General features: G+C 39.1%; 1 protein-coding gene across 1 annotated transcript; it reads right to left on the reverse strand.

Moving 5' to 3' along the window:
- Positions 1-3,109: 3,109 nt before the first annotated feature.
- LOC309959892 (ubiquitin carboxyl-terminal hydrolase 25-like) lies at positions 3,110-32,203 on the reverse strand (the record flags this gene model as incomplete). The annotated part of the gene is given in 7 exon segments (XM_082836450.1): positions 3,110-3,741; positions 3,744-3,800; positions 3,803-4,587; positions 4,589-4,728; positions 4,730-5,423; positions 5,425-6,263; positions 31,931-32,203. Coding segments are annotated over 7 exon segments (3,420 nt in total).
- Positions 32,204-72,089: the final 39,886 nt, after the last annotated feature.

The raw sequence follows: 72,089 nt of genomic DNA on the forward strand, positions 1-72,089 counted from the left end.
GAAAGTAGGCATAGAGGGAACTTTCCTCAACATAATAAAGGCCATATATGACAAGCCCACAGCAAACATCATCCTCAATGGTGAAAAACTGAAAGCATTTCCACTAAGATCAGGAACAAGACAAGGTTGCCCACTCTCACCACTCTTATTCAACATAGTTTTGGAAGTTTTAGCCACAGCAAAATGAGAAGAAAAGGAAATAAAAGGAATCCAAATCGGAAAAGAAGTGAATCTGTCACTGTTTGCAGATGACATGATCCTATACATAGAGAACCCTAAAGATGCTACCAGAAAACTACTAGAGCTAATCAATGAATTTGGTAAAGTGGCAGGATACAAAATTAATGCACAGAAATCTCTGGCATTCCTATATACTAATGATGAAAAATCTGAAAGTGAAATCAAGAAAACACTCCCATTTACCATTGCAACAAAAAGAATAAAATATCTAGGAATAAACCTACCTAAGGAGACAAAAGATCTGTATGCAGAAAATTATAAGACACTGATGAAAGAAATTAAAGATGATACAAATAGATGGAGAGATATACCATGTTCTTGGATTGGAAGAATCAACATTGTGAAAATGACTCTACTACCCAAAGCAATCTATAGATTCAATGCAATCCCTATCAAACTACCACTGGCATTTTTCACAGAACTAGAACAAAAAATTTCGCAATTTGTATGGAAACACAAAAGACCCCGAATAGCCAAAGCAATCTTGAGAACGAAAGAAGGAACTGGAGGAATCAGGCTCCCAGACTTCAGACTATACTACAAAGCTACAGTTATCAAGACGGTATGGTACTGGCACAAAAACAGAAAGATAGATCAATGGAACAGGATAGAAAGCCCAGAGATAAACCCACACACATATGGTCACCTTATCTTTGACAAAGGAGGCAGAAATGTACAGTGGAGAAAGGACAGCCTATTCAATAAGTGGTGCTGGGAAAACTGGACAGCTACATGTAAAAGTATGAAATTAGATCACTCCCTAACACCGTACACAAAAATAAGCTCAAAATGGATTAAAGACCTAAATGTAAGGCCAGAAACTATCAAACTCTTAGAGGAAAACATAGGCAGAACACTCTATGACATAAATCACAGCAAGGTCCTTTTTGACCCACCTCCTAGAGAAATGGAAATAAAAACAAGAGTAAACAAATGGGACCTAATGAAACTTAAAAGCTTTTGCGCAGCAAAGGAAACCATAAAGAAGACCAAAAGACAACCCTCAGAATGGGAGAAAATATTTGCAAATGAAGCAACTGACAAAGGATTGATCTCCAAAATTTATAAGCAGCTCATGCAGCTTAATAACAAAAAAACAAACAACCCAATCCAAAAATGGGCAGAAGACCTAAATAGACATTTCTCCAAAGAAGATATACAGAGTGCCAACAAACACATGAAAGAATGCTCAACATCACTAATCATGAGAGAAATGCAAATCAAAACTACAATGAGATATCATCTCACACCAGTCAGAATGGCCATCATCAAAAAATCTAGAAACAATAAATGCTGGAGAGGGTGTGGAGAAAAGGGAACCCTCTTACACTGTTGGTGGGAATGTAAATTGATACAGCCACTGTGGAGAACAGTATGGAGGTTCCTTAAAAAGCTACAAATAGAGCTACCATATGACCCAGCAATCCCACTACTGGGCATATACCCTGAGAAAACTGTAATTCAAAAAGAGTCATGTACCAAAATGTTCATTGCAGCTCTATTTACAATAGCCCAGAGATGGAAACAAGCTAAGTGTCCATCATCGGATGAATGGATAAAGAAGATGTGGCACATATATACAATGGAATATTACTCAGCCATAAAAAGAGACGAAATTGAGCTATTTGTAATGAGGTGGATAGACCTAGAGTCTGTCATACAGAGTGAAGTAAGTCAGAAAGAGAGAGACAAATACCGTATGCTAACACATATATATGGAATTAAAAAAAAAAAGTCATGAAAAACCTAGGGGTGAAACAGGAATAAAGACACAGACTTACTAGAGAATGGACTTGAGGCTATGGGGAGGGGGAAGGGTAAACGGTGACAAAGCGATAAAGAGGCATGGACATATATACACTACCAAACGTAAGGTAGATAGCTAGTGGGAAGCAGCCGCATAGCACAGAGAGATCAGCTCGGTGCTTTGTGACCGCCTGGAGGGGTGGGATAGGGAGGGTGGGAGGGAGGGAGACGCAAGCGGGAAGAGATATGGGAATATATGTATATATGTAACTGATTCATTTTGTTGTGAAGCTGAAACTAACATACCATTGTAAAGCAATTATACTCCAATAAAGATGTTAAAAAAATAAAAAAAAAATTAAAAAAAAAAAGATTTGGGGGTAATTTTATTTCAGTCTTATTTTCCCAGTTCATGTTTTCTTAGTTATTTTTACATTAAACATATAAGGTACAATAAAAATAATAAAAGGAAAAAAAAAATTCCTAACAACTGTAAGTAGTACCACCAATTGTCTGCTCTGAATAGATGATGTTTGCTTGGTTATTTGGCATTTTCCAATGGCTGGACACACTTGTTACTTGATGGCCAGTGGGTGCTACACACACCAGTAAAGGAACGGCAAATCTAGTTCCCAGTTTGTTCCCAGCTTCCTGTTTGCATGGCTAGTGTACATTTATCAGGGTTGAGAGATGAACGATTGCTTTATTTGACAGTATTTCCTGTGGTCTACCTTTATGAATTTTTCTAGTGAATGTAGAACTTAAGCCCAAGTGGTACCTTTTCTGCCTTTGGGCTGATGAAGTTTCACTAGGGGTGCTCTGGAATCTCAGGAGTGTCATGATGAATCTACATCACTGAGACAATTCCTTCCCCTATGGAAGTACACGGCTTAGAAGGATGTGTGTGGCTCAGTTCTGGCCAAGAGGCAGAATGGAAGTCTGCCGGGGATGAGATTGCTTTAGGGAAAGGTTCCTTAGCTCATTGAAGAACAGAGGACGTTAATGTTATTGAATTGTTTTCCCTTTTGGCTTCTTATTTGGTGAGATTATTATCTCACAGTTCTTAATGTCTTATTATGTGAGGCTGGTTGTTAGGGTTTTTTTTTCCCCCTCTTTTTCTTTCTTAATTAATGTTATAGAATGTGTCCCCATGCATTCTGCCAGGACCACATGAAGTAAGGGAGTGTTGATTCTCCCAGGGGGGGATGCTGAGGGCTAGCCCCATCTCCTGCAAAATAAATAAAATAATGAAAAAGGAAGGGAAGGAAGGACAGATAAAGGGAGAATGGATATAACTTTCTCTTTGAAAATTTTCTAGCCCAATTATGAGATATATGGTTGTTTCCCTGAATTTTCTATAATCCTGATGCCATTCCTCATACTCCTCCAAGTTTACTTCTTCAGGTTTTATCATGTCAATTTTGGCTTGAGCAACTTTCATTATGTTGTGACAGCTTTCATCAAAACTCAAATTTCTATCTCCAAATTGTTCTAGCAATGTTTTCTCAGTGATTTTCTTTGGAGCCTGATTCTGGATAAAGTAGACTACTACATGATGTAAACGATAGTCTGTTTCTGGTGGGGTGTCTTCTTGGGCCAATTTAACCAACCTTGAATATTCCAACTTAATGGCCGACTGTAAAACTGTTTCAGGACTTTTATCTTCATGCTCATGTGATGCCTTGGTAATTATTCGAATAGTTTCTTCTTTCAAGTGCTTTGAGAAATCACTTCTCGATGGCCGCTCTAGATATCTGGTTCTCCTGCTTGTGCTGTTGTCACAGAAGACTCTGACTCTCTCAATTTCTGAGATGTGAAAGTTTTTCCTGCAAAGCTTTCTGGGCAAGCTGTGCATCCCATTCTTCCAGTTCTTTCTCAAATCGCTGGTTGTCTTCCTCAACAAAATCTCTTAAGTCTGGTGGTAGTGTTTCTATTCCAACAAGGGCCTGCCCAGTTTCTTTATTAAACTCCTCTTGTATTAAGAATTGGGGCTTATCATTTATGTACATTAAACAGTATGCACTGGCATTTCTATAACCACCAAAAGAGTCCCTCACTAGCTCTTCCCATGATGATTTTGTTACAGCAATATCATTGTACTTCATCCACCTGTTTTCACGATGATCAAAAATGTATGCCCAGTAGCGCCCGGCATTAGCTTGGCCTTCATGAACTAAAACAGCACGTAAGCGATGAGGAACTCGTATCATAGATTTGTACATTAGTTCAATTGTGTGATGGATTCTAGATATGCTTTCCTGCAAATCTCTGGTGTCATTTTCTATTTCTGTCCTCCAGCGATGTAAACAGCTTTCTAGCACAGAGAGTTCCTCTTCTGTTATGTGCCTTGGTGCTGGATGCATGGGCAAATCTGGAGGTATCTGAGACTGAGTGAATGGTTTGTGTATTACTGATCTCGATGAAAGGGCAGCTATTGATGCAGGTGATGTGCTTGGCAGTTCTAAAGTAGGAGCTCCCGGCTGGTCTGTTGTGCTTGGTAATGTCTGTGATGGTACAGAACCACTAGATGGGGAACTAGCATCAATATCATCAACAGGAGAAGTGCAAACAGGTTTACTTGAGGCAAATTCCAACACATACATCCACCAAGGGGAATCGTTTGGGACCCGAACCATAACTTAAATACCTTTCAAGTCTCTGTTGTAATACTGTGAGGTAATCTTTTAGTCTCTTGATCTCTTCCCTCTTAATTCTTGTTATTTCTCTGTTTCTATGCATGTTATCTGTCCAGATATAAAACTTGAGGAAATTCCCATTTGTTGTGAATTTTTTCTGGTCTTCCCGATGCCTGATTAAATTCAAATCTTGACAATTCCAACATTAACACAGGTGGTAGTTCAGTAAACCAATGCTCTTGGCCAGACTTTCCTGAATTTTCTGAATGTAAAGACTCAGTTTCTCCTTCAATCATGGCAGCTTCTAGGCACTCATGTAGGTCTTTGAATACATTGACCTGAAGTGGGTACTGACCAAACATTTCAGTATTTTCAAATTTTTTACCTTCAAGCACTCCCACGGCTAGGAATCTTCCATAGAACAACTCTACCATGGGGTTCTTTGGCTTCCCTTCATCCGTCTCCTCTTCAGCTTTCATTTGGAAGGCATCTTCTAACCAATCTAATAATTTGTGTGTAAACTCACTCACGTCTTGCTGCTGGGAGGCATTTGATTTGAAAGCATCCTTAAGAATTTCAACTGCTCTTGATGGGTCAACATATTTCCTTCTAGTACCAACAAGCAGTGCAACTAGATACCGAAGCTCACGCATAAAAGGCAAATTCCGATGCTCCTTTTGGTTTCGGGGTAAATCTTGAACATTTGATGGAGGCTTGTAATTCAGAACTAGTCTTCTAAGTTCCAAAAGATTGAATAATGACTGAATAACATCACTAAACCAGCAAGTATTGCCAACATTTTAGTCCAACAGGAGCTTTGTCCTGCCTTTTTCTATCATGAGGGTTTCGAGAATCTCTCCAAACTTCAGTAGGTGTCCTCTTCAAACATGCTTTATTTTCTGCTATGCTGGCTTCAAGAACTCTGCTAATGGCTTGCTCCTCATCAGTTATTCCAGTCTCCCTGAATGCCCTGTTTGATTCTGCCAAACTCAAGGTAATTGCTCTCTTAAGATCATCTTTATCATCTCCAGTGAGATCAATCACATAAGTATCTGCTTGGCTTCCCACACTGATGTATCTATCATTGCCAGGTAGCGCTGTTTGGTGGTAAGTTGTCTCCTCCTGCTGAGGGGTCTTGGCATTCTTCACAGTAAGGAAAGCCACTGCTAGTTCCAAGTTTCCGTTACTATCCTTCAAGGCTTGCTGTAATATCTGGGCATCATTAATCCCAGTAATTTCTCTCAGCTGGTTCAAAAACGTCTGCTGGTGCTTCTGCGCCGCGCTCTGCTGCAGCACTGCTCCACGGTCATGGCCCCCGCAGCGCCGGCGGCGACACCGGCGGCGGCGTCGGGCTCCTCGAGCCTCCGCCGGCACTGACTGCCACGCTCCGCCGAGCTCCAGGGAGCGGCGCGGACGACCGGGGAGGACAGCGTCCCCGCCAGCCAGGCGCGAAGGCGATGGCGGCGAGGCGCAGACAGCGAGAGCCACGGCGGCGGCCCCACGACCCCGCGCGGCCCGCCTCAGCGCGGCTTGTCGGCCGCGGCCCGGGCCATGAGCGGGCGGCGGACGCTCGGCGCGGGAGGGCTCGAGCAAACCCGGACGCGTAACGCGCGCGCTCCTTCGCTGGCGGCTCGCGGGCCACTGCGGGGAAGGGAGAAGGGACAGAGGGAGCTGCCGGAATGGCGCTGTCCTCCTCCTCCCGCCGCGACTCCCTCCCCTCCCCTCCCCTCCCCGCAACCGAAATTGAGTTATTTGTAGTGAGGTGGATGGACCTAGAGTCTGTCATACAGAGTGAAGTAAGTCAGAAAGAGAAAAACAAATACCTTATGCTAACACATATATATGGAATCTAAGAAAAAAAAAAGTCATGAAGAACCTAGGGGTAAGACGGGAATAAAGACACAGACCTACTAGAGAATGGACTTGAGGATATAGGGAGGGGGAAGGGTAAGCTGTGACAAAGTGAGAGAGTGGCATGGACATATATACACTACCAAACGTAAAACAGATAGCTAGTGGGAAGCAGCGGCATAGCACAGGGAGATCAGCTCGGTGGTTTGTGACCACCTAGAGGGGTGGGATAGGGAGGGTGGGAGGGAGGGAGATGCAAGAGGGAAGAGATATGGGAACATATGTATAACTGATTCACTTTGTTATAAAGCAGAAACCATTGTAAAGCAATTATACTCCCATAAAGATGTTTAAAAAAAAATGGAGACTTCCTTAAAAATCAGTAATGTTCTTCATGGTGCTAAGAACTTTTTCAGCTTCTGTTGAACTAAGCAATTATGTTAAAATTTTTCCTAGATTTTATAATGTTGCCAAAGATTTTTATATGGTCAAATTCTGTCCCATCAACTAAGCCATGAAAATAATTTACTGGAATGTCATTTTTTTTAGACTATTTATTTTTGGCAGTGTCAGGTCTTAGTTGTGGCACACAGGGTCTTAGTTGAGGCACGTGGGATCCTTCGTTGTGGCATGTGGGCCCTTCGTTGTGGTGCGTGGGCTTCTTTCTAGTTGTGGCATGCGGGTTTTCTCTTCTCCAGTTGTGGTGTGCAGGCTCCAGGTCGCATGGGCTCTGTAGTTATGGTGCATGAGTTCCAGAGTGTGTGGGCTCTGTAGTTGTGGCGCGCGGGCTTAGCTGCCGCCGTGGCATGTGGGATCTCAGTTCCCTGACCAGGGATTGAACCCTCATCCCCTGCATTGTAAGGCAGATTCTTCACTGGACCACCAGGGAAGTCCCTGGAATGTCATTTTTAATTAAGTTGAAACTATACTTCTGGTCAAATGAGAGGTGGTGAGTGTGAAGGTTAAGTACACACCTGCTGTCACTGACGTTTTAAATGGCCTCTTCATTCCTCAGTTTCCTTATCTGTGAAATGAGGAAAATCATAGTAATTATAAAAATTAAAATAAATTACTACAAAAAGTACTCTCCTCTTCATTAGTGGCTCTTACTGTCTTCTGGCCTGACCATCCGCCATCCCCATCTTTCTCTGGTTCTCTCAGAGCCTGGCTCACGGTGGCTTCATTTTCCACAAGTGGCCACACAGAGATGATTCTAGGGAGTGCCGGACCAAGGTGGGCCAGATGGGCATGGAGGGCTTGCCCACGTGGGTATAAGGAATGCCACCAAAGGCATCCCCCACCCAACTTCTGCCGCATCAGAACACACTCTGGCAGGTGGAACAGATCCTGGCATATGGCAGCATAGTGAATTGGCTGCTCTTATATGTGGGTATCAGGATGGCCAGGGATTCCCAGGGCCTGGAGGAGTGCCTGGAGACAGTAGGGCTAGCCCTTGGGGATTACTTGGAGAATCTATGGTGGGGGGCAAGTACAGATATACTGGGCACATTGACTGTCTTGTGCATCAACCAGTCATAAAGAATAGCAGCTGTGGGAACCTAGAGGTGGTGGATGTGCCAGTTACTAACACTTTTACTGCTGGGGATAGTGGAAAAGGGTTTCCTTGGCGAGCTCAAGGCAGTGCCTATTTATGAAAACTAAATAATATTTAATATTTTATAATGGCTACTGTCCTGCTTATGAAAGCCAGCAGAATATCAGTCAAACAGGATATAGGAATGTAAGTTAATATTTTTAGAACACATGGTATTAGTAAAGTAAGACTCAGATACATCAGGTAAGTTGCCCGAGGTCACATAGCCAATGTGTGAAGGATTTGGATACAGGTCTGTTGGTTCTGGAATCATTACAGGTCAATGTCTAAAGCAGAGGGAACATTGAGGACCAGAAACATCTCTGAGTTTCAGTGCCTGTTTGGAAATATCATGTAAATGGCTATTAGAGTTGCAAGGTCACATCACTCCACTCCAGCCATTTTTGTCTCCTGTCAAGTGGGAATGAAATGACCATAAAGAGATGTGTGGCTATGTCTATCCATATCTATGTTTGCTCTAAAAGAAAAATGGTTTCCTGCCTGGGACGTACACTCAGCTACCTGAGCTTAATATTGCATTCCCAGGAAATGAGGGACCCCATCAGGACCAGGAAGCCAGGTGAAGGAGAGATTGCATGTCACAGAGCACCAGGGTCTCTTTCTGGAAGAATCTCCAGGACTCTGAAGAATGGACGGTGATGTGTTCTTTCCAGAAGAGAAACTTGTTATTGAGGGTGGGGTGAGTGGGGTGCCGGAGTGCTGGAGAGGGTGGGGCTGAGCTTAGTTTAAATGACAGTATCTGACGTTTCTTCTCCCTGAATTTGGAAATCTTAAAGCAAGATCACATGGCTCTGAAATCAGTTTCTCCTTAGAACAGCACAGTGTCACATGAACTGAAATGGGAGCCAGGAGTGGCACAAAGGCTTCTGGGTTTCCTTAGTGTCGTGGAGCCCAGAAGAGATGCATGTGATGGGGCAGTGGAAAGCTCTGGCCTCTGAGCCAGCCTGAAGTTGATCCCCAGATTTGCCATTTACTGCTGGGAAGTGGATGAATTGGCAGTTGTCCCAGCTTCAGTTGGCCCCTTTGTAAGTTGGTGTGTGTGTGTGTATCGAAGGGTAATAATAATACTAATATTCAACTTTCATATGTTAAATATTATTTTCTGGTCCCACTTTCCTGCAATCCTTAGCATTTCAGTGTGTGACCGTTGTGGTAGGGGTAAGGGTACTCTTCCCACAAAATTCATTTGGCTTTGCCCTGCTCCTCCTCTGGGAGATGACACTTCCTCCAGGGAGCTTTCCAAGTCTTCCAGTGGCAGTGAGGTGGCCTATTATTCCCTTTCCTTTCCTAGAATGCTATTCTTCATGCATTCTGCACAGCTGTAATGATACAATTTTTTTTGTTATTTGTGTTTATTTGGGTTTTCTCTTCTCCAGTAGACTGCACACTGCAAGATACTAAGGACATATCTATTTTATCCTCTTGTTTAAAGATGAAAACATGTTTATCATTTCACTTAAAAAGGGGTATGTCATACTGGAAGGCTACTGACACTTAAGAAGTAACTGTTCTGTTAAGCAGTAGCAATGCCTGGCATATAGTAGGTCCTCAGTAAAAAATTGTTGAATGAGTGAATACTTGAGATTTTGTGGATTGGAATTACAATCTAAACTTTCTCTAGACTTATAATAGAGATTTATGTAACGGAGCTTGCAAAGAAGCATGGATGCTATTTTTAGTTGATAATACCCAAGGTCTTGAATTTATATTTTTCATTGCCTTGCAAGCCATAACGTCTCTAAAATGATTTTTCATATTTGAGGGGCATCAGGATAATCACAGGTCTTATGTGAACTTCGAAGTAAGCAAGCTGAAAATTTTTAGTGATTTTATTTTGGAGTGTCAGATAACAGGCAGCTGAAATCGAAACAGCTTCAAATGTCACAAAATGTCTTCCTGTAATTCTCCTCAAGCACTCAATGCATTAAATCTCAAAGGCACAGTCTACGTATCCCAATTCACTGTAGATCTAAACTAAGCAGGCACAACCACACCCAAGGGATTTTCTTGTCTAAATGGACTGCAATTATTTCCCCTAAAGCTTCAAATTAATTTTTTAAGTAAGATAATGGTTAAGAGCAGGGGTTGGGAAACTTTTCCTGTAAAGGACCATTATGACCATAAGATTTTACCCTTTGTAAAGTAGGACAGGAAGCATGACTCCTTGGATACTACCTCTTCCTTAGCACCCAGCCTAGGACCTGGCAAATTCTAAGTACTCAGCAACTCTGTGGAATGATGAAGTGAATATTTGTATTTTTTTTAATTTTATTTTTAAATTTTTATTGAAATAGTTGATTTACAATATTGTGTTAGTTTCAGGTATACAGTAAAGTGATTCTGTTATACGTATATATGTAAATATGTATATTCACTTTTTACATTCTCTTCCATTATAGGTTATTACAAGGTATTGAGTATAGTTCCCTGTGCTATACAGTAGGTCCTTGTGTTTATCTATTTTATATATAGTAGTGTGTATCTGTTATAGTAGTGTGTATCCCAAATTCCTAATTTATCCCTCTCCCCTCCCCTTTGGTAACCATGTTTGTTTCTATATCTGTGGGTCTGTTTGTTTTGCCTATACATTCATTTGTATTATTTTTTAGATTCCACATATAAGCGGTATCATATGATATTTGTCTTTGTCTGGTTTACTTCACTTAGAATGAAAATCTCTAGGTCATTCTATGTTGCTGCAAATGGCATTATTTCATTTTTTATGGCTGAGTAATATTCCATTGTACATATGTACCACATCTTCTTTATCGATTCATCTGTTGATGGACCCTTATATTTATCAAAAGACTTTTCGTCAGTTCTGGCATACATTGCCTGCTCAGTGAGGCTCAGTATGAACACTTTTAGAACCTGTAGCCCAACCTCCTTCCATCCCCTCTTCCTCTGCCCTCTGCTGAATCCCTGCCATGCTGCTTCATTTCTTTCAGAGCCAATTATCATATTCTAGCATGCTGCATAATTTACTCATATGTTTTGTTTTTTGTTTCCCCCCACAAGAATTTAGACTATAGGAGGGCAAGGATTTTTGTGTATTTTGTTCACATTGTAGGTACTTAAAATATTTGTTAAGTGAATAAATGAATGACATATCTGAATATCATATAGGGATGGTTGATCCCAGGAAAAAAACATTAAAAACAAAATAAAGGAAAACAAAACCACCTTACTTTATATCATGAACTTCAAATTCTTTAACTACAATGAATTTGTACTTACTTTCAGGTAAAATCTGTAGCTGGATATTACATTATACTGTAATATATTTGCTTTTAAAAATGGGTTTATTAATAAAATATTTTAAGAGAAAAAGCATATGAAAGGTGATTGATTAAAAGTTAACTTTTAATATTACAAAAATGCTGCAACTTTATCCTAGAAAAGTAAAAAAAAAAAAAAAAAGTAAAGAAAAAATCTAAAAATTACCCTTAATCCCATTGAGGTAATCATTGCTAATATTTTGGAGCATATTCTTCTAAGTATTTTTCCTGTGGGTAATAGTTTCATCTGTTGTGTATAAAAACAGAAGCATACTGTAAATGTTAATAAGAGCCAATGTTTACATTGCACTTACTCTGAGGCACTGTTCTAAGTGCTTGATTTATATTTATTTACATTAATTTCACAACAACCTTACGATCTAAGGTTTCACAACAATCTTATGATCCTAATATTACCCACATTTTACAGATGAGGAAACTGAGGGACTAAGAGGTTAACTTGATTGAAGTCATACAGCTACTGAGTGGTAGAACTGGGACTTGAGCCAAGGCAGTCTGGCTCCAGCATCCATGGTGTTAATCACTATTTTTGCTGCTCCGTATATTGCTTGTGGCTTGCTTTTTTTTTTTTCTCCTCTCTTATCACTATATCAAGAACATTTTCCCAACTGTTATATGTTCTCCTCCAATATAATTTGTAAAGACTGTGCAGTATTTCAATACTTGGCTACTCTAATTCTTCTATTTTTAAAAAATTGTTAGAAATTCTCCCTCCTTCCTCCTCTCCTCCCTTGTTTCCTCCCTTGTTTCCTTCCCTCCTTCCCTCCTCCCTTCTCCCCTTCCTTCCTTCCCTCCTTCCTTTCTCTTCCCCCTTCTGTCCTCTTCCTTCCCCTCCTCTCCCTTTTCCTCCCCCCCCCATCCCCTTCCCTTCTTGGCTACTATGAATAATTCTGCAATAAAGCAACTTGAAGGTAAATCTTTGCATAACGATATGATACCTTCCTTAGGTTAAATTTCTCGAACTGATATATAAAGTTCAGCAAAATCATGAAATAAGGAAACTATGGGAACAATCTTGAAAAGCAGACAATTTTGTAGTTTTATACATTTGGAGTATTAGGCAGTTGCTTTATGAGTTTCTCTAAGTGAGGTTGACCTGTATTCCCTCTTATCAAATGGTTGCTTCAGCTGAAAATCCCCTTGGTAACCAACTATGTACAAGTAAAAATGTGTTCCTAAATGGAGACCTTATGACTGTGGCAAGAGTTATAAATGACAGTGGAAAATTGAGAATGAAAATTCAGGTAAAGACTGAGCAAGTAAAGTAAACCAAACCCATATACTTAACACTACAGGCAAATTGGAGTGTATTTGGAGCCAAAGTGGCGCCAAACAAAAGATGTTGCTTTATGAAGACACAGACCTAATTAATCTCTGTCAAATTGCTTTTTAAATACTTGTCTTCTAGATAATTCAAACTCACTGTTGCAGGAATTAATCTATTTCTCCTTTGCCATTAGTAATTGTCAACCTGACACGCATTTACTTTTTTTTTGGTAGTATAAAGTGTTTATGGTGCAAAATTAACATCATTAGACAAAATGTCATCCTTTGGGTGAAAATACTGAACATTTTTACCTCTTGAGTTGTCAGCTCAAACGCTTATGATTGATGCATGGTGCTGTTCTGGGAGAAGGTCTCTAGCTCGTCAAGTGTTCCCTTTGCTAATAATCAAAAATGCATGGCGTAGTTGCATCCAAGGCTTAGGGGTGTGTGTGTGTGTGTGTGTGTACATATAAGCTTGCAGAACTGGTTGGACAAAAATACATGTAAATGTCTTCTGCCCCTTCAACTGGAACTCTCAAAAATATTCAGGTTCCGTCAATTAAAAATTTATTTAGTAATCAATTCATTTAGCATTTATAGAGCATACTGTATGTCTGCACTGCTCTAAATTTTGCAATACAAAGATGAATGAAAACCTCAAGAAGTTCATTGTATCATAGAAACATTTGCCAGGTAAATATTCCCAGGAAGACATTTATCATAATCTCTGTCCAACATCAGCTGTGCATGGCCCTGCACTAGCTACTGTGCACAGTTTCCACTTCATAGTAGGCATGTACTACATGTCTGTTGACTGAAATTGTTGTTGGATGGTTATAAAGATGAGAGCTAGTACTTTGTTTCAAGGAACTTCCAGTCTTCTTGACGAGATGAGCTATAAACATGTAAAGAACTCACTTAACAATGCAAGATTTAAGTAATGGTTATATGCAAAAGAGGTTTGATAAGATTACTGTAAACTACCCACCCTCCCCTCCAAGAAAAAGTTGAGCTTCATTAGTATACACAGAAATATTATTCAGGGTCCTGAAAATGAGTAGGAACACTGTATTCTACATTCTACTATATGTGAAGTATGGTGTACACTTTTACTAATTAGTCTTTAAATAGGACATCGCTGAACTACATTTAGATGAGGAAGGTTAAGCAAGGTAGAGAATGGTCTCTGCAATTATTTTCTTAGGATACATTTATAAGAGTATGATTACTGGGTCAAAGCTTTAGACCATATTACAATATGATTTCCAAAATAGCTATAACCATTTTTTTTTTTTTTTTTTTTTTTTGCTGCGGTACGCGGGCCTCTCACTGCTGGGGCCTCTCTTGTTGCGGAGCACAGGCTCCGGACGTGCAGGCTCAGCGGCCATGGCTCACAGGCCCAGCCGCTCCTGCGGCATGTGGGATCTTCCCGGACCGGGGCCCGAGCCCGTGTCCCCTGCATCGGCAGGCGGACTCTCAACCACTGCGCCACCAGGGAAGCCCAGCTATATCCAGTTATATGGTCATATGCATAAGTGTACTTGTTTCATCAGAACTGTGTTAGAGTTGGTTATTGTCATCTTTAAAGATTTTTTTGGGGAGGGCAATTTTAATTGAGTTGAGATCATTCTCATTGAAGTTTGCGTTTCTTTGTTGGCTAGTGAAGTTAAATGATTTTCATTATGTTTAATAGAGGTATTTTCTATTGTGTGAAGTCATTTTCCTGCCAGTACTGTGATCCAAAAGGAGGGCAAGAAAAAGTTATTTTGCAAATAGAGAAAGAGTGGAGAAACAAATGCAAGACAAGGTGCTGCATCAGTATCTTTATGTACTATATTGTATTTTTTGTTGTTTTGTTTTTGTAGCAAATGAAAGAAAACCTCACTCCAAATGGCTTAAACAGAGAAAGAAAATTGAGTGGTTTACCTAATTGAAGAATCCTGACCGTGGATTTGCTTTTAGTTGCAGCTCAGGGCTACATGGTATTACGAGGACCCGTTTCTGTCTGTACTCTGCTTTTCGATGCAGTACTTCCAAATTCAAACAAGCTCTCCACTTGTGGTTGTTATGTAGCTGCAGCACATTCCAGAAGAAACTGTGAACCTGGGGGAGGAAGAAGGGCTTTCTCCTTCCTGTTAATGTAACCCAGCAATGCTTCACCTTGCCCATGACACTTGCTTCTAGTAGCAGCAGTTGGTTCCAGTTTGTTTTTCTAACACTCAGAACCTGCCTCATGGTGCCTTCTCAGACATCAGTACCTGCCAGCCAGCCTTTGTCTAAATTCCAGCTCTGTCAGGTTTTCTAACTTCTGAGAAATGAGCACCACCCAGGCAGTATCCTCTCCTCAGATTTGGGTGGAACTCTGCAGCACCCCTCCTCTAAGCTTTTATGTTTTAGTAATACCAACCTCTTCTCTTTGCTTCTCTAGCCTTTGAAGTGGTCACTACTTCCTGAAGTTACTATTATGTTTACAATACCTGTGTCTCCTTTTGGTATTTTCAGTCTTCCAACATCTGGCAAATAATTCTCCATATTAAATTATCTTTCAGAATAACTGGTGGGGGCTCTGTGTCTTATCTAGACCCTGACTGAAGCAGCCCCCACCTGTCTACCTATGTTGTCTCGCCATCATTTGAACTAAGCCCAAAGATCATCCTAATGGAAAGTTAATATTGGCTTCCCATTGCCCTAAGGATAAAGTCTAAACCCTCTTGCTGTCCCAGTGTTGCACCTAAACTCTAGGCACGTGGAATGTCCTTAAATTCTTCTGATGTGCTATGCCGTCACCTTCAGGCCATTGAATGTACAGTTCCTTCTGCTAAGGACTCTGGTAACTTCTACCCTTTTATCTGGGTAACTCACATATCCTTTAGCTGCCAACGGAGATGTCATTTCCACTGGGAAGCCTTTATTGATTTCTCCCCCTTTCCCATGGTATCCTATACGTTCCTTCAGATGGCATTCGTTTAATTGTTTGCCTTTTTTCCTCGCTGGACTGCAGGCTCCTTGAAAGCAGTACCTGGAACTCAATAGGTAGCTTAATAAATATTTGACAAGGATTTCCTTAGAAAATCTCAATGCTTTCTTTTTACTTTTCTGGAGCAAGGACAAAAATCCAGCTACCATTACTGCTGATGCAAGTCATGCCCTAAATGATTACCGAGGGTTTCATCTCCCATCCAAAGGACAAGGCTAATGTTGTGAAAATTGCCAAAGTGGGACTTAAGGGCAACAAACAAGATGCCTTAAAGACCTGAGATGACTCTGAGGCTGCCATATGTCACTGCAGTGTTGGAGGTAGACCGGGATCAGCCATTGGTTCACCAGGTTAAAAGCCTTCCTGTCACCCACAGCCGCTGAAGGCGTTGTGTCAGAGACAAGCAGCAGAAGAAAATGAAACCTTGTCAAGTTCTTACACAGATGATTTCAGGATGCTAATGAGCGGCATCAGATCAGAGGAGAAGATTGAATGTGCTTTGCTTTCCTGAGGCTGCACCATGCAATGAAAGAACAAAGACTTTGGAGTCAGAAGTTGGTTCAAGTCTTGGTTTTTGCCCCTAACTCCCGATAGAGTTAGGGACCTTGGTGAGGTTCTTAGATTCTTAATCTGTAAAATGGGGCTGATAGCATCTACTTCATTTTATTTGAAGAGAGCTAAATGAGGTAGTAGATTTGAAGTGTCTAGCCCAGAGCTGAGACAGTATTGGTAATTTGTGGAGAATGATTGGATTGGCAGGTCTGATCCCACTTATTCATTCATTTTTTCATCCATTCAAAAACCATCATTGTACACTGATGTGTATAAAATTGATGAATAATAAGAAAAAAAACATCATTGAACATCTCCTAAATGCTAGTGATCTACATGCAAATAAATTTTAAAAACGTTCTTTTCTTCGTGGAGTTTGTACTGGAAGAGGAAAATCTGAAACAGTAACAAGTCAATAAACAAAAGAATAACAATTTTGTCAGTTGATTTTATATTGTCCTTTATAGCATTTTTTTCTCCCACCTGATCCAGGATCCAGTCCAGGATCACACATTGCGTTCAGTTGTCATGTCTCTTTAGTTGCCTTTACTTTAGAATACTTCCTCAGCCTTCCACTGACTTCCATGACATTGAAATTTTTGCAGAGTCCAGGCCAGTTGTTTTATGGAATGACTCAATTTAGGTTTGTCTGATTGTTTTTACGACAATGTGCTTTTTAAGGCCATGCAGCCAGCAAATGACAGAGTTTAGACTGACCCTCTGTCATGTACACTTTCCTCTTAAAAGCTGCCAGGAAACTTGGAGGTCAGACCCCATAGTTCCACACCCAGAAGAACAGCCCTGTTAACACAGCCAGGTTGTTAAATAACAGCAGCACTGGAATGGTAATAGCCAGAGAGAACACCTCCTCCCAGGTAAACCTAGCTGTTTCCTTGGTTGTCATCTAGCATCTCCAGGGCTGAGTGACAATTAAAAAAATCTGTAGTTATTTTATTACTTTTCTTTTTGTCTTCATCTCTCAAGGTGACAATTTGTCCTGCTTTAATAGAGCAGCTGGGAAAAACATGAGGGAAATTAGACCAAATGTGGGTAAAATGCCATAAGACCGTATCAGTTCTCTTATGATGTATTTTTCAAAACTGTAGGACGTTGAACAAACCGCACTAAAATTAAAAAAAAAAAAACATTTTTTTTTAATTTGGAAAATTCTTTTTAAAAGCTGAAGAGTTGCTGCACATAATCTATAATTTACCCAAATGTTGGGTATATTATGATATTGGCATATTAGGAGTTACCTCACTAAATTTTCTCAAAGAAATGGGAGAGACAAAGGGGCAAGTAATTGGTGTTCCGAGCCCATGTTCTTCTTCCCATTCCTTGAACTGGAACTCAAGTACATTTTAAAATTGGTCCAGATGTTAAAAAAATTTTTTTCCAAACCAGCCCTAAATGAACTCTGCCTTTTCACAGCTTTCTCAATTCTAGATCAGCATTTCTTCTGCTCTTTCAAAAGTGGGATTAGGAGGATGGCACTAGGTGGGGCTGGGGGAAGACCCTTACCCCACTTAGCTCTTGATGGTACAGGACATGGTGGGGGGTGGGCCGTGAGGGGAAATATTTCACATCTTATGTGTCTTATTGGTGAGAAGTGATACAGATAGGTGGTTTGTTTATTCATATTGTAAACATTCATTCAAAATTGCGTATTGCATACAGCATTGTAAGCCAGGCACTGTGTTAGGTAGTGGATTTAGCAGGTGAATTGCTCAGATATGGTTCGTACCCTCAGGGAACTTATAATTTTATGTGTGTGGGGTATGGGTGAAGCACTTACGTAGGCTAAGCACAGGATGCTGCAGGGAGGCACATAATCAGACATGGAAGGGAGGTAGAGCCGGTGAGTTTAAATGAGTAGTTTGCTCTGTAACAGACACTTTTCTTTTCCATTATGGTTTATCACAGGATGTTGAAGTCCCATGTGCTATACGGTAGGACCTTGTTGTTTATCCATTCTGTATATATGTTTGCATCCGCTAACCCCAAACTCCCACTCCATCCCTTCCCCACTCTCCTTCTCCTTGGCAACCACAAGTCTGTTCTCTGTGTCTGTGAGTCTGTTTCTGTTTTGTAGATAAGTTCGTTTGTGTCATATTTTAGATTCCACATATAAGTGGAAATATAACCATCATGTAATCACATATAACCATCATATGGTATTTGTCTCTCTCTTTCTGACTTTACTTAGTATGATAATCTCTAGTTGCATCCGTGTTGCTGCAAATGGCATTATTTCATTCTTTTTTATGGCTGAGTAATATTCCATAGTATATGTGTACCACATCTTCTTTATCCATTCGTCTGTCAATGGACAGAGGTGGGCGCATGTATCTTCTTGAATTAGAGTTTTTTTTCTAGGTATATGCCCAGTAGTGGCATTGCTGGATCATATGGTAGCTCTATTTTTAGTTTTTTAAGGAACCTCCATACTGTTCTCTATAGTGGCTGTACCAATTTACATTCCCACCAGTAGTGTAGGATGGTTCCCTTTTCTCCACACCCTCTCCAGCATTTGTTATTTGTAGGCTTTTTTTAAAAATTTAATTATAGTTGATTTACAATATTGTGTTAATTTCTGCTGTACAGCAGTTTAATGATGGCCATTCTGACCAGTGTGAGGTGATACCTCATTGTAGTTTTGATTTGCATTTCTCTAATGATTAGTGATGTTGAGCATCTTTTCATGTGCCTGTTGGCCATCTGTATGTCTTTTTTGGAGAAATATCTGTTTAGGTCTTCTGCCCATTTTTTGATTAGGTTGGGTGTTTTTGTTTGTTTGTTTTTGTTACTGAGTTGTATGAACTGTCTGTATATTTTGGAAATTAAGCCCTTTTTGGTCGCATTGTTTGCAAATACTTTCTCCTAGTCCGTAGGTTGTCTTTTTGTCTTGTGTAACAAATAGTTTATCCTATGATAAAGAACAGAGCTATTGAGATTATGAGGATTAAATGAAGGCAAAAGTGAGAAACCCTATGCTACACATGATGAGCACAGAATAAAGGCTGACCGAGGAGAAGAAGGAGAGGGAGAAGGAGCTGATGTAGAAGAAGGTGATGGGTATATTATATTAGGTTTTTTTTTTTCTTCTTCTACAACTTTCTGTCTGACACAACACAGTAGGATAACAAAAGTGGTCATTTGGGTAACGAAGAAAAGAATCTTTTTTGGTAGGATGACATGAAGGAGGTATGCCAAGAAGAATGTATCTTGACCTTGTGAAAGTTCTGACTGGTCAACCCTGGGCTAGAACCAAAGCTGGAGATGGGCCTGCTGAGGTCTCCTCTGTCTGGGATGTCTTAGCTCTTTGCATGGAATTTTTCCTCTCTCCACTTAAATGTCTTCCTCCGAGTCTTTGTTTTCAAATCTCAGTCTCCTGTGCCCTCCCTGCTCCTCCACCTGTCACTGTTTCCTCCTGCCTCTTCTCACAAAGTAGTTTCCAAAGGCTCTGGGCATTTGTCCAGTTTCAGGAAGAGGTGGGGTATAGGAGCTCACGCTGGTTGAAGGTTGCTTTGCCTCCTGAAATCTCACCTTTCAGAAACATTGGATCACTCTGCCTAAAAACCTGACTTACCCTGAGTAGAGGTAGTGTTAAAACACAGTGAATGATAATAATCATAACAGTAACAGTAACCCATTTGCATCAGTTCACTATGCTGGTGTTGTACAGTCAGCATCTATTCTGATTGGCCAGTGATTAAGCAGCATCTTTTCTGATTGGTCAGCTCCCATGTTAAACTGGTTGTTATGGGCTGAATTGTATACCCTCCAAATCATTTTTTTGAAGCCCTAATCCCTAGTACCCCAGAATGTGATTGTATTTGGAGATAGGGCCTTTAAAGAGGTGATTAAGTTAAAGTGAGACACTGGAGTGGACTTTAATCCAATCCACCTGTTGTCCTTCTAGGAAGAGGAAATCTGGACACACAGAGACACATCAAGGATGTGCACACACAGAGGAGAGACCCTGTGAGGACACAGTGGGAAGGCAGCCATCTGCAAGCCAAGGGGAGAGGCCCCAAGAGAAACCAACTTTGTTGACACCTCCAGAGCTGTGAGAAAATATATTTCTTTTGTTTAAACCACCCAGTCTGTGGCATTGTATGCCAGCCCTAGGAAACTAATACACCAGTGTGATATATTTTGGACTATCATGTCTGATAATAACAAGAATTTTAGTAAGTGCTTACTAAATTCTAGAGGCAATGTGGATTACATCCTTACATCTTGAGATACTGTCCTGGTATTCTTATTCCCATTTTGCAAACAAGGGGACTGAAATTTGGAGGAGGAAATGGCTTGCCTGAAGTCAAAGTCACAGAGCTAGAAAGTGGCGGAATTGGGCCCAAATATAAATCTTTTGAACACCAGGGCCAGGGTTCTTAACCACTAAGCCATACTACCTAGAAATACTGGTATTCTCTGCCTGTTCCCCTTCCGCCAATGTAAATGATGCTGGTAGGTGGCTCTCTGTTCTCTCCCTGGGAGCACTAGCTACACTTTGTAATCATAAATTTAATTCTATGATCATTGTTTTCAATTTCCACCTCTTGCACTAGTCCCAGAATGTAGCAGTGTGCTTTTAATCATAGAAGATGGGGTTGGTTTTGGAAGAGACAGCTTTCATTTTTCTGCCAGGTAGCAACGCAGCCAGCCTTTTGCATATGGTGAAGTGATCAACCTCAGTGGGCACTGGCAAGTAACAGGAACTACTGCTGGGCTCTTTAATTTATACCTTAATGTTGCACCCATGTGGCCTCAGGAGTGGAGCGCGGCATGTAACCTTCACACGTGCCAAATACTAGCGTCTGCGCTCCTCACCGCTCCTGTCACGGAGAACGCTGCCTGGCCCCATGTTCTCGGACTTGTTTTTCCATTTTGTAATGCACTTCAAGGCCGGAAGCTGTGAGCCACCTGATGCGCCATTGGTGGCTTTTGTTTACTTTTCCTGACTTTCTACCCCGTTTAACACATCTGGGTGAAGTGGCAGCTGCTTATTTGGGGAATAATGGAGTCTAAAAAAAACGGAGCCCGGTCTGTTATACCAGATTGTGGCTCCGCAGTGAACAGGATCCCAGCAGATACTTGTTTTAGGGGTCACACTGGTTAATCACCACTTCAGCCAATGTAATATTATGATGAGAGTCCTTGTTTTCCCAATGTGTTTCCTCATTAGAGGTGGAAACACTTTGTACATTTCCCCCCAACCCCAACTAATAGAAAAATTCTATATACTTACCAAGGGCTGAATTTCATAAAGATATTTTTTTTCTCTGTGTGGCTTTTTATTTTTAGTTTCTCTTCTCCATCCCTCTATTTTTTTTTTTTTTTTTTTTTTACCATTTAATGCTTTCAGAGAGAATGAATAGTATTCTACATTTTTATATTCTAAACACCACTGCTGCATAATTCTCTTGAATTCTTTGTTGCTCTTTTTTTTAAAGTTATGGTTTTAAAAATAATCTAGAACTAATTTGTCTAATGAATATGCAATTATTGCAAGAGTCTTTTGAAGTTTTTGAAAACCTTCAGTCAGCATCTTTCTGGGACATGGTGATGAATGTAGCATCAGGCACTTGGAAGCTGCTACTAACTTGGCACGAGCAGGTGTAATTTTTGCACATTTCAAAGCTGGGCACAATGCAGTCCTTTACTGTTTATTGATCATGTGTACTTATCTGGTGTGGTTGCTTTCTTCCTAGCCTATCTCCCTCTCCTGGAGGAATGGTTGTATCCTTGCTACTGGGGCACTTCTGGGGTTGAAATAAAAACCAAGTATAACAGTGATAATAGAATATGTGGGAGAGAAGGGGGCACAGTCTGGTTCTGCACTTCTCAGGCCAGTACCTACTAACAATAGCTCTCATTTGTAGTGTGTTTATCTCATGCACGACATTTTACATATGTCTTAGTTTTCACTTAACCGTAATCCAGAGAACAAGGGAATATGATTGCTCTTTTATAAGTAAGGAAAATAGGCATGGATAAGTTGAGAACATTTCCCAAGGTCACACAGGTAGTCAGTGGCAGAGCCTGTGTCCTTAAACATTTACCACCAAGCATGTTTTCGGTACCCGGCACTATGCTATGCACTTTGACAAGTCTAGAAATGAGCTTGACCTGGATCCTGCTCTCAGAGTGTTTATCTTCGGGTAGAAGAGTGAAGACAAACAACCATGATATGTAGCCAAGAAAATTCAGGAAACAGACAAGATAGAGGGCCATGTCATGAAGTGGAAGCAAAGGAAAGGGAGAAAAATTTTATCTCGGTAGAGGTAAGATTTATTCTCTGAGGGGGACTGATGCTCAGAAGTTTTTGCTCACAGTTCCGTTTCCTACCTAGTTGCATGTTGTGTTTTTGAAAGTGACCCTTGGATAGAATTTTCAGTAATTGTTTTTGACCTGGGAAGCCAGCTTCCTCCTGTGTTCTTTTTTTCCAGTACCTGAATGAAGAAGCCAGCTGGGCTTTCTCCACTGCTGAAGCAGACAAAAGCATCCCAACCCCAACTGTGGGATTCATTAGACTCTGCTATCAAATTGCTGTGATCACCAGGGTGTGGAAGGCACAGTGCCTTCCCAGACCTAGTGGGGTGCAGGCTGTCACAGCCCCCCATAAAAGCATGCAGGGCCTGCTGTTGTGTGCTGGGATGTGACATCTCATGATCTGTCACTTTTGTGTGGGATTGCTTTTGTTTGCTTAGGCAAATGGAACAAAGTGATTTCTCCCATACTTGGTCTGTGTTATACATTTCCCCCTTCTCCGGTCCCTTGTGAGTATCAATGCTCTGGTTACAGGTAGTAGAAACACTCCAACTAGCTTAAACAAACAAAGGAGAATTTATTGTAAGAATCTCAGAATTTATTGTAGATCCAGGAGCCAGAAAAATCTTTAGGAGCCAAGGCAGTTGGTAATAATTCTCTCTTTCTTCTTGTGCCTCTGGTTGTTTCTTCATATTTGTTTTTTTTCTTTTTTCTTTCTCTCTCAACCAGTTGTCTTTTCTCATGTGTTCATGCCAGGATAAGGCATTCCATATTCCCAAATGTCCGTCTTTGCTGTTTGAGCTACAAAAAGAAGCTCACACTGTGCCCCAATTCTATTGCTGAAAGAGACACGATGAATTATTCCAGGCTGGGTCCAATCAGCTGTGGTGGTGAAGAGTCATGTAACATGGACATGACTACAGGCCCCCATCCTGTCCCCAGCCCCAGTGGGTGGGGCGCATTTGGCAGAAAAAGAAATTGAGGAACAGGTCATCACATAGGTAATTGCATTTGTACTTAAGTAATTTGACCTAATTTTATATTTTCTTGGAATCCACACAGCAGGCTAGCTAGCCATAAGAGGTCAGTATCTGTTGAAGTTCATTACTTCTTTCTTTGGAACAAACGGGCTTCACTCGGGCTGTGTAAATACTGGAATTGACGAAGCTATCTATATAATTCAGGTAAAACCCTGTTGCTGAGGGAAAAAGAAGGTTGGGTTGTTCTGAATTAATTAGGTCTGTTAATGATACTCAAATACACAAGATAATTGGGAACCTAAAACTACCTTCCTGTCGCATGCCTCTTCTGCAGAGAGTTCTCCTTGGTGTCCAAGGGTGAAAGTGATCTTTCCCTCTTTCAAATTTCCAAAGAAGAGCTTTGCACTTCTAGTCTATTTTACTTCCTTATGCTTGTTTGTGTGCTCTTATCTACAGATAGACTGCTGTTTGCTGAGGACAGTGTCTGTCTTATTTCCCTGTCTCTGACTGATGATAGTGCCTTATACATAGTAGATTTCTAAATCATATATGCTAAACATGTGAGCCATTTTCATGACCCATAGTAAAACAGACCAACTAATTATTGGTTCAAAACTCTTTGAGTCAGAGATTCTTCAACTGGCCAATTAATTAATCAAATAAATATACTAGTACTGGCAATGTGCCAGCACTGTGTTTAGTGCTACTAGCTAAGCGGCTTTATAGTTTGTTAGCCAAGACCTTAGGAAAGCTTAATCCGAGTCTCAATGTCCCCATCTGCAAACTGGGGGTGAGGAGGAGTGATATTACTTCTCTAGTGGGATGACTGTAAAAGGATTGGAAATTAGACACAGGAAACACCAAGCACAGAGTAACCTTTTTAATTTTTTGGTTTAATTTTAGTTATTACTTTATTTAGAATGAATTTTCATGCATGAATCTCAAGTGCAAAGAAGGTCACATTACTTTATTTCTTTGATTTATATTGCCTTCTCTGATCTCCCCATTTCCCTAGGAGAGAAATTCAGTTTCAGTGTTCTAGAGACCTTTAACCCTTCCGAGGGTGAGAAAAGTCTCCGTAGATCTTAGCAGTCCTCTGTACTTGGGACGGGCTCTCTAGACCTCTTTCTATTCTGCTGCCTCTTGATGAACTTGTTCATCTTCTTGGCCCCTGAAGGTAGGTGGGTCCACCTTTTTTCAGTTCATCGTGGGCTTGAAGATCTCTTGCTGTGATTCCTGAGACCACAACTTGTTATTTTCCGTATTTCCCTTGGGCTGAGGAACCTTCCACTTTCCTAATTTTAACTCCCTTGCCGCGACTCCCCCAACCATAAAAGCCTGAGACTAGGTGGGAAGGGGTCTTCTAGGAATCTGGCAACTTTGCTTTAGTTTCTGAAACATAACGTTGTTAGTTATCACTCACACTTGGTTACCTTCTTGATGTTTGGGAGTGGAATTGATATTTACACTTTCCATTTTCTTCTTCTTCTTTTTTTTTTTTTTGGCTGCCCTGTGCAGCTTGCAGGATCTTAGTTCCCCAACCGGGGTTTGAACCCGGGGCCATGGCAGTGAAAGTGCGAAATCCTGAACTGCCAGGGAATCCCTGCTTTCCATTTTCATACATCAACAGCAACCAAATATAAATGAGTGCCTCAGAAGATTACGGGTGCCATGCTTCCTCATCCTCAACATGCTCATGCCGGTCTTCTTTCCATTCTTGAATAGAGTGCTTTGCGCCAGGGCTGTGTTTGCATTTCCCTCTACTTGGCACATATTCTACTTGGAACATTCCCTCTACCAGATCATAACTGGGTTCTTTTCATTGTTCAGAGTCTCAGCTCAAATGTTATCTCTTCCTAAAGATCTTTCTAGAATACCCTTTCTAAAGTAGAGACCACTTCCAACTTCAACTGATTATCTAGACCTATTTTATTATCTTTATGAAATTCATCACTACCTTATATTGATTATTGATTGTCTTTGTGTGCTAGGATGTAGTTTTCCCCAAGAGCAGAGACCTTGTCTTACTTATAGTTGTATCCTTAGCACAATGACTGGTGCATATCAGGTACACAGTAAATAGTGCTTGAATGAAAGAATTAATTATCCTGTCAAGTTGTGATACTAAAGGCAATGAAGAAGTTGATGAAAGAAATATGACAAAATATTTGTTTTAAGGTTGCTTAAACTATTTTGAATTAATATTCATGAAATAATTTGAGGATCAACCCAAGGGTTGGGTGGGGAATCTTGGAGAGGTGAGGTGGCATTGATATACAGTTAGGAGAAAAAGTTCTTAAGTTCTTTAAATTCTAATGCTTGTATGAAGAACATTAAAGGTAGGTGCAAGAGCTTTATGTTTATCAAAAGGGGGCATGGATTTTAAAAGCTTGAGCACTACTGGTTTAAATTCTGGTACCAGGGTAAGTCCTGAGCTGGCTCCATCAGAGTCACTGGGAATTTGTTAAAAATACAGGATAGAGGACACCACCCATAGAGATCCTGGTTTAGTAGAGTTGGGATGAGGCTCTGAAATTTTGAAAAAATGTTCTCTAGGTGATTTTGCTTATCTAAATTTGGAAGCCTGTGGATTATACTAAAAGTCTATGGAATGTAAGGTAGAGTAAACTTAGGAAAGGAGAATTTATGGTTGATGCAGAATTTCATCAGAAAGGCCAGATTTTCCAAAGGGAAACTGTCATGCTCAGTGGTGAATTTTTTTTTTTTTTTTTTTTTGCGGTACGCGGGCCTCTCACTGTTGTGGCCTCTCCTGTTGCGGAGCACAGGCTCCGGACGCGCAGGCTCACCGGCCATGGCTCATGGGCCTAGCCGCTCCGTGGCATGTGGGATCTTCCCAGACCGGGTCACGAACCCGTGTCCCCTGCATCGGCAGGCGGACTCTCAACCACTGCGCCACCAGGGAAGCCCACACACTTGTGTTTCTTACTGTGATAACTTGATTTCTGGTTTCTGATATAACATTTCCTTAAGTCCAGTAGGGAAAATAGGTTACACTTCACACATCAAATGTGATTGAGTGGTGTAGCTTCTGGAGCTCTGTGTTGAGGATTAAGAAATTTGAATGTGGGTTTTAGTGGTAAAGAATACTCTGATTAGCAATGTCTGCATGGGTGTGAGACGCTGGTGAATGATTTATATGCCATAGACTCAGCCACAGACACTGGAAAACATTCTTCTTGAGTTTTCTTGTGATATAAAGCTAACATGAGAAAGAAGACCTGCAGAATTCTTCTGTTTACAACTGCTTTTTGTTGTTAAAAATAAGTGGCAGAATAATATCAAGTTTTAATAGAGCAGAAGCAAGTAAGTTAATTCATACAGCAAAGGGGTTTTCCTTCAGCTTTATTGAGATATAATTGACGTATAACATCATGTAAGTTTAAGGTGCACGATGTATTGATTTAATCTGCTTATATATTGCAATATGATTACCACCATAGCATTAGCTCACACCTGCATCACACCACATAATTACCAGTTCTTTTGTGTGGTGAGAACATATAAGGTCTACTCTCTTAGCAACCTTCAAGTATAGAATACAGTATTATTAACTATTATCACTATGCTGTACATTTGATCCCCAGAACTCATTCTTCTTACAGTAGGAAGTTTGTACCCTTTGATAACATCTCTTCATTTCCACATCTCCCAGCCCATGGAAACTACCATTCTAATCTCTCTTTCTATGAGTTTAGCTTTTTTTAGATCCCATATATAAGTGATATCCCACAGTATTTGTTTTTCTGTCTGACTTATATCACTAACGCCGCAAAGGTTTTAATGAAAGGAAACAAATCTATGACTGGGTTCTGCAAAATGGGAGAATTGACCTTGGTTTCACTCCTCTGTTGGACCTAAAATTTCCCCTGGCGCTCAACATAGACTGAGTTCAAAAAAGGAGGCACTTTGTTGTATGAATTATTCATAGTAACTACGTCGGCTGCCTGGAATCCCTACAGCAATAGTTCTTAACCCCTTTTACCTCAAGTCAGCCCATCATTTTATTAAAGAGTTTGGCTCTTTATAGAAGCAACGTTTCTGAGAAGAATATCTTTGTAGTTATAGGAATTTTATTTGTTAAAAATAGTTTCCATTTCTGGGCTAAAAGTTTTGCATATACTAACTTACTGAATATCTACAAAAATCTTATAAGATTAATATCATTATCCCCATTTTATGCTGAGATTACTGATGCTCAAAGAGATTATGTAACCAACCCAGCTACACGTTTGATATGTGAAGATTTCATTATTGTATATTGCAGAACTTGAGCTCTTAATTATATACCATAGTGCTAATTTGTTTACTTGTTTGCTTATTTATTATCTACAGTACATTTTAAAACCTTGAGAAAACTATAGTTGTTTTCTAGACCTAGTCCATGAGATCCGGGCACACCGTGCGTGTATTACAAAGTGCTGAGTCCAACTCCATGGAATTTGTGGAGTCGAAGGAAATAGACAGAAGTTGGGAGTCACGAGGTAATGGGTCACGGTGTGAATCTGCTTAAGCAGAGCATTAGAGAAGAGGTTAAAAGAAGAGAGTGGAACTCTTGGTTTCTCTAACTTGTTTTTTAGCTCAACCAGTATTTCCTGACCACCTGCCATATGCCATGCAGTGTGATAGAAACGAGGGCCACAAACTAGCAAGTACAGAATCAATCCCTATCTTCATGGAGCTTACAGGCTGCTAGAGACTGAAGGTTTCTGTCCCCCACCAAATTCATATGTTGAAACCTAATCCCCAGTACAATGGTATTAAGAGGTGTGGTCTTTGGGAGGTGATAAGGTCATGAGGTGGAGCCCTCAAAAAATGGAATTAGTGTCCTTATTAAGAGACCCCAGAGAGTGCTCTTGCCTCTTAGATTTAGGTTGAAGTCTAAACCTAGACTTAGGTTTCTTCTATTTGCAGATAAAAATATTGAAATCAATAAACTAGCTGTGTAAACCTGGGAAGGCTAATTACTGTCTTCGAGCCACTTTATAATATGGATAAGAGTTATACTTGCTGTATTGAAATATAGTTGTGAAGATTTTATTATTTAATGCCCTTTATATGCTTAGTCCAGTGCCTAACAAATAGTTGCTCAATAAGTTGTTGCTATGGAGATGAATAATAATCCTTTTTCATATTTGGGTCAATGAGGATGGACTCTGGCTACATATGGCCCGTGTCTACAGGTCATATACTAGCCAACTGGAAACAAATAAATAGTTATACTTTCTTTTTTTTCTACCCTGATATATTTTGATTCTTGGGGTTTTGTCAGGACGTGTAAGTGTACCCTAGGCTTCCTGGATATCCTTTTTTTTGCCACCTTAATGCTCCATTTCAATATAATCATTTAGGTTGGTTGTACAGATGATTCCATCTGGTTATTAGGTTGTCATCAAGTAACAGCTGAGTGGTTACTGAAGCCAAAAATTTTTCCTCTGGATGTGGCCTCCCTGCCTTTTGTTGAAGGAGTTCACACATATGATAACCACTATGTGGGGATTGTTTCGGCAGTATTTATTCACTTACTCTGTAGCAGGGGAACACGGAATCAACTTTGATATTTCTTGAATGTTCAGATCAATAGCCTAGTTCTTCTTTCCCGAAATTCTAAGAAGACTTTTGGACCACTGGCGGCATTTCACAAGCTAGGTTGACATTCCCAAAATGAATTGGATGACTCAAAACCAAAACTTGCTTTTGAGCATCAATCCTGAAATACTGTTTTTTCTTTCCTCTTTGTCACTATCTCAGTTCACTGGATGATTTCTAGAATTGTGCTTTCCTTTGAAATGTTCCTCAAGGCCATTCCAACTCAGTGGCTGGGTTAGATGCTAAGCGTGTCTACAGTTAGCTTACTTGTGTCTGCAGGAAGAAATCTAACATTTGAGTACAAGGCATGGTGCTAGGGAATTTATATGATATCATCTTCATGTAACAGATGAAGATCTAGGATCAGACAGATGAAAGGACTTGTCCAAGTCACTAGTTAGTAGGTGGTAGAGATGGAGTTTGAACCTAGTCCTGCCTCACTCCAAAGCCACTTTACTGGAGAAGCAGTTAGTATGTGGTCGAAAACACAAACTGCAGTGTCAGGTGCCCGTATCCAGTTGGTGGCTCTAACACTTACTGGCTGTGAAATCCTAGGCAGTTTACTTAACTGGCTTGTGCTTCAGTTTTCTCACCTATATAATGGGAATCATATTAGTACCTATGTCAAAGGGTGGTTGTAAGGATGAAATGGGTAAATGTAAATGAAGTAACCAGAATAATCCCTTCCATAAAGTAAGTGCTATATGTGTTTCTTAAATAAATAAATAAATGTTGTTCTCACCATTAGATACATGTGTCTGAGTTGCCATATTTCTACTTTGGAATCAATGTCACGTGTGCTTTGTAATGCATGTAAAAATACTTTAAAGCCAGTTGGTTTTTCTTGACAATAGAGCCAGAACATGGCAGGCTGGAATTTGAATGCAGAAATTAAAAACTGTAAAGCCAGTGTGTTTCTTACCACATCAGGCACAGAATGGGATACTTTAGGGAGTTCCAGAGGAAGAAAAACCCGCTAAAAGTATTAACTCTAAGGATAACATTTAGACAAGCTTCTTAGACTTTACAGGGATTACCCATGAGTGATCAGGGATTTTCTTTGCATATTGAGACTTAAACATCAAATATGATTTCAAATAAAAGACCAGGGACAATGCATATATATCTGTATTCACTAGACATTTTTTCTTTTCCTTTTTTGTCTCTTGCCATTAACAAAGCTTCTCTTTTCTTATTCATTTTAACTCCCTTATCTTTTGTTTCTACAATAAGAGGTTTTAAATATTTTAAATTGGTCACATATAAGCCCTTTTTTATTGACTGCATCAGTTCTGAATCAGTGTGCTATAAATAAGCACAACAGCTGGAATAAATTTCATTAGCAGTAAACATAATGTGTATCACAGAACACTTCACATGAATTCCCTTCTGTGCTTGTCAGGCAAGGACTCAAGTAATGTTTGTCTCTGCAAGCTGCACCAAGATTCATAAATTGCTTCACAGAACGAGGAAATATTCAGTAAACACAGACAGTTAATAACCATGTTCCCAAAAGGCTGGAATGGAACTCCCATACACTTTCAAAGAGTCAAGGAAAAGTGCTCATCCTTGTATTGTCCTTGAAGGCTCTGCCGCTGGGCACCGTGAATAGGTGTGATGGGCTCCATTTGGTGGGGAAAAGAGACATATAAGCTCCAAATTCATCATTTTATGTGAGTGTGTGGATGGTATATTTTCCCTTCCTGGAACAGATGCTTCATTTTTCTGGAAACTAACTCCCCTGTCTTCCTTTGATGAATCGAATCTTCCCCACTTTCAGTCCATATGGTTTGCGTGGAGTTGGTTTACTCCTCCTGCTTCAGGGGTGGAATCTGACTCAGACCTGGACAGTCAGCAAATTCTGTGCCCTTGACCACAATGCTTGGTCCAGGGGTGGCCAGGTGATCTAACATAGGCCAATAAGACTCAATTCTGGGCCTTCTCTTGGAACTATTAGGGAAGAAAACTCCCTGTAGACTTGCAGCTAGAGTAGTCCCAACTGCCTGGAATTAAGGCAGTTCAAAGAAAGATGCCTGGAAATGAAGGAATCATCTGTGAAGACATCATTGAGCATCTTGATCCAGTCATGTTGGAAGACTCTATCTCCAAACTTTTCATTAACGTAAGGGAATAATAGCACATTCCTTCTTTAAAGTTATTAATTTGGTATTTTTCTTATTTCTTAAGCCAGTTTGAATTGGTTTCTATCACTTGCAGTGAAAGGGTCATCATTAATAAGACTGTGATATAAAAAGGACCATTATATGAACAAAAGGTCTTGGGGCATCCTGGAGGGAGAGACTAAGGGGTGAAGCTTTAATTGAGCTTTGAAGGATGTGTAATATTTAGCAAGGGGAGTGTGGTAGGCAAAGCCATTTCAGAGAAAAAGAGTAGCATGTGCCAAGAGGAAGGACATCTCAAGGAATGTGAGAACAGCATTGTGGTGAGGAGTGATGAGAGATGTGGCTGGAGAGATGGCTGGAGCTCAGTTGTCTAGGGTGTTATGCACCATGCTAAGACCTTGGACCATGTGAGCCATAGGAAGAATGATGTGTTAGATGTGCCCATTGGATTACTGACTATGGCAGTGGAATGGGATGTGCATTGGTGTGTGGAGACCTATAGGCAGGAAAGCTGATTTGGAGACTATAACAACAGCTCAGGAAAGAAAGAAAATATACACAGACTAAAGTAAGTAAATATATGGCATAATGCTGTCTTTTACAAATCCTGCATTTAAGGCAGACACTGCTAATTGACCACCACCACCCCCCCAGACCCCTGCTCTGCTGCCAGCCTGCTTCCCAATTTAGTATTCTCAGCACAGTATTCCAGACAGGCATTCCCAATCATTTGTTGATACTGCCACTCAGTTAGAAACCTACATGCTGTTCCAGACCATCTGGCAAGTAGTCGATATGGATGCTGTAATGAGACTGGAATTCTCTTGCGTTGACTCTTGCTTTAGGTTCTTTGGGTTGTATCATAGAATTAGAACTTTTCTTCTTTGACTGGTAGAAGTAAATGGATGAGTGTTTGTCGAGCAGGAAAAATAGTTTGAGTGAAATCCCAGCCTTTAAGGGAGGCTGCAACTTTTCTTCTCTCAATGCAAATAACAGCTCCGGCCCGACAACCAAAACAAAGTTGATGGACTCCATGGGGGCCACTGTCTGGCTCAACTACTTTTAATGGGATGTGAGACATGTGCATTTCCTTGAGGTCACAGCTCTAAATCTGACCTGTGGCCACAAGAACCACTGTCTGACAGCTCCTTGGCAGCCGCTGTGAAATGAGTTATCCGTCTCTGGACCATTTCTAGTAGCAGGAGTCTACTTGAGCAAAGCCGTTCTGGAGTTACTGCTGGAGAGGGAGTGCTAAACTGAAAGGCAAAGGAATAAATGGAGACAGAGCTGCTCCATCCACACATCAAAGATGTTTTCCTACAGCCACCTCAAGACCCATTGGGTTAAAGGCTACAGTGAGAGTATTCACTGGAGAAAGGACACTGCCGGGCAGCGAGAGGTGTGTTCTTTTACTGGCTCAAAGATTCACAAAACAGGAGCCTGAGTGGTTTTGGAGCTGAGAGAAGTGGCCCGCCGCCCAGATAGCAGAGAGGAGCTGTTTCTCCTGGATCCATCAGATAAGGATCTTTAGAGTCACATCAAGTTCGTATTCTAATTACAGAAGAGAAGTTGCTCATCTCCACAGAACCAGAGGCCATGTAAGAAGGAGTCTGGGTCTTGGATGCAAAGGTTTGAACTTTCAGAAGCCTTCCCTCATTCTGCTTGTTAGGACAGGCTTGTTGTTGTTGCTCATGTGGAAAGGAAAATACACAATTATTTTTGGGAATCCAGTGTTTTTCAATAAAGAAAGTAGGTCCAAAGTGGGGAGTGATAGGGGATTTCAAAAGCCTGACAGTATCTCTGTTTTCAGAAATTCAAAGGGAACCTCTGTAATATATATAACAAGAATGACCATTTATCAAACAAGAACAGAATGCCAGCACTCTCTCTGTTTGACCTCATTTACATTCCTCAGCCATGAGAGGTACTTACCATTACTTCTTGAATTTTACAAATGAAGTAACTGAGAGTTTTGAAAAGTAACTTGCCTAGGCTACACCTTTTGAAGTGGTGAAGCCTGTATTTAATCAAACACCTCTCTGCTGTTTTCACTCTACTTTGATACCTTGGGGTAGAAAATAGCTTGATCTGGAACAGCTATCCCTAACCAGGATGAAATAGAATGATGTAAGTACTTAAAAAGAGTGGGTACTGGGGACTCTGCTGAGCACCTTACAGGTATGCCCTTAATGAATCCTCAGAATAAGACTATGCATTGGGTTCTATTACTTACCCATTTTACAGATGAGGAAATTGAGAGATTTCAGTAACTTGCCAAGACTTCCCAAGCAATAAGTGATGGAGCTGGGGTTAGGATTCCGGTCCACCTTACTCTAAAGCACATACATTTTTTTTTAATTGAAGTATGATTGATTTACAATGTTGTGTTAGTTTCTGGTATACAGCAAAGTGATTCAGTTATACATGTATATACACTCTTTTTAAAAATATTCTTTTACACTATCGTTTATCATATTGGATATAGTTCTCTCTGCTATACAGTAGGACCTTGTTGCTTATACATTCTATATATAATAGCTTGCATCTGCTAATCCCAAGCTCCCAAACCATTGCTCCCCCAACCTCCTCCCCCTTGGCAAGGTCAAGTCTGTTCTCTATGTCCATGAATCTGTTTCTGTTTCATAGATAGGTTCATTTGTGTCATATTTTAGATTCCATATATATGTATATTCTTTTTCAGACTCTTTTCCATTATAGTTTATTATAAAATATTGAATATAGTTCCCTGTGCTGTACAGTAGGACCTTGTTTATCTATTTTATATGTAGTATTTGTATCTCAAAGCACATACTCTTAACCACTGAAGCTGGTATGGTACAGAGACCTATTAATAGAGGTACATGAGATTATCTTAGGGGGCATATCAACAAATATCTTAAAAGTAGTTATTATTTAAATTAATGCATGCAAGACTGCCTTTTCTAGTGGCAGATATACAGTATTTCTATTTTAAAATTGATTTATTGAAGTTAAAAAGTGAGTTGATTTAAATAAAATATTAAGTGAATAATAATGTGGCACATGGAGGTGGTTGAAATGGGCAAGATGGTTTGTGAAAGACTGAGGTCTGGGGGTCACTGCGTGTGCTTAACTGCTTTTTAGGGTGACTCAGCATGCTCTAGGCTGAGGAGTGGGAGTTGCAGTGCGGTGCAGGGCTGCAGGTACTACCCCAGGGTGGGGAGTCCCTTCCCAGAGTCAGGAAGGTGCCCCACTGCCTGGAGGCCTTGAAAGAAAATGCAGATCTTCCTGTTAGCTCTTTGCCTTGGTTTCTTGAATGTTCTATTCTGTGAGTGGGTGTCCATGATTATTGAGTCTGTTTCACTTTTTAAATTCGACTCGAATGTCCACAGTCAGCTTAAGTCCTCCATGAAGCCTCCTCCTCCATGAAGCTTTCCTTGGAATCCCTACTGCCTTAACTGTCTGTACGCCAAAGCCTGGTTTTTCACAGTGCTGTTTGGTAATGGGCTGTTATTGTTACTCTGTTAATTGTGATTAGAAATGACAAATATATTTCGGATTGTGTACTAACTCTGAAATATGGCTAGTGGCTATTTAAGTGCTGCCTGCCTTGCAGAGGATTCTGAGATTGCACGTGAGATCAGTAGAAAAGGATAGCATGATTGATTAGTAATGTCTGTCATGGGGCAAGTTAGGCGAGAAGAAACATGCATGCTGCACGTTTGTCATCCCTGACTGTTGATTCTCCAACTAGATGATGGCTCTCTGAGAAAATGATCTATGGCTGCTTCATACATTGCACTTCCCTCAGCATGTAGCACGTTAATAGATTCACTGATTCTGTCTCTCATTTCCCGTGAAGACTGAATCTGGAATTCCAAGAGAACCAAAAGCCACCTGTTAAGTTTCACTACAGATTGCAGGTGTAGAATCTGCACTTCTGGTTTGAAGACAAGGTAGCTGCTTACCAGAGAGCAGCTGCTCTTTTCTTTCTCCCTACGCTAAAGTCCAGCAAGTACTGAATAGGGGGTTTAAGGATGGGGGTGGGTGGAGAGGAGCCAGGGAAAGAATGTATCAGAAAAGCAATGTCTTTAGACCAAAACGAGCTTGCACAGAAACATTGGGAGATAGTTTTTCCCCATATGTGAATTGAGTCATGGTCAATCATGTTTTTCTGTGATCTAACATCTCCCTGGTTTTCTCTATGATTCCATTATTTATTTCCAAGAGCGGATGGCCAACGGGTGGGAATGGTTGGCTCCCTGGTCATCTTTGCTTGAGATTTCATCAGTACCATGGTAGGATAAAGAGCAGCTGTGGCCAGGATCCATTCACAGTGGGATATTGATCTAGATCAGTGCCTACACTGGACCCAGAGACATCACATCATAACTGGGGATAAAATGATGTGCAGACAGAATCCTTTATATTCATCTGGTTTAGGCACTCCCTGAGCAAACTGTGAAGGCTCTGCTCATCTCTCCTTTGACTCTGCTCTATCTGTTCTCTTCGCTGTCCTGAGATGTTTACCACCCTCAGGGTAGGGCCCTCTTGGGAAAATACAATCTGTTTTTTCTCTTTTTTCCTCCTTTGCAAACGCACCCAAAATCTGAGTCACATTTCTTCAGAGTCTTTGCTTTTAACTCGTTGACTCTGTGCCATTTAGAATAAGTTATTCTCAGAGAGCTCATGCATTTTCCCTTCTCAATGGCACTTCTAAGCATAATGCTTTGTTTTTGATGGCTTTCTTGTTTTTAAGGTCATGGAATCAGGCTCATGGTGTGACTCTCAGGCAGTGTGATACACCAGAGGAGGAGGTACTTTGGGTTCTAGAGGTCCCCATTGAATCAGACGTGAAGCAGCTCATTCTGTCTCAATACTTCTAGGCAGTGGATCTCAACCAGCAACCCTAACAGAAGTGGGCTGTCAAATGATGATCAGTAAAGGTGCTTGAGCTGATTTTTTCCTACGGTTAAAGTCATGCCTGCTGGATTGTAGAGTTAAGTAGGTCATGCACTGCTACAGAGAGTTGAATATGACTGGGTGCAAAGAAAAGAAAAGACACGTAGTATACCATTAAGCTAGTACTGAAAGGGGCTGTATGTTTACTGAAACACGAAGAAAAATGATCTTGTGCGCATAGGTGAAAGGCAGAGTGAAGGCAGTAAGTGGTTTCACTCAAATACCTGTTGAAAGTCATTATCCTAGAGCACTATGTATCTTGAGACTAGCTTGACACCTTGTATAAGGAAGGCACTCAAGAGTGGCTTTGTAATCTAAGGAGTAAGACTGAGGTTACTTCCTGCTACTTATACACATAGGCCCACATATATGGTAATTTTTTTGACAGCATTCCTTTTTTTAAATTAATTTTTGTTGGAGTATAGTTGATTTACAATGTTGTTAGTTTCAGGTGAACAGCAAAGTGAATCAGTTATACATATACCCACTCTTTTTAAGATTCTGTTCCCATATAGGTCATTACAGAGTGTTGAATAGCATTCCCTGTGCTATACTGTAGGTTCTTATTAGTTATCTATTTTATATATAGTAGTGTTATATGGTAATCTTGAATGTTTGGTGATCCTGCATTTTCTTCAAAAAGCATAAGATTAAAAAAATGGTTTTTGGTCCAATTGAACATATACACTTCTTAGAATATAGATGAAATAGTTACTGATCTACAAATAAAATTTATTTAGGTTATTCCACATACATAAGTCAAGAGGTAATATTAATTTAGAAGTAGTTCTTTTTTTCCACTTTAAAATTTTTGACACAATTTTATTCAAACTCTTCAGATGCGTTTTTGATATTAGTGTCTTTGACATTGTTCCCTCTTCTCCTGCTCCTACACCTACTTTCCAACAATTTATGTTGTTCAAAGGAAACTTAGGCTGTTGCCCAAAGATATTTCATAGTTGACAGTATAACACTAAATTATGCAGAACCCCATTGGCACCAATTGGCCTAATGCTGGTTCTGGAATCCATTAATTCTTTGTTTCAAGAATCCTTTTGGTTGTTTAGAAAACACTGCTCTTAGTGCTGGAGCCATCAATTGAGCATAATTTTTTCTTGGGCTTCCCCATCAAGTAATAGAATATAACAAGAAGCTTTCTTCTTGGAATCACTTTTGGGCACTAGTCAGTCTAGAGAATTAGGAGGAGTGGCTGGGAGCTGGTGTAGGAGGATAAGAACAGGGAAGAAAGCCATGGGGTGCAGTCCAGTCGTGGGCTGGATTGTGAAGACTTTGGGGGCACAGAGCTAGAAGAGGTGGTAGAGATGATGGAATTCAACACCTTCATAAATTAGAAAAGAAACACAAAAAGTCTAGGGGAGGCTCGTGTGCCAGCATATGGTTCTTTTTTTTTTTGACTTCAAACTCTTAACCATGGTACTTGTCTGTCCTCCAGAGAAATCCGTGTGATTCTTGGTCTTGCTTGTTGTTAACTATGAACCTTAGGCTAGAAATTTAGCTTCTATGAACCTGAGCTGCATTATCTTCAAAATGAGGTAATAATCTCCATGGTGATTTTGTGAGCAGAGATGAAGTTAATGTATGGAAAGTGCTCATCACTATTTCTGACACAGTAGCTCAATAGACAGTAGCTACTACTATTATTATCACTAGAGTTATTATTATTTTGTATTTTTAGGTCTTTTCATAGGTATTGAGTGCCCTCCTGGTCCCCTTTTCCAATCCCTTCTGACCTAGACCCACTATACTTTGATACTAAACATATAATGAAAATTTAAAAAAAAAGAATTCATCTATGGTGTTAAATGAAGTTGTATTACATTATTAACAACAGCTCCCTTTCCTTTACCAGAACCTTATCTATCCTTTATGACTCAGATCAAATATCACCTTTTTCAGGAAGTTGCCCTGTCCCTGCCAAACTGAAGTAGTGATGCTCTGAATGCTAGGAATGTGGGATAAAGGTGAGATGGTGTGTGTGTGTGTTAATTCAAACCTAGAGCATAGCAAAAAGTATCAACCAAATACTGTGATTTAGCCACTTGACATTTTATCTTCAAAGAAAGAAAATGGGGTATTTTCTTTGCTGCAGTGCATTAGCAGGACATCCTGAAGCTCAGATTCTTTTATTTATCTTCCTCATTTGAGAAAATGAGCCCAGCTCCTGACAGAAGCACTAAATTAGATATTGGTAAAAGCTGGTCATCAGGGTTCAAATTAGCACTGTCTTGCTGCTCTCACTGAGTACCTGTAATTAATAGAGTTGCTAGCAGAGGCCTGGAGATGCCAGCATGGCATTCTCCAAAAATATGGCAACTAATATTTTCTGGTCCTAGCTGAAAAGCATAATTTAAAAATATCTTTTTGAGGAGGGACCTTAAAGATGGCAGAGTAGTAAGATGTGGAGATCACCTTCTTCCCCACATCAAACATACATCTACATGTGGAACAAATCCTATAGAACACCTACTGAATGCTGGCAGAGGACCTCATACTTCCCAAAAGGCAAGAAACTCCCCACGTACCTGGGTAGGGCAAAAGAAAAAACAGAGACAGAAGAATAGGGATGGGACCTGCACCTCTGGGAGGGAGCTGTGAAGGAGGAAAAGTTTCCCCACACTAGGAAGCCCCTTCACTGGCAGAGACGGTGGGTGGGTGGAGGGGAAGCTTCGGAGCCACGGAGGAGAGCGCAGCAATAGGGGTGCAGAGGGAAAAGCGGAGAGATTCCCGCACAGAGGATCGGTGCCGACCAGCACTCACCAGCCCGAGAGGCCTGTCTGCTCACCTGCCGGGGCTGATGGGAGCTGGGAGCCAAGGCTCTGGCTTCAGAGGTCAGATCCCAGGGAGAGGACTGGGGTTGGCTGTGTGAACACAGCCTGAAGGGGGCTAGTGCACTACAGCTAGCCGGGAGGGAGTCTGGGAAAATGTCTGGACCTACCAAGAGGCAAGAGACCATTGTTTTGGGGTGCATGAGGAGAGGGGTATTCCTTACCTGTGTGCCCACAGAAGGCAGAGCACCACCTACACGAGCTCCAGAGCCAGGAGTGTGCTGTGGCTATCAGCTCAGACCCCAGAGATGTGCATGAAATGCTAACGCTGCTGCTGCAGCCACCAAGAATCCTGTGTGCAGGCACAGGTCACTATCCACACCACCTGGGAGCCTGTGCAGCCCGCCACTGCCAGGGTCCCATGATCCAGGGCCAACTTCCCCAGGAGAACACATGGCATGCCTCAGACTTGCAACATCACGCCAGCCTCTGCCGCCACAGGCTCACCTTGCATTCCAATTATAACTACTGTACCACTCCCTCCCCCAGGCCTGAGTGAGCCAGAGCCCCCTAATCAGCCTCTGCTTTAACCTGTCCTGTCTGGGCGGGAGCAGAGGTCTGAGGGCAACCTACACACAGAGGTGGGGCCAAACCCATAGCTGAACCCCAGGAGCTGTGCAAACAAAGAAGAGAAAGGGAAATTTCTCCCAGCAGCCTCAGGAACAGTGGATTAAATCCCCATAATCAACTTGAGGTACCCTGCATCTGTGGAATACCTGAATAGAAAACGAATCAACTCAAAATTGAGGCAGTGGATTTTGGGAACAACTGTAGACTTGGGGTTTGCTGTCTGAGACTGACGTGTTTCTGATTTTTATGTTTATCTTAGTATAGTTTTGAGTGCTTGTTATCATTGGTGGATTTGTTTATTGGTTTGGTTGCTCTCTTCTTTTTTTTAATTTTAATTATTTTATTTTATTTTTTATTATTATTTTTTCTTTCTTTTTTTCTCCCTTTTCTCCTGAGCCATATGGCTGACAGGGTGCTCTGGCCTGGTGTCAGGCCTGAGCCTCTGAGGTGGGTGAGCCGAGTTCAGGACATTGTACCACCAGAGACCTCCAAGGCCGATGTAATATCAATTGGCAAGAGCTCTCCCAGAGATCTCCATCTCAACGCCAAGACCCAGCTCCACTCAATGACTAGCAAGCTCCACTGCTGGATGCCCCATGCCAAACAACTAGCAAGACAGGAACACAAACCCACCCATTAGGAGAGAGGCTGCCTAAGATCATACTAAGTTCACAGACACCCCAAAACACACTACCAGATGCAGCCCTGCCCACCAGAACACAGGCACCAGGCCCATCCACCAGGAAGCCTACACAAGCCACTGAACCAACCATACCCACTGGGGGGAAGACACCAAAAACAATGGGAACTATGAACCTGCAGCCTGTGAAAAGGAGACCCCAAACACAGTAAGTTAAGCAAAATGAGACAACAGAGAAATATGCAGCAGATGAAGGAGCAAGGTAAAAACTCCATGAGACCAAACAAATGAAGAGGAAACAGGCAGTCTACCTGAAAAAGAATTAAGAGAAATGATAGTAAAGACGATCCAAAAGCTTGGAAATAGAATAGAGAAAATACAAGAAACCTTTAACAGGGACCTAGAAGAGCTAAAGAGCGAAGAAACAATGATGAACAACACAATAAAGGAAATTAAAAATTCTCTAGATGGAATCAATAGCAGAATAACTGAGGCAGAAGAACAGATAAGTGACCTGGAAGACAAAATAGTGGAAATAACTACTGCAGAGTAGAATAAAGAAAAAAGAATGAAAAGAATTGAGGACAGTCTCAGAGACCTCTGAGACAACATTAACCACACCAACATTCAAATTAAACGGGTCCCAGAAGAAGAAGAGAAAAAGAAAGGGACTGAGAAAATATTTGAAGAGATGATAGTTGAAAACTTCCCTAATATGGGAAAGAAAATAGACAATCAAGTCCAGGAAGCACAGAGTCCCATAAAGGATAAATCCCAGGAGAAACACACCAAGACACATATTAATCAAACTATCAAAAATTAGATACAAAGAAAAAAATAGTAAAAGCAGCAAGAGAAAAGCAAGAAATAACATACAAGAGAATCCCCATAAGGTTAACAGCTGATCATTCAGCAGAAACTCTGCAAGCCAGAAGGGAGGGGTGAGACGTATTTAAAGTGATGAAAGGGAAGAACCTACAACCAAGATTACTCTACCCAGCAAGGATCTCATTCAGATTCAACGGAGAAATTAAAACCTTTACAGACAAGCAAAAGCTAAGAGGATTCAGCACCACCAAACCAGCTTTAAAACAAGTGCTAAAGGAACTTCTCTAGGCAGAAACACAAGAGAAGGAAAAGACATACAAATACAAACCCAAAGCAATTAAGAAAATGGGAATAGGAACATACATATCAATAATTACCTTAAATGTAGATGGATTAAATGCTCCAACCAAAAGACATGGACTGGCAGACGGGATACAAAAAAGAGATCCATGTATATGCTGTCTACAAGAGACCCACTTCAGACCTAGGGACACATACAGACTGAAAATGAGGAGATGGGAAAAGATATTCCATGCAAATGGAAATCAAAAGAAAGTTGGAGTAGCAATTCTCATATCAGAAAAAATTCTTATAAAGCAGAAACTAACACACCATTGTAAAGCAATTATACTCCAATAAAGATGTTAAAAATATATATCCCTAGAAAAAATAACTTTAAAATATAGACTATTACAAGAGACAAAGAAGGACACTACATAATGATCAACAGATCAAACCAAGAAGAAAACATAACAATTGTAAATACTTATGCAGCCAACCTAGGAGCACTTCAATACCTAAGGCAAATGCTAACAGCCATAAAAGGGGAAATCAGCAGTAGCACAATCATAGTAGGGGACTTTAACACCCCACTTTCACCAATGGACAGATCATCCAAAATGAAGATAAATAAGGAAACACAAGCTTTAAATGAAACATTAAACAAGATGGACTTCATTGATATTTGTAGGACATTCCATCCAAAAACTACAGAATACACTTTCTTCTCATCGAAAATTCTGCAGGATAGATCATACCTTGGGTCACAAAACAAGCCTTGGTAAATTTAAGAATATTGAAATCATATCACGTATCTTTTCTGACCACAACACTATGAGACTAGATATCAGAGGAAAAAAAAAACTGTAAAAAATACAAACACATGGAGGCTGAACAATATGCTACTAAATAACCAAGAGATCACTGAAGAAATCAAAGAGGAAATCAAAAAATACCTGAAACAAATGACAATGAAAACACGATGACCCAAAACCTATGGGATGCAGCAAAAGCAGTTCTAAGAGGGAAGTTCACAGCAGTACAATCCTACCTAAAGAAACATTAAAAATGTGAAATAAAGAGCCTAACCTTACACCCAAAGCCGTTAGAGAAAGAATTTTTAAAAAACCCAAAGTTAGCAGAGGGAAAAAAATCAAAAAGACCAGATCAGAAATAAATGAAAAAGAAATGAAACAATAGCAAATATCAATAAAACTAAAAGCTGGTTCTTTGAGAAGATAAACAAAATTGATAAACCACTAGCCAGACTCATCAAGAAAAAAACGGAGAAGACTCAAATCAATAGAATTAGAAATGAAAAAGGGAAAGTAACAACTGACACTGAAGAAATACAAAGAATCATGGGAGATTACTGCAAGCAACTATACGCCAATAAAATGGACAACCTGGAAGAAATGGACAAATTCTTAGAAAAGCAAAACCTTCTGAGACTGAACCAGGAAGAAATAGAAAATATAAACAGACCAATCACAAGCACTGAAATTGAAACTGTGATTAAAAATCTTCCAACAAAAGCCCAGGACCAGATGGCTTCACTGGCAAATTATATCAAACATTTAGAGAAGAGCTAACACTTATCCTTCTCAAACCCCAAAATATAGCAGATGGAAGAACACTCCCAAACTCATTCTATGAGGCCACCATCACCCCGATACCAAAACCAGATAAAGAAGTCACAAAAAAAGAAAACTACTGACCAATATCACTGATGAACATAGATGCAAAAATCCTCAACAAAAGACTAGCAAACAGAATCCAGCAGCACATTAAAAGGATCATACCCCATGATCAAGTGGAGTTTATCCCAGGAGTGCAAGGATTCTTCAAAATATGGAAATCAATCAATGTGATACACCATATTAAACTGAAGGATAAAAACCATATGATAATCTCAATAGATGCAGAAAAAGCTTTCGACAAAATTCAACATGCATTTAAGATAAAAACTCTCCAGAAAGTAGGCATAGAGGGAACTTACCTCAACATAATAAAGGCCATATATGACAGACCCACAGCCAACATCATTCTCAATGGTGAAAAGCTGAAACCATTTCCTCTAAGATCAGGAACAAGAGAAGGATGCCCACTCTCACCACTATTATTCAACATAGTTTTGGAAGTTTTAGTCACAGCAATCAGAGAAGAAAAATAAGAGGAATCCAAATTGGAAAAGAAGAAGTATAACTGTCACTGTTTGCAGATAACATGATACTATACATAGAGAATCCTAAAGATGATACCAGGAAACTACTAGACCTAATCAATGAATCTGGTAAAGTAGCAGGATACAAAATTAATGCACAGAAATCTCTTGCATTCCTATACACTAATGACGAAAAATCTGAAAGAGAAATTAAGGAAACCCTCCCATTTACCACTGCAACAAAGAGAATAAAATACCTGGGAATAAACCTACCTAAGGAGACAAAAGACCTGTATGCAGAAAACTATAAGACACTGATGAAAGAAATTAAAGATGATACAAACAGCTGGAGAGATATACTATGTTCTTGGATTGGAAAAATCAACAATTTGAAAAGGACTATACTATCCAAAGCAATCTACAGATTCAGTGCAACATTTATCAAAGTACCAATGGACTTTTTCACAGAACTAGAACAAAAAAATTTTTGAATTTGTATGCAAACACAAAAGACCCCAAATAGCCAAAACAATCTTGAGAAAGAAAAACGGAGCTGCAGGAATCAAACTCCCTGACTTCAGACTACACTACAAAGCTACAATAATCAAGACAGTATGATTTTGGCACAAAAGTAGAAATATAGATCAATGGAACAGGATAGAAAGCCCAGAGATAAACCCATGCACATATGGTCACCTTATCTTTGATAAAGGAGGCAAGAGTATACAATGGAGAAAAGACAGTCTCTTCAATAAGTGGTACTTGGAAAACTGGACAGCTACATGTAAAAGAATGAAATTAGAACACTTCGTAATGCCATATACAAAAATGAACTCAAAATGGATTAAAGACCTAAATGTTAGCCAGACACTATAAAACTCTTAGAGGAAAACATAGGAGGAACACTCTTTTTTTAAAAAAAATTAATTTATTTATTTTGGGGCTGCATTGGGTCTTCATTGCTGTGCATGGACTTTCTCTAGTTGCAGCGAGCGAGGGCTACTCTTCGTTTTGATGCACAGGCTTCTCGTCACTGAGTCTTCTGTTGTTGGAGTTGCAGAGCATGAGCTATAAGTGCACGGGCCTCAGTAGTTGTAGCTCATGGGCTGTAGAGTAGTTGTGATGTACAGGCTTAGTTGCTCCGCGGCATGTTGGATCTTCCCGGACCTGGGCTCGAACCCGTGTCCTCTGTATTGGCAGTCGGATTCCCAGCCTCTATGCCACTAGGGAAGCTTCAAAGAACACTCTTTGACATAAATCACAGCAAGATGCTTTTTGATCCATCTCCTAGAAAAATGGAAATAAAAACAAAAATAAACAAATGAAAGGTAATGAAACAAAAGCTTTTGTATAGCAAAGGAAAGACAATCTGCAGAATGGGAAAAACTATTTGCAAATGAAGCAACTGACAAAGGATTAATCTCCAAAATATACAAGCAGCTCATGCAGCTCAATATCAAAAAAAACAACCCAATCCAAAAATGGGCAGACGACCTAAATAGACATTTCTCTAAAGCAGATATACAGATTGCCAACAAACACATGAAAGGATACTCAACATCACTAATTATTAGAGAATTTCAAATCAAAACTACAATGAGTTATCACCTCACGCTGGTCACAATGGCCATGATCAAAAAATCTACAAACAGTAAATGCTGGAGAGGGTGTGGAGAAAAGGGAACCCTCTTGCACTGTTGGTGGGAATGTAAATTGATACAGCCACTATGGAGAACAGTATGGAGGATTTTTTTTAAAAAACTAAAAATAGAACTACCATATGACCCAGCATTCCACTACTGGGCACATACCCTGAAAAATCCATAATTCAAGAAGTGTCATGTACCACAATGTTCATTGCAGCACTGTTTACAATAGCCAGAACATGGAAGCAACCTAAGTGTCCATCGACAGATGAATGGATGAAGAAGATGTGGCACTTATGTACAATGGAATATTACTCAGCTATAAAAAGAAATGAAGTTGAGTTATTTGTAATGAGATACAAATCATGTATCTGGATGGACCTAGAGTCTGTCATACAGAGTGAAGTATGTCAGAAAGAGGAAAACAAATACCGTATGCTAACACATATATATGGAATCTAAAAAAAAAAAAGGAAAGAAAAAATGATTCTGATGAACCTAGGGGACAGGACAGGAATAAAGATGCAGATGTAGACAATGGACTTGAGGACACAGGGAGGGGGAAGGGTAAGCTGGGACGAAGTGAGAGAGTAGCATTGACATATATACACTACCAAATGTAAAATAGATAGCTAGTGGGAAGCAGCCACATAGCACAGGGAGATCAGCTTGTTGCTTTGTGACCACCTAGAGGGGTGGGATAGGGAGGGTGGGAGGATGATGCAAGAGGGAGGGTATATGGGGATATATATATACACATATAGGTGATTCACTTTGTTATACAGCAGAAACTAACACAACATTGTAAAGCAATTATACTCCAAGAAATATGTTAAAAAAAAAATGAAAACATCTTTTTGTTTTTATTTGAATTGCTGTGTGTGGAAAAATCGATAGTGCGCTTTCATGAGGCTGGGTTCTCAGAGGCCACATTCTGAAGGCTGTGTCTCTCCATCCAGAGTTTAAGTGCTAGTGACCGAAGAAGCAGTTTAAAGGAGGGACAGGAGAGGCTGGCTGGTGGCTCCCTTTCCTGCCACCCCTCCATCACCCTTATTCTGAGCTGGGAGAGTCCTTTTCCTCTTGACTCCCACCAGCCTTCAGTGATGAATGCTCAAACTTTCTAGCGTTAGACCTGTGCCTGCTTTTGAATATCAGCTTAACTAACGTTTATTGAATTCTTAGTGTGTTCAAAGCACTGGGATAGTTTCTGTGGACTCTGTCTTAAAACAAAATTATTGTCTACTAGGCCGAGAAAATTGCATGTGTAGGGTATGAGGAAGTAAAATGGGGACGAGGCAGTTTCTTTCTTTCTTTTTCTGGCTAATCCTGGTATGTATGTATGTATGTATTTGTATTGGATAAATATGACATGTAACTGTAAATTTAAGGTGTACATAGTGTTCCTTGGATACATTTGTGTATGGTGATTTGGTTGCCATTGCAACAATATTTATAACATTACATACTTATAGTAGAATGTTATTGTCTGGGTTCAATAATCTGTATAGGGAAGTTTCTCACTGTGAACTGAGGCTAAAAGGAACCAGGTGTAAAGTTCCAGATGGAAACCATGACATAATGGTGCTGGCCTTAATCCGCCCTGCACTGCTGTTGAGCACTCTCTGAGATCCAGGGAGTAACAATACATTATCGCCAGTTGGAGACTGAAATGTGTACAGGCTCAATCTCAGTCTGTGCCATGACCCTCCCACTTCCTATGTGATCTGGCCCCCTCCTGACTCCAGCCTCAACTCGCATTAGACTCCATTTTTCTTCCTCCACTGCGGGCACAGTTCAATAGGCTGAGCTCTTCCGACCTCAAGTCCTGATGTGTCTGCCTCTAACTTCCCACCTTTCCAGTCTCAGCTAACATACCACATCTACATGGAGGCTTTTCTGGAACATTCCACCAAAGAACCCTCTCCCAGTTGCTCTTCCTCCCAGTACCCTGTTTTATTTCCTTCTTAGCACTTTATCTATAATTATCTTGCTGATTTATTGTTTTACTTGTTCTGCCCTCACCGCCCACGGAAATGTAAGTCCATGCTGTGTAGAGGTGGGTACTAATTCCAGAAGGAGTCAGGACTGGGGCTGAGTGGGGTGTGTGGCCACCCTTTGACCTCCATGTCTATCTGCCTTATGGTTTTGCTTTCACTCTTCTTCCTTTGACATCTTTTCCTCACAGTCCTAACAATTGTCCCATTGATACCTTAATACAAAAGGAGCTGTTTTTAGATTATGTGCTCAGGAGTGTCGTCTTCTGTTTCCTTCCTTAACTTATTGTCTTTGCAGGGACGTTGCCTTGTTCATTGTAGCCTCAGTACCTAGCACATTGCCTGGCACAGCACCAGTACTCAATAAATGTTAACTCAATTGCCTGCCACATACTGGCTGTGTGACTTTGTCATGTTATATGATTTCTTCAAGCATCAGTTTACCTGTATAATATGGAAGGGAAAGGGGGAATAATGGCACCTTTATTACCGACAGGAGGCAGAAAGATAAAGAGTGCAGAGCGTTTAACATACTATGGATGATAGAATGGAAATGTCATGAGCAGAAGGGGACCCTGTGAGCCTCTATATCTCTTTTGGAGAAGTAACCTTAGATGCTCTGTCCCTGAGGCAGAGTCAGCACTCACGGAGTCCAGAGTTTGTGCCTGATGCATCCGTCAGCAGGTAAGAGCTCACTTCACTTTCAGCTAATGTATCCTTGATGAGGCCAGAGTGTAGAGTCATCCAGTAATTGCCTGGTCTGAGTTCATCCTTCTTTTAAATTTGAAAACTTTCTTTTCCGTACTGATTCCCTATTTTAACAAAATTCACAACTTGATCTATTTTAAGGGAAAGAATAGCATAGTTGTACATCAGAATCCCCAAGCTAACACCAAATCCTTGCCTGCATGCTGGAACTGCAGTAGTATAGACAACTATAATTGCTGTCTATTAGACTTCTTTCCTTCAAGCAATAATCTTTGAATAGCAAGAGGAATGATAAATAACTTAATTTCTACAAATTATGATTAAATTAGTATTTGTTGACTATTTACCATGGGCCAGGCACTGTGCTAGGTACTTTTGTCTATTCTAATTAATCCTCCAAATAAACCTGTGAGGTAGTTAAGGTAGTGCTTTTATCCCTGTATTATGTATAAGGAGACTAAGAACAGAGAGTTTGTGTCATTTTCTTGGGGTGTCACAGCAAATGAGTTAAAGCCAAGGCATGGTAGATTTAAAGTCCTGTACTTTTTCCTGTGAAAACCCTCTATGCCAACATAGACTTTCTTTCTGTTTGCCTGTTCTTACACCATGTGACTATATGAAATGGCTGAATGAATTTTAACCAAATTCAATGAATATGTCTGGGTCAACCAAGATATAAACACAGGCTATCTGGCATGCTCAAAATTTACCTTAGAGGCATTCTGCTTCTGATAGTGCCACATCATGTTACCTCTGACTAAAGCTCTGCATCAGGACAACTTAAAGAGCTGGATAGTATATTTAAAAATTCTAGTTGAAGGCATCAGAGAACCACCAAGGAAGTGAGGATTTGAAAGACAAAGATCTGAAAGAGGAGAGAATCTCTTAGTGGTTATCACAGCGTTCAATGCTGCTTCTCTCCTTGGGGGTAATTTTTTTTTTTTTTACATCTTTATTGGAGTATAACTGCTTTACAATGGTGTGTTAGTTTCTGTTGTACAACAAAGTGAATCAACTATATATATACCTATATCCTGTAGCCCCTCCGTCTTGAGCCTCTCCCCCACCTTCCCCATCCCACCCCTCTAGGTGGTCACAAATCTGATCTCCCTGTCCTATGCAGCTGATTCCCACTAGCTGTTTATTTTACATTTGCTAGTATATATGTGTCAGTGCTACTCTCTCACTTTGTCCCAGCTTACCCTTGTTTGTAGATTTTTGATCATGGCCATTCTGACCAGTGTGAGGTGATACCTCATTGTAGTTTTGATTTGCATTTCTCTAATGATTAGTGATGTTGAGCATCCTTTCACTTGTTGGCAATCTGTATATCTTCTTTGGAGAAACGTCTGTTTAGGTCTTCCACCCATTTTTGGATTGGGTTGTTTGTTTTTTTGATATTGAGCTGCATGAGCTGCTTGTATATTTTGGAGATTAATCCTTTGTCGGTTGCTTTGTTTGCAAATATTTTCTCCCATTCTGAGGATTATCATTTTGTCTTGTTTATGGTTTCCTTTGCTGTGTAAAAGCTTTGAAGTTTCATTAGGTCCCATTTGTTTATTTTTGTTTTTATTTCCATTAGTCTAGGAGGTGGGTCAAAAGGATCTTGCTGTGATTTATGTCCTAGAGTGTTCTGCCTGTGTTTTCCTCTAAGAGTTTTATAGTGTCTGGCCTTACATTTATGTCTTTAATCCATTTTGAGTTTACTTTTGTGTATGGTGTTAGGAAGTGTTCTAATTTCATTCTTTTCCATGTAGCTGTCCAGTTTTCCCAGCACCACTTATTGAAGAGGCTTTCTTTTTTCCATTGTGTATTCTTGCCTACTTTGTCAAAGATAAAGTGACCATATTTGTGTGGGTTTATCTCTGGGCTTTCTATCCTGTTACATTATATTTCTGTTTTTGTGACAGTACCATGCTGTCTTGATTACTGTAGCTTTGTAGTATGGTCTGAAGTCCAGCCGCTTGATTCCTCCAGCTCCGTTTTTCTTTCTCAAGATTGCTTTGGCTATTTGGGGTCTTCTGTGTTTCTATACAAATCATAAAATTTTTTGTTCTAGTTCTGTGAAAAATGCCATTTTTAGTTTGATAGGGATTGCATTGAATCTGTAGGTGGCTTTGGGTAGTACAGTCATTTTCACAATGTTGATTCTTCCAATCCAAGAACATGGTATATCTCTCCATCTATTGGTATCATCTTTAATTTCTTTCATCAGTGTCTTATAGTTTTCTGTATACAGCTTTTTGTCTCCTTACGTAGGTTTATTCCTAGGTATTTTATTCTTTTGGTTGCAGTGGTAAATGGGAGTGTTTCCTTAATTTCTCTTTCATATTTTTCATCATTAGTGTATAGGAGTGCATGAGATTTCTGTGCATTAATTTTGTATTCTGCAACTTTACCAAATTCATTGATTAGCTCTAGTAGTTTTCTGGTGGCATCTTTAGGGTTCTCTATGTATAGTGTCCTGTCATCTGCAAACAGTGACAGTTTTACTTCTTCTTTTCCAATTTGGATTCCTCTTATTTCTTTTTCTTCTCTGATTGCTGTGACTAAAACTTCCAAAACTATGTTGAATAATAGTGGTGAGAGTGGGCATCCTTCTCTTGTTCCTGATTTTAGAGGAAATGGTTTCAGCTTTTCACCATTGAGAATGATGTTGGCTATTGGTTGGTCATATATGACCTTTATTATGTTGAGTTAGGTCCCCCTATGCCCAGTTTCTGAAGAGGTTTTTTCATAAATAGGTGTTGAATTTTGTCGAAAGCTTTTTCTGAATCTATTGAGATTATCGTATGGTTTTTCTCCTCCAGTTTTTTAATATGGTGTAGCAAATTGATTGATTTGCATATGTTGAAGAATTCTTGCATTCCTGGAGTAAACCCTACTTGATCGTGGAGTATGGTCCTTTTAATGTGCTGTTGGATTCTGTTTACTAGTCTTTTGTTGAGGATATTTGCATCTATGTTCATCAGTGATATTGGCCTGTAGTTTTCTTTTTTTGTGACATTTTCAGAATACTAATCACAATGAGGGGTGAAAATTGGAGTTCAGAACTTGCCAAGGAAGGAAGTCCCTGGTAAAATCCTAAGGTTTCAGTAAGGATCATAGGAGTGAGTGAAATGGAAATAGATTAGCGCTCACAGTAACTCAAACCCAACTTTGAATTTTCTCACTAAGTGATTAGACACTGTTAGGAAAACAACATCATTATTTGGGACACTGTTAGGAAAACAACATCATTCAGTCTCAGATATCTCTGTAAGTTTTATATATAATATATTCAATAAAAATTTTAGGAATATAAGGTGGTTTTGACCAAAACAACAGTAAACAAACCAGCAGGAGATAAAAACAGATATTGGAAACCATTCCCCAGGAGACATAGATGTTATAGTTAAAACAATTACAATTAATACATTCAAGGAATTAAGACAAGATGGAAAATTTTGACAGAAAACTGGAAACTATAAGAAAAGAGAACCTAATAGAAAGTTTGGAGCCAAGAGATACAATAACTGAAATGAAGAATTAAGTGGACAAGTTAAACAGTAGGTTAGACACTGCTGACGGAGAATTTGTGAACTGGAGGATAAGAGAAAGAAAATATTTAGACTTAAGCATTAAGAAAGAAAAGGATGAAAAATACACAAGAGAGTGTAGGAGACAAATGAAATGTGGTGAAATTTATAAAAAATATATATGTAATGGGTAGACCAGAAAAAAGTAAAGGATAGTGCACAAGTAGTATTTGAAGATACAGTGATCAAGTATTTTTCTAAATTTCCAAAATTTCTCAAGTTATTGTTTCAAGTAATTGATAGAGAGCTACAAATCCTAGGCAAGAAAGCACAAAGAAGATTATACCTAGACCTATCAAAATAAAACTGAGGTAAGCCAAGGACAAATAGAAAATATTAAAAGAAGAGAGAAGAAATTACCTTAAAAAATAAACAATAAATTGACAACTGACTCTTTAATGAAAACAATGGAAGCTCAATCCTAGTCATCTTCCCTTACTGAAGATAACAATTATCTTGAAGATGAAGTTTAGTTATTTTCATGATTACAAAAATACTTTTGCCATATATACATGGGTCTACTAAAAATATAGCATTGTTTAAATACTTAAAACATTATTTAGTGTTTTAACTCTTTAAGTGATATTTCAGTACACTTTTTAAAACCCCAGTGTTATATTTTGGGATGTATTCATGTTGATATATAAAGTGTTAGTTCATTCTTAGACATGTCTTCTTAGCATATATAACAGAATCTCAGGATACACCTGTTAACTGGACTTACTAAACTAATAGGTGTACACATCTTTACCACAACTATTTTAAAAATGTATACACATTTTCAACTTGACTAGTTTCACCCAGTTCTTTACCAAAATGTGTGGTGAAACAATTTCTAGTTCCCCCAGTAGTGTATGAAATTCCCCATTTTTCTACATCAGAACCAACTTGGTTCTGTCAAGCTTATGTTTTTTGCCATTATTACATGTGAAATGGCATCTCATTCTTGTTTTAATTTGCATTTCTCTTATTATTCAATGAAATTTACCATTTCTTATGTTCTTATTGGCCATTTAGAGGTTCTCTTCTGAAACTTGTCTATTAATATACTTTATCTATTTTCTGTTCATTTTTTTCCTTATTGATTTGTAGTAGTTCTGGATACGACTCCTTTGCCAGATATATTTTTTACCAGTATATTCTCTCAGATTGTGGTTTACATTTTAACTTTATGGTAACTTTTTTTTGAGAAAAAGTATTACATTTTAGAAAGTCAAATTTATTTATCTTTTTCTTATGGCTTGCACTTTATACACATTGCTGAAGCAATTCATTCCTAACTCAACATGATAAATGTATTATTCTGTATTTTCTCAAGTTTTAGAATTTTGCCTTTTTTGCGTTTAGGTCTCTAATACAGGAGGAACTGGCATACAATAATATTATAATTTATTTTGCATTATTGATATCCACTATGTATTGAACAAACCATCTTTCTTCCTTGATTAGTAATACCTTATATCATGTTACCATCTATCTATCATCAGTCAATCAATCAAGCAATCATCTATCTAAGTATTCCTGGATTATATTCTATTGATTGTTTATTTTCCATGTGCCAGTATCACACTGTCTTGATTACTATATCTTTGTTACCTGGGGGATGAATCCTCCAAATTGTTGTTGAAAGTTGTCTCGAATACTCTTGGCCTTGCCTTTTCCAAGTGAATTTTCGATTCCTGTTGAAAAATATAGTTCTCTTTGTCTTTTGATTTCCATTTTTTGATAGAGATACTGATTCCAAGAAACATCTGTGTACTATTAAAAAATGTGAGTGCAATGATAAATGCCGATAAACACAGACATTAAAGTTGGGATAAAATAGAAGATGGTGGAGACTGTGCAAAATTGGAGAGCACGTGCCCTGTCCAAAGGGGGCAGATTCTATTCAGCTTCAACTGATTTTTGCCATCTGGGAATATAGACTTAGTGCCAAAGAAAAATGGAAATTCAAGAGAATCTGGAAAGCTGATTTTTTTTCTTGCAATATGGAATTTTCCATTTATTAAGTGTTGGTTCACTTATTTATAAACTGTTGTATAGGCCAAAGAAAACATCTCTGAAGGCCAATCCCAGGCACTTTCCTGATGTTAGACTTGAATAGTTTAAGCAGGAAAAAGGAGGATAGAAAGCTAAGATCTGAGGTGAGGAATCTTGGAGCCATGATGAGACATTGAGGTGTTACATTTGTAACCTCAGTGGATCTAGAGTATAGTCCTAGGACCCAAAGCAATTATTCCAGTTCCACATCTATTGGCTTTGAATGCTTGAGACAGTTCTTGGGGAATTTGGCATGGGACATTTTAACAAGAGGCCTCCAGATGGCAGAATCAATGCATTCTACCTATGCTTGTACCACTATGACTCACCCCAGCCCTGTCCTCCTCCCTCTGATTTTCAAATTAGGCTTTGTTTTGTTAAGAGCTGGTTTTGTAGTAATTAACTCACTCTTTTCTATATCAATGTTTATGTTTCTGAGATTGTATCCTAACAATGTAATATGACACAAAGTTGTCTTCTTAGAGCTTTATGTAGGAGATATTCCTTCTAACTATTAGGTACAGTTTCAAAACTGCTATGTATGGACCTTTGTTAGTAGTCTTTCAAAGCCAGAGTTGCATGGTTTTGGAAAGACCAATCTATTTCTTAATCCTTTTGTAGTTAATTTGACGACTGATTCTCTTGAAGAATACACACTCTTATGACTAAAGGACCACTTAATCCACGTCTAAACCATTATCTACGATCTAGCATAGATAATATGCTAGCCTGGCTTAAACTGGCTTCAACCCAACCTGACATGAACTCGTGTGCCAAGAATTAACAGGTATTGAACAATGGCTACAGTTGTTTTCATCACAGAAAAAACCAGCTAGGACAGCATATGAGAGCTTTTCTCTTGTCTGATTCCTAGGTGCTAAAAATGATTTATGCTATTTACAAGCTTTATTTGATAAAAAACTATAAGGCCAAGGATCACATGATTATAAGATGTAAAAATATAGATATGTTCTAGGTTCCTCCCATCTTTTTTATTTTGTTTTGTTCATAGACTCCGTCTTGCTCCAAACAGATCTGGATAAAAGGGAACGTTCATGCATTGCACTGACTCAAGTCAATGGTGCCTCCCTACATTCACTAAATATTTAATTCAAGGCTCTGGGGATATAGTGACATTTTAGACAAATATAATTCATGCTCTCCTAGAGCTTACATTACATATCAAGGGGAGAGGACTGACAGTAAACATCCAAACAAACAAACAAGATCTTTTTAGATAGTGTTAAGTACTTGGAAGATAATTCAATAAAAGAATGGGGTAGAGGGAGTGTGTGTATATGCAAGTGGGGTGAGGAAGACTATATCATGTCGTTTTAGGATAAAAGCTGCTTTGCATATGCCGTACTAGTGGGTACCATCATCATGTACATAAAGCACAAGTGCCGGAGTATATCCTTGTGTCCATTTAGTGGGGAACACAGCATGGAACAAGTATCTCATGGGTTTTCTAATAATATCACTGTAGTCCTTATCATCTAGTAGTAATAGCAGTAATACTAATAGTAATGATAATGCTCGAAATGATAATACTGGCTATTGTGAAGTACGTTAAGAGTGCTTTCTCATCTGTACCACGAAAGTAATGTTGAGACTTTGAAAAAATCACTTTTCTCCTTGTCATCTGTTCAAAGATGCCATTGAAACCAATGACCTCTATGGTCCCTTCCACTCTCTTTTCAAAAGGGAAGAACATTAAATCCTCTAGGTCTTTATGTGCCATCTTCTTCTTATACTGGATTTCCCTTCTACTTGGTTATTCATTACTCATTTCGTCTTCATCAGGTTTTCTTCTAATAAGTAAGTGTGTGAATCAGTTCTGAGAACTGCTTTCTTTGGCAGAGAGAAATGCCAATTCTGAGCAAGTCCTTGAGACTTTGCCAAAGAGCCAACACAATACCGGAAATGTATAAATGTTATGTAGGGTAGAAATGAGGAAGTTAGGATGCCGAGTCTAAGAGGCTTGAGTTTGAGTCCTGATTCCCCCACTTGCCAGGTATGGGTCACTGGACAAACAGTTTGATCTTGTTGAGATTTCATTTGTTTACTTGTAAGATGCTGGCAATGGTAGTACCTACCACACTGGATTTTTCCAAGGTTTATGTGGAATAGTAAATGTAAAATGTCTGTTATGTAGTGCCCAATAAATGTTAGTTGCTATTATTATCATTATTTCAGTGTGTCCAAAGAACTTTAAGACTGAATATCTTTTCTGGATCAGTTTCTGATCTGAATCAAATGTGAAATAATTGTAGCTGGAAGAGCCTTTGGGTCTAACCTTCAGTCTGAATCTTAGTGGCCTTTATTCAGACCCCATAAATGACAGAATTTTATTCTCTGCTTGATTATCTCCTTCCTTGAGCAGTTCACTTCCTCCTTCCATTAATAGAATCGTTTTGATGAGAAGATAGTACTTAAAAATAATGGAAATGACTTGGAAAGGGAGACAGAGTGATTATCTTACCTCCAAATGAATTATTTGCATGTAAAATGTAGTAATTCAGTAATATTTCTCCAAAGGCTATAGTTTGATCACTAGGTTAATTCTTTTTTTTGTTATTAAAATGAACTTTTAATTTTTGAATAGCTTTATTTAGATTCATACAAAAGTTGCAAAGAAAATTCTGCAGAGTTCCCACCTGGCCCACACCCCATTGTTAACAATAAGTTAATTCTTGAAGAATATGCATCTTCAAAGTTTGGAATCTTTGCCCGCCAAAGAACTCCCAGGCCATTTTATGTTTTAAGTTGTGAAACTCTGAACAAATATTTCCATTCCTTTTAGATATGTATCTACCTCTTCTGGTGGATAGAAACAGCTGTCTAATGACTGCCTAGCAGCATTGCTCAGTGGCTGAGGACAGACTAGGTGATGGTTTCACCCAGTGGAACACCCAAGGGCAATTAGAGAAACAATGTAATTTTACAAGTTAGAAATAGGTCAAGATTTGAGACAAACACTCAGATGCTTGGGAAAGTAGCTTTGGGAATTGAATGCCCCTAGAGTGAGAAGTTATTTGGGTTGGTGTGCCTGGGTGCTATCTCTGTTTTGTTCTGAGCACTTATGCAGAAAGAAAGTAATTCTAAGCATGCTCTTTAGGTACAAGCTTGGGTGATGCTGGTTGTCAGTGTAAGTTACAGACAGAGATAGATGATATTGGAAGCAATATATAAAAGTGGTCATGAGTGTAGTCTATGGAGTTAGACCTGCGTTTGATTTCTGCTCCTCTGCTTCTTTTTTTCTTTTTTAACATGTTTATTGGAGTATAATTGCTTTACAATGGTGTGTTAGTTTCTGCTTTATAACAAAGTGAATCAGCTATACGTATACATATATCACCATATCCCCTCCCTCTTGCGTCTCCCTCCCACCTTCCCTATCCCACCCCTCGAGGTGGACACAGGGTGCTCGTCTGCTTCTTAGCTGATCATCCTAAGCAACATTAACTACTCTGTGTCAGTATTTTTCATTCCTACATTGGGTATAATAACACTTATACGAGGTTGTACAGAGTTAATAAGATCATGAATATAAAGTGTTTAGCACACTGCCGGGTACTTGGAACATAACTCAGAAGGATGTGACAAAATGCTAAGCCCCACCCCTTGGCTGCGATCATGTGACCTGCTATGGCCCTCCTTCCCATCCTTCTAGTTCCTTCGCAGAGTCCACACTCATGGCTCAATTGCCGCAAAGTACAGAGGCATTTGTTTTATCTCAGGTATGTGGATTTGGACATGTGTAAGGTGGATGCTGGATTGTTGACCTGGTAGAGACAAATGTTGCCCAGTTAAGGGGTATCACTGATGGACATGTGCATTTAGGGAACAAATCTCCCACTAATAGACTATTGATTGCCTGAGGCCTGCAAACCAGAGTAGGCATGACCCTGACCCCAGAAAAAGCTTTGTTAAACTTTTTAGGGCTGATTCATTTCAAGCACAATAAGATCCTATGGAAAAAGTAATACCAGGCTTCACTATGGGGGCTTATGCTGTTGCAATGATGTGAACTTTCGGTCACATTGCACACTGAGAATGAAAATACAGTGTTAGTGGGAAAAGCTCAGGCACTGGACCCAGACAGACTTGAGTTCAAATCTTGGATCTTCTACTTAACTCACTATGTGATCTTTATCAGCCTATATACATTAATTTTCAGTTTTCTCATCTGTAAGTTGGGAATACTAATATCCGCCATGCAATTTGAGTAGATCACAAGGAATGAATGTAAAGCATTCCTTTGGTGTATGGTATGCAGTTAATATCTAGTAGATATTATATTATTTTTAAATTATTATTATTGCTATTATATCCTTTAATTCTAAAACCACATTAAAGCACACAATCATCTTGCATGAAGGGACTATACATTACATAATATTATATATATTTATTGAGAACCATTTGAGGCTCTGTGAAGACTAAAACACTGTTGCTGTCCTTAAGGAATTTATATTTCAGTTGAAAAGATAGACACAAAAACATCTAACACAACAACTCCAAAGTGCTAAACAGGAGGCAAAAGGAGGAACCAGAAATTTATTCTGTGTCAGGGAAACCAAATAAGTTTACAGAGGAAGTGTCTTGGTAGTAGGATTCTGTTGTGAGGGACAGTGTGAACAAAGGCTCAGAGGGAGGACTGTATGGGGTGTAGATGGGAAATAATGGATGGTTCAGTATGGAGGGGTGCTGTAGAAGAGGTTGGGAAATTGCATTCAGGTTTGATCCTGAAGGGCTTTGAATATGCAAGTATAATTTTTGCAAAAATATCTTTGAAAAGAATGACTTCATTCACTTGTTCCTTCCTTTCTTTGTTCAACACCATTTCTTAATGCCTGCTCTCTGCCAGATACTATTATGGAGATAAAGCAGTGAACTGGATAAAGGCAGTGAGCTTCCAGTTTAGTGTGTGTGTGTGTGTGTGAGAGAGAGAGAGACCCACGAATAAGTGATCCCATTAGGGTGTGCTGAGTGCCTCCATAGCCAGGGAGGAAGGGAAGTGCCTTGCAAGTTTGTCCTGGCCCACAAGTGAGGGGTCAGAGAGTGCTTTTCAGGGGAAATGACTCTAAGCTGAGATCCAAGGGAGTAAATCAGGGTTAATCAGGTGAAAGAGGTAGAGGTAGAATATTCTGAGCAGAAGAAACAGCATGTTTTATAGTGTAGAGGTGAAACATCATCGTGGGTCTCAAGAGTTGCAAGTGTGTTAAAAATTGGTGTAGGATGGCAGAGTTTGGAGGGATGAGGGAGTCATAGGCTCTTTGGAAATCATGCTAGAGAGTGTGGGTTTTACTTAGAGGCCCCAGAATAATTTTGAGCAATGTTTGCTTTGCATATGGAAGGGCAGAGTGTGCACTTGACCTGATGACATTTGTAATTTAGAAAGGGAATGCTCAGCAAATTGAAGAATAGGCGTTGGAGGAAGAAAGACTGGAAGCAAGAAGACCGACTTTGAGGCTCTTGCAGTCACTCAGACAAACGTCTGTGTTTACCTTTCCCCAAAGTTTACCAGAATGTGAGAGAAAGGAAGGCAACCCATTTTCCTGGATCATATCCTAACCCTGCTGATGTGCATAATGTACTTGGTTGCATGGGGTGAGGTGGGTCTCATGGTTTTTATCACATTAGGCAATGTTTCTCACAATTGGTCAGAGGAACTGAGCCACCTGTGCTCTGTCAGGAAAGGGATCCTATCTCCTGCTATGGGGATGTTGGAAACGTGGCCTTTGCATACTTGGCCAATGTTTCCTGGATATCAGGAACCATCGCACAGAAGTATTTTAGAAGTGGTTGGATCGCTCTCTGAGAGACCCCCATTTGTCTACAGAAGTGATAAGCAGGGAAAAACAATGCCCATTTACTCTAATGAGGCGCAAAACCAGAAGCATCTACTCTAGAGAGATATAAGTAAGGTGGCTGATTTGACAGCGATTGAGTGAACTTGTGAACTTTTTCTTTTTCTTCTAGGACATCAGAATAGCACACATCATAGTACTAGAGCGTGTTGATGCAAAGCTTCCCAAATCAGAGCTTGTCTGATACCCTGCTCAAATGGAGCAGTCTCCTAGATTTGTTAAGAGATGATTGGAGCTGCTTTTCTTGATCCTGTGGATGTGTAGTTTATCTTCTCTGTTGCTGGCTATTTGCGTCTGCTATGGTTGAAGAGAGAGGGAGGGGAAAATGTGAATCATTGCTATTCATGCTAAGACTGACTCAGATGTAAGGCCTGGGGGCAGGCATGAAGCACATTGGATTTGAAAATCAGTTACTAGCTGGTTAGTGACTTGATTCTAGAGCCTGTTTCACTATTGTGTTAAGCTTTTTTTTTTAATTGCTACATAACAAATTACCACACACTTAATCACTTGAAAGAACACAAATTTATTATGTCAAAGTATTTGTGGGTCAGGAGTCCAGCAAGGGTTAACTAGGCCTCTGCTCAGGATCACACAAGGCTGAAAGCAAGGTCTTGGTCAGCTATGACCTCATCTGGAGGTTCGACTAGGGAAAAACTTGATTCCGGTTGTTAAAAACTCCTTCAGGTTGTTGACAGAATTAATTATCTTATAGTTATTATAAAATATTTGCTATATTTCTTGTGCTGTACAGTATGTCCTTATAGCTTATTTTATACATAATAGTTTGTACCTCTTAGTTCCCTACCCCTATATTGCCCCCCCTTTCCCTCTTCCCACTGGTAACCCCTAGTTTGTTCTCTATATCTGTGAGTCTGCTTCTTTTCTGTTACTATTCACTACTTTGTATTTTTTAGATTCCATATATAAGTGATATTATACAGTATTTGTTTTTCTCTGTTGGACTTATTTCACTTAGCATGATACCCTCCAAGCCCATCCATGTTGCTGCAAATGGCATTATCTCATTCTTTTTTATAGCTGAGTAGTATTCCATTGTATTGGGTGGGCCAAAATGTTCGTTTGGTTTTTTCTGTAAGAGGGCTCTAGTGGCACTTAGTTGTTTTTAACTTCATTTGAGGTAATTTTGTTAGATTGTATATGACAGCTGTCATATCAGTGTGCACTTAAAAAAGACATCAAAATTGGTGAATTTTTGTGTAGCCATTTTAATATTGAAAATGGAAGAAAAAAGCAACAGTTTAAACATATTATGCTTTGTTATTTCAAGAAAGGTAAAAACGCAACTGAAACACACAAAAAGATTTGGACAGTGTATGGCGAAGGTGGTGTGGTTTGTGAAGTTTTGTGCTGGAGATTTCTCACTGGATGATGCTCCACGGTTCGGTAGACAAGTTGAAGTTGATAGCCATCAAACCAAAACAGTAATTGAGGGCAATCAACGTTATACCATGTGGGAGATAGCCGACATAATCAAGCATTGAAAATCATTTGCACCAGCTTGGTTATGTGAATTGCTTTGATGTTTGGGTTCCACATAAGTTAAGCAAAAAAAAAAAAAACCTTTCTTGACCATATTTCCACATGGGATTCACTATTGAAACGTAATGAAAATGTTCTGTTTTTAAAACAAATTGTGACAGACGATGAAAAGTGGATACTGTACAATAATTTGGAACAGAAGAGATCATGGGGCGAGTGAAATGAACCACCACCAACCACACCCAAGGCTGGTCTTCATCCAAAGAAAGTGATGTTGTGTATATGGTGGGATTAGAAGGGAGTTCTCTATTATGAGTTCCTTCCAGAAAACCAAACGATTAATTCCAACAAGTACTGTACCCAATTATATGAACGGAAAGTGGCACTCGATGAAAAGCCTCCAGAATTAGTCAACAGAAAATGCATAATCTTTCATCAGGATAACGCGAGAACGCATGTTTCCCTGATGACCAGGTAAAAACTGTTACAGCTTGGCTGGGAAGTTCTGATTCATGTGCCGCATTCACCAGACATTGCACCTTCAGATTTCCATTGATTTCGGTCTTTACAAAATTCTCTTAATGGAAAAAATTTCAATTCCCTGGAAGACTGAAAAAGGCACCTGGAATAGTTCTTTGCTCAAAAAATAAAAAGTTTTGGGAAGATGGAATTATGAAGTTGCCTGAAAAATGGCTGAAGATAGTGGAACAAAAGGTGAATACGTTGTTCAATAAAGTTCTTGGTGAAAATGAAAAATGTGTCTTTTATTGTTACTTAAAAAACCAAAGGCACTTTTTGGCCCAGCCAATATGTGTGTGCATGTGTGTATATATGTATATATGTGTGTGTATATATATGTGTGTGTATATATGTGTGTGTTTACCACATCTTCTTTATCCATTCCTCTGTTGATGGACACTTAGGTTGCTTTTATATCTTGACAACTTAAATAATGCTGCTATGAACATTGGGGTGCATGAGTCTTTTAAAAAAAGTGTTTTTGTTTTTTTCAGATATATATATATCCAAGAGTGGAGTTGCTTGGTCATATGGTAGTTTTATTTTTAGTTTTTTGAGAAACCTCCATATTGTTTTCCACAGTGACTGCACCAGTTTACAGTCCCACCAACAAATGTACAAGGATTCCCTTTTCTCCACATCCTTGCCAACATTTGTTATTTGTGTTCTTTTTGATGATAGCCATTCTGACAGGTGTGAGGTGGTATCTCATTGTGGTTTTGATTTGAATTTCCCTGATGATTAGTGATGTTGAGCATCTTTTCATGTGGCTCTTGGCCATCTGCATCTCCTCTTTGGAAAAATGTCTATTCAGTTCTGCCCATTTTTAAACCAGGTTGTTTATTTTTTTGAAGTTGAGTTGTATGAGCTGTTTATATATGTTGGATAGGAATCCTTTATCAGTCATATCATTTCCAAATATGTTCTCCCATTCAGTAGGTTGTCTTTTCACTTTGTTGATGGTTTCTTTGCTCGGCAAAAGCTTTAAAGTTTAATTTATGTCCCATTCGTTTATTTTTGCTTTTATTTCCTTTGTCTTAGGAGACAGATCCAAAAAAATGTTGCTATGATTTATGTCAAAGAATGTTCTGCCTATGTTTTCCTCTAGGAGTTTTATAGTATCAGTATGGTATGGTGAAGACATTTAGGTTTTTAATCCATTTTGCATTTATTTTTGTTTATGGTGTTAGAGAATGTTCTAATTGCATTCTTTTATATGCAGTTGTCCAATTATCCCAGTATCACTTATTGAAGAGACTGTATTTTCTCCATTGTATATTCTTGCCTCTTTTGTGGTAGATTAATTGACTATAAGTGCGTGGGTTTAGTTCCGGGCTCTGTATTCTGTTCCATTGATCCATGTGTCTGTTTTTGTGCCACTACCATATTGTTTTCATGACTGTAGCTTTACAGTATAGTCTGAAGTCAGGGAGCATGATTACTCCAGCTCTGTTCTTCTTTCTCAGGATTGTTTTGCCTATTTGGGGTCTTTTGTGTTTCCATACAAATTTTAAAATTATTTGTTCTAGTTCTGCAAAACATGCCACTGGTCTTTGGTAGGGATTTCACTGAACCTATAGATCACACAGTATGTTTTCTATGTTCTGTTTCTTCATGTATTTAAGAGAAAAATTGCTTCTATATTATGTACATTGAAGGGTTAATTTACACATAAGTTAATATGTACACAAAAGATGCTTTGAGTTTTAGACCTTACATTTTACATGCACATTTGGAAGAATAGTATTGGTGACAATGTGGAATTCTTACATTTATTAGTTATTCATTCATTCATTGACAAATATTTATTGAATGTGTATTATGTGCCAGGCACTAGTCTAGATGCAGAGGATACATCAGTGAATAAAACAGCCCAAACTTTCTCTCCTCATGGTGCTTACATTTTTATAGAGGGAAACATTATATGCCATGGGAAAGTCTTTAGTGTTTTCAAGATTTCTTGACATATTGCCTTTGATCCACATCCTGTAAAGCCTGTAGGATAAGAAAGGAAAGTATTATTATTTCTATTTTGTAAATGTGAAATTGAGGATCAGATTGATTGTAGAATTTATCCAAGATCTAATGATTCATAAAGGGGAGAGTTGCAGGACCTGATATTTGGTATTCTTGGGAGCAAGGCAGGCACACAGCCACATGCATTCTTGGGTTACCCAGAAATAACTGAGTGATGCTGTGATACAATGACTTATCAACTGGTGTGCCTAAGGTCTTTCAAGCATTTTAATTCCTTGGATGAAACTCTGTGGTATAATATTATTCCAGTAGTGGGAGGAGTATTTGACTAAGAATCTTCTGGAGAAGTTCTGTGATTGGTGAATAATGGGGAAGGAATAGTTGTGCTTTTATTTTTGTGTGTGGAGTTTCATTTACAAAGCACATCTATAGTCACTTCTTTGACTTATCTCCATGATCTTGTGAGATAAACAAAATTGGTGGCTTATCTCCACTTTTCAGATGAGGAATACTGAGTCATAGAGAAGTTAAGTGAGTTGGCCCAGACTTCACGTTTAGTTACTGGCAGAACATGTCATGATGGAGAGAGGTAAGCCCCAAGTGTCTGTATTTTCTTTGTATGTTTTCTCCCTGAAAATTTTTTGGACTATAGCATTCTAGTAATCACAGGAATAACGAGATAATTATGGGAGTATTATGTGTATACTATGTGTATGTTGGCCTAAAATATTACTATTGAAGGTCCCTTTTGCAGTCTTAGGTGAATTTTCTAAATTAGGCAGGCAATGGTATACCACCCAGACCTTCCCCATGGACTCGGGGTTGTTCTTTAGGGACAGGATCTCTTTTCATTGATCGAACTCTTTCAGAAGACCATGTCTGCTGAAGCTTATTTGGAGCCTGCTTCTCTTATCTAAGCTAACAGAACAAAGAAAGAACAGGTTACTAGGGAAATGGAAGGTAACCTTTACAGGTAATAGGATGTGTTGGTACAGTTGACTCAGACCTGATACTCAAGGCAGAATTGTGAAATGAAGAATATTGGTCTTGTGTGTTCTTCCTTGCTCTTTTATGTATCAACTTAAAACAAATTAAGTTTTGGAATGGGTAAGGTATACACAACAGTACAAAATGTTAAAGACACAAAAGGGTAGACGGTAAAAAAGGGAGACTTCTTCTGATCTCCTCCCCCAGTCACCCAGCTCCCCTTCCCATAGGCAATCAGTGCTACTTTTCCCCGATTTGGGCATCACCGTCATAGCTCCTTTGCCTTCAGTTTGCCCACTGACTGGTCTTGGAACCCAGTTGCCTTCAGTGAGAACAAATCCATCCATTCATCTATCCATCCATCCATCCACCCACAAGTAGTTTTTTGGATACCTACTGTGCACCTAGTACTATGTTAGAGGCTGGATATGCTGAGGCAAAAGTTACCGTCCTTGACCTCAAAGAGCAGACATTTTTCAGTAATGTCTTGAATCTTTCATCCTCATTAAAGCTTAAATGTCTTATGTCTCCCTTAATTAGGCCTCTGCTCTCTGCTAGCTAGTCTGCTAAAACAATTTATGTTAAGATTTTAATGGCTGATTATATGCTGAGCTTTCCAGATAATGTCTGTAGTTAATAGGGGTTTTCAATTCAAAGGGTTTATTTAATGTGAGAATTTTGAAAAGCATCAGGAAAGAGCCATTTTTTAAAGAGTGGAGCAAGATGGCTTTTTACCCTTCTTAGGAAGGCTGTAGTGTTTAGAAATCATTAACTTCTCTAAGCCTCAGTTTTCGCCTGTGTAAAATGAGGATGATAATAGTACAACAATATTTATCCCATAGAGTGTTTATGAAGATCAATTTAGATGATTCCTGTAAAGAATTTAGCAAAGTGCCTGGCACACATTAAGTCACCGTAATTGCTTTAGTTGCTACAACTGTGATTAGCATCACATAGTGGGTGTCTAGGCCTGCCTGTCACAGGCCTGCCTGGTGAATGGCTCACTGCCTCCACATTCCTAGAGAAAGGCATGTTCCTCACATCAGTGGTCAGGACCCAGCACTCCTCATTTGTCATTAAGAAAACACAGAAGCACTGACAAAATGTCAAGATGCCCCTTGAAAATAAAAAGGACTTGGATGAACTCACCTTTGGGCTGGAAGACAGAGGTAGACATCACACTAGACCACTCACACCCCTCTTCTCAACGAGTGTGACCTTTCTGCTCTAGAAGCTCTTCTTGACACTTATTTTAAGGACCTCTGGTGCCCCACCACAGCTGTGTCCTCTCAGAGCTCCTGGTCCAAGGGAACAGGTGTGAGGAGCCATCCTGAGCTCCACATTCTGTGTGAGCAGCTACGTGGAACAAAGGCTATTAAGGCCCAGCTGACCTGGCGTTTCTGGTAGATTACATGTGAGAGCACTAATTTGTACTCTGAGACCAGGAAGGAATTCCAGCCAGTGCAGGTAAAGCAAATTTTCAAGCCACCTTCCTTGCTCTCCACTCCTTTTCTGATTTTCTCTTGACGTTCTGTATGTGCTACAAGCTGGGCTGGGCTAAAGGATTCTTTATCTTACTTTTCTGGGAAGGAATTCCAATCATTCTGCAACCCTTGTGCATATGGACCGGGGTGAAGGATTATACTGCTTTTTAATATTGCTTTAATTGGGAAGCCAGATCAAGACTTAAATTATGGTTCTCCTGTCTTCTATTTCCATTTTCTCATCATAAAATGCTCAGTTAATAACCAGAGATCATAGTTCTTCCTGAAAGACTGGGAGGAGCTGGCTCTGATAAAGGAGCTATTCCTCCAAGTTCAGGTGATCATTCAAAATCTCATTAAGAATACACTTCTTGAGAATCCTTCATATTTCCTGAGAAAGAGTATTTAACAAAGAAAACACACTTCCTCATGGTGGAAGGTGGTGATTGTGATTATGGGTAGGTTGTGAGTGGAGCATGAGAGGATGATATATATGTGCACTTAATAGAACCTCTGCAGATTACCTTATAGAGATAGTATATTTTGGGAAATTAGACAATTCTGAATAAAATGCAATGTGAAAATGTCTTCCAAGTCATGTGTATAAAACGTTTCCAGAAATTCTTCAAAAGGAAGACACCACCTCCTCAGCATCAGGCCTGATAGGAGGGTCTTATTATGTCACAAGTGCACAGAATTGGATCATTGATAAACATTGAATCACGGTGCATTTTTATCATTCGTTCTTCTAGGACCCATTTTTAATTAATTAATTAATTAATTTTTTATTTTATTTTTTGTTGTTGTTGTTGCGGTACGCGGGCCTCTCACTGTTGTGGCCTCTCCCATTGCGGAGCACAGGCTCCGGACGCGCAGGCTCAGCGGCCATGGCTCACAGGCCCAGCCCCTCCATGGCATGTGGGATCCTCCCGGACCGGGGCACGAACCCGTGTCCCCTGCATCGGCAGGCGGACTCTCAACCACTGTGCCACCAGAGAAGCCCAGGACCCATTTTTTAAAACTTAGTGATTTAACAATGGATACTAAAGCTCTAATGTGGGAGGCTGCTTTGCACATATAAGGACTGCCAAAAAAGTCTAGTGTGACCAGAGTAGTAGTGAGTGTTAGAAGATAAAGCAGAGAAGTAGCCTGAGGTCACAATCATGCAGGTCTTGGATTTAATTCTGTGTGAAGTGAGAAGCCACTGGTGGAGAGAATGTGGGGGTTGATTAGAGGAGTGATGTGATATAAATTGCATTTTCACATGACCACTACCATTGCTACTTTGAGAAGAGCCTTGGTATGGAGGTAGTTAAGGGTTGATGTAGGAAGCTCAGTTAATGGGCTTTTCCTATGGTTCAGCTGAGAGAGAAATGGCAGTCGTTTGGGTCAGGCAGGTAGTGGTAGCAGTCATGAGAGATGGGTGGTTCTGCATTTATTTTGAAGGTAGAGACTGCAAGAGTTGTTGGGAAGATGGAGGGAAGTGGAGATTTATAACTTGATAGTCCTTTTAACTTTGTAATTCACATATGGTTTTAATGGTAACTGTATTTAAACTCTTCATTTTGAGTTAACAAAGGTTTCCATTTTCTGACAATGCCAGAGACTTATAGTGTTATCAGAGAGTGCACTAATATTATCCTTCAGTATGCTAATTGGCTCACTCTAAAGATTTGCTTAACCAACCAAGAGAATTACAGTTACTTACATTAGGTTTTCTGCACACAGTCAATTCTAGTAATTCTGATTAGAGAAACAAAGGATGTTGGGTTTTTGTTGGGATTGTTTAAAAAATGACTCTTTTTCCACCCTTGAAGAAAACGAAAATTTTATAAAAATGATATCATTTACTAAATGTGATCTAATGTGACTAGTATGCTGAATAATAATTCCACGTATAAATACACATATAGCAAGTAATTCATTCATTTTCCTGGCAATGGTCATTTGATTTGTTTGCAGATTCTCACTATTAGAGACAATGCTGCTGTGAATGTCTTTGTAGATGCCTTCTGATGCATGTGGGCAAGGATTTCTGAATGTATATGACTGGTGTTATAATCGTTGGGTCATAGAGTATATTAAAAAGTTCATCTTTGAAAGGTGCCAAATTATTTTCCAAAAATAGCAATTTATACTGTTGTCAGCAGTGTTAAGAAACATTTAAGCACTTGCCTACACTTGATGTTAACATGGTATTATCAACCTTTGCTCATCTAGTAGGTATAAAATGCTGTTCTTTCATGCATTTCCTGTACAGTAAGTCCCCTACATATGAACTTTCAAGTTGCAAACTTTCAAAGATGGGAACGTGGACTTCCCTGATGGCGCAGTGGTTGAGAGTCCGCCTGCCGATGCAGGGGACGCGGGTTCGTGCTCCGGTCCGGGAAGATCCCACATGCCGTGGAGCGGCTGAGCCCGTGAGCCATGGCCCCTGAGCCTGTGCTCCACAACGGCAGAAGCCACAACAGTGAGAGGCCTGCGTACTGCAAAAAAAAAAAAAAAAAAAAAAAAAAAAAAGATGTTTTAGGACCATTTAGACTTTTAATTTCTTTTTGAGTCAGCTCTGGTAAGTTATACTTTTTCTAGTAATTAGTCTATTTTATTTAAGTTTTCAATTTATGGGTATAAGTTGTCCATAGTAATCACTTATTAGTCTTTAAACCTCTGTTCTATAGTCAGGCTTCTTTGTTATTCTTAACATTATCTTTTTTTTTCATTAATTTCTCTTATCTTTATAATCCTCTATTTTCTTTGGGTTAGTTTTGGTGTTACTTTTCATACCGTCTTAAACTGGCTCTATAACACATTCATTTTCTATTCTTCTTTTCTAATATAAGGACACAGATTTCCCTCCATATACCAGTTTCATGTCGTATTACTGGTTTTGATCTAGTCTTAATTTGTTACTATTTAACTCTAAGTATATTTTAATTATTATTTCTTCTTTTGACCCATGAATTAGTTAGAAGTATAATTCTTTTGTTTATATTTTTTGTTATTTCTAATTTAATTGCATTTTGGCTATAAGTGATATCAATTTTTTGAAATGTATTGGAATTGCCTTTTGTCTGTATTTGATTACCTACATTTTCTAACCTGTGTATGCTAGAGAAAAATGTGTATTCTCTAGTCATTGAGTGAAAAGTTCTATGTATGTCCAATAATTTAAACTTGATAGTTATCATTTTCAAATATATATATTTACTTATTTTTTGTTTTCTTGAAAAATTAGTAATTGACAGAGATGTATTGAAATCTCCTCTCATGATATAAATTTACCACTTTATGTAGTTCCATCCATTTTTGCTTTTATGTTTTGATGCCATTTTGTTGGCTACATGTAAATTTAGGATTGTGATGTATTTCTGGATAATTGAAACTTCTGGCATTATGTAGTGACTCTCTCAAACCTTAATATTCTTTGTTGTCTTTTGGTTGGTATTTTTTGGTACATATTTTTACATTCTTTTGTTTTCAGTCTTCTGTTACTGTGTATACGTGTATCTCTTATAAAGCTAGTTGATGTTTTCTTAATCCAGTGTGAATATTTGTGTCTTCTGAGTGGTAAGTTTAGTCACTTATAGTTACTATAATTCCTGAAATATTTGTAAAACTTATTGCTTTCTATTTGTCCTGTTTTTTATATGCTTCTTTCCCTCCTGCTTTTTGTTAATTTATTTTGAATTTCTTATTCCATTTTTCTCTCTACGCACATTTGGAAATTAAATCAAATTATTTACAATCTTTAAGTAGTTGCATTTGAAGTGTTTCCATGTGTGTTTAACTAAGGAAAATCCAAGTATCTTAAACACCATTTTGAACCATACAAGGAACTCAGAATACTTTAATTACAGTCAACCTTCTCCCAGTTTGTCATATTTTTGCCCAATATATTTGTTCTTTTACTTAAGCATACATATTAAATGTTGATGGTGGTGGTATTATTATTATTACTGTTATTATTGCTATTATTATTATTTCATGTGGATACTATTTGTTTTGGTTTACCTACTTTCCAACAATTTCCAATTGCTTACTAATCATTATATTGCATATCTTTGAGAGAATATAATTTAGAATTTCCTTTAGTGTAAGTAGTTAGCACTATTAGTTTTTATCTGAAAATGCTTTTATTTTACTCTCATTCTTGTTCTTAAACAGATATATGGAGAGATAATTCACTTACTGTACATTTCATCCATTTAAGGTGTACAAGTCAATGATTTTAGTATGTTCACAGAGTTATGCAAACATCACCATGTTTGATTTTAGATTATTGTTATTATCTCCCTCCAAAATATTCTGTTCCCATTAGCAGTGATTCCCTAGTTTCCCAGCCCTAGATAGCTACTAATCTACTTTCTGTCTCTATGGATTTCTGGACATTTAACATAAATGGAATAATAAAATATGTGTTTTTTTGTGACTGGCTTCCTTCAGTTAGCATAATGTTTTCAAGGTTCATCCATGTTGTAGCATGTATCAGTACTTCATTACTTTTTATTTGCAGAATGATCTTTCATAGTATGGATTTGCCACATTTTATTTATCCATTCATCAACTGATGGACTTTTGGGTTGATTCTACATTTTAGCTACTATGGGTAGTGCTGCTATGAATATTAGTGTAAAATTTTTTACTTGGATCTAGGTTTTCAAGTCTCTTGGACTCTCTGAAGGAGTAGAATTTCTGGGTCATAAGGTAATGCTATATTTAACATTTTGAGGAACAGCCAAACTGTTTTCAAAGTGGCTCCAACACTTTACATTTCTACCAGCATGGTATGCGGGCTCTCACTTCTCCATATCTTTGATAACACTTGATATTTTTAAATTTTTAATTTTTTTATTATAGCCATCTTAGTTGGTGTGATGGGTTTTATTTGCATTTCCCTAATAACTTAATGATGTTGAACAACTTTTTATATGCTAACTGGCCATTCATATCTACTCATTGTTGCCTTTGAGATGTCAGATATCAGTCTAATTTTAATTGTTTTGTAAATTATTTTCCTATGGATGCTTTTACAATATTCTCTTTGCTTTTAGTGTTATGTTTTGATGTTCACTATAATGTTGCTAGATGTGGATTTCTTTTTATTTATTCTACCCAGTATTACCTCTATCTTTGGACTTTGGTAATTTGGGGCTATTATAATAATGCTACTGTGAATAACATGAATGTCTTCTGGTGTACATACATATATAACTAGGAGCAGAATAACTTTTCCAGAAAGTATATGCATTTTCAGTTTTACTAGAGAAGGCCAACTTATTTTCCAAAGGGGTTGAACTGACTTATAGAAGTTTATGGCAATTTCCATTGCTTCTCATTCTACCAATATTTGGTATTGTCAGATTGTTTAATTTTAGGGAATCTTGTGTGTGTGTATTGTAACCTCATTGTGGTTTTGAATTTGAATTTTTCTGTTACTAATCGGTTTTCATATATTTACTGATTTCCCAGATTAATAATTAGTTTTCATATACTTAGTGGCCATTTTTATTTCCTGTTTTGCAAGTTGTCTATACAGATATTTTACCCATTAAAAAATGAGCTGTGTTTTACATATCTGTAGGATTTCTTTAGGTATTGTAATTATGATTCCTTTGTCAATTATATATGTTGCAAATGTTTTCTCTGATTTGCCTTTTGTGTTTTGGATAAAAACATTTTCAATTTGAACATTTTCAAAGTATCCAGTTGTTCCCTTTAGGATGAAAGAAACTTCATTTAAGTCATGAATATATTTACTTATATTATTTTGATTTATTTTTTAATTTTTATTTTTATGTACTTTTTGGGGTAAGTTTATTTTTTTTGAATTTTACTTTATTTTTTATACAGCAGGTTCTTATTAGTTATCTATTTTATACATATTAGTGTATATATGTCAATCCCATTCTTCAAATTCATACCACCACCAGCACCCACACCCCCGCCACTTTCCCCCCTGGTGTCCATATGTTTGTTCTCTACATCTGTGTCTCTATTTCTGCCTTGAAAACCGGTTGATCTGTACCATTTTTTTAGATTCCACATATATGCGTTAACATACAATATTTGTTTTTCTCTTTCTGACTTACTTCACTCTGTATGACAGTCTCTAGGTCCATCCACATCTCTACAAATGACCCAATTTTTTCTTCTTTATGGCTGAGTAATATTCCATTATATATATGTCCCACATCTTCTTTATCCATTTGTCTGTCAATGGGCATTTACGTTGCTTCCATGACCTGGCTATTGTAAATAGTGCTGCAATGAAGGTTGGGGTGCATGTGTCTTTTTGAATTATGGTTTTCTCTGGGTATATGCCCAGTAGTGGGATTGCTTATTGT

This window comes from Leucopleurus acutus, assembly GCF_964270905.1.
Source record: "Leucopleurus acutus genome assembly, chromosome: 3".
NCBI lineage: Eukaryota > Metazoa > Chordata > Mammalia > Artiodactyla > Delphinidae > Leucopleurus > Leucopleurus acutus.